The sequence below is a fragment of the Nicotiana tabacum genome, chromosome 10 (assembly GCF_000715075.1).
Source record: "Nicotiana tabacum cultivar K326 chromosome 10, ASM71507v2, whole genome shotgun sequence".
In the NCBI taxonomy this organism is placed as follows: domain Eukaryota; kingdom Viridiplantae; phylum Streptophyta; class Magnoliopsida; order Solanales; family Solanaceae; genus Nicotiana; species Nicotiana tabacum.
Window position 1 is genome coordinate 105055059 of NC_134089.1, and position 72089 is coordinate 105127147.

General features: G+C 40.4%; 1 protein-coding gene across 3 annotated transcripts; it reads right to left on the reverse strand.

Annotated features, from left to right (window-relative positions):
* Positions 1 to 7788: 7788 nt before the first annotated feature.
* LOC142164723 (uncharacterized) lies at positions 7789 to 18423 on the reverse strand. 3 transcript variants are annotated; one of them, XM_075223161.1, is made up of 2 exons: positions 17437 to 18423; positions 7789 to 11589 (listed from the first exon to the last, which is right to left on the reverse strand). In XM_075223161.1, exon 2 carries the CDS (start codon positions 9528 to 9530, stop codon positions 8727 to 8729), a length of 804 nt encoding a protein of 267 aa, XP_075079262.1. In that variant the 5' UTR covers positions 9531 to 11589; positions 17437 to 18423; the 3' UTR covers positions 7789 to 8726. The 3 variants fall into 3 exon arrangements, with proteins under 3 accessions (XP_075079262.1, XP_075079261.1, XP_075079260.1); XM_075223160.1 differs by having other exon boundaries at positions 7789 to 13434; positions 17437 to 18422; XM_075223159.1 differs by having other exon boundaries at positions 7789 to 13642; positions 17437 to 18422.
* Between the last annotated feature and the right edge of the window lie 53666 nt (positions 18424 to 72089).

Consider the following 72089-nt stretch of genomic DNA (forward strand, 5'->3'; position numbering starts at 1 on the left):
TTTACGGGGCATTCCCCAGATAAATTTAACTACGGGAACGACCTCTCGCCTCAATTAACAAAAATCCTAAGGCTTAGGGTTTGGTTAAGATGAGCTTTTTATGGAGCTATGATTTAATTAGGGCCATTGGATAAGTTGGAGTGAAAGGCAAGTATTCAAAGGGATTTGGGGCGGGTCGGTCTGGTAAGGAAACGGGTCGGCAGGTTTGAAGGGATTATGGGTCAAGAGTTAAGGGATGGGTTGCTAAATTTTGGGCCTTTATTTGTTAAATTGGGCCAAGAGAAAGCTGAAAAGCCAATTTAAATATCTTTAAAAAAAATGTAAAACTTCTAATTGATGTTGATAAACTATTAATATTAAAATAAAAACTAAAAATGAAAGTTGAAACTATTTTTTTTGTATTTTCAAGGATTATATTAGAATTAAAATAGGTTAAAAGTAACATATCTTTCTAAAAAAAAATACCTAATACTGAATTAAATAGAAAAGTTAAACTATTTTTTTTGTATTTTTTCAATTTTTGTGCCAAAAAAATAGAATTAAAATTAGTAATAAAGTAAAATCATATAGAAATAAACTCAAATAAATATTCTAAAAATACTAGGACTATTAAAGGTGATTCTAATAAGCGAGTCAAAAATTACATGTCTACAGCTGCCCCTCTTTGATGGGAAACACGAAGTGTTTTCAGACAAAGAACAACAAAACATGTTTTTGACCCGACCCTTATTTAGAGAGACAAAAACTAAAAGAGAAGGGATGTGACCGAGCCCTGGTATCTGAGCTGCCTACATATCCTTGGCTATAAAGAAATCAGGCCACATGTAGTTCGGAGTGAGAAGAGCGACGGAGTATACCGAGATGGAGAGCCGAGTGAAGTGTCGTCGAGGTTCCGGTCCGCGGTTCCTTCCATTACATCAAAAATAAAAGGAAAATTACAGCAAAGTAAAAAAAATACAAGATCCTATCTACTTCTTGTCTTGAATCTTCCTTGAATCTCTACTTGATCTTCAACATAAGACTGAAAAATGGACCATGTTCTTCAGGCGGGCTCGTGATGCTTCTTAAATTTGCGAATTGAAGTGACTCTAAAAATGAATTCCCTCGTTCTCCAAGTGGGTGCCTGATTTCCAAAACTTGAATTGTATTCCCTCGTTATCCAGGTGGGCGCCTGGTTGCTAAAACCTGAAACTGCATTCCCTCATTATCCAGGTGGGCGCCTGGTTGCTAAAACTTGAAACTGCATTCCCTCATTATCCAGGTGGGCGCCTGGTTGCTAAAACTTGAAACTGCATTCCCTCGTTATCCAGGTGGGCGTCTGGTTGCTAAAACTTGAAACTGCATTCCCTCGTTATCCAGGTGGGCGCCTGGTTGCTAAAACTTGAAACTGTATTCCCTCGTTATCCAGGTGGGCGCCTGATTGCTAAAACTTGAAACTGTATTCCCTCGTTATCCAGGTGGGCGCATGATTGCTAAAACTTGAAAATGTATTCCTTCGTTATCCAGGTGGGCGCCTGATTGCTAAAACTTGAAACTGTATTCCCTCATTATCCAGGTGGGCGCCTGATTGCTACAAAATAGTCAAAACAAAAGAAATTTTTCTGCCCTAGTTTGGGATCTGGTCATATTTGCGAGTGTTAATCGGATCATGTTACCTACAGATCTCTAAGAATTTAAAAGCTAAATCCCATTATCCAGGAGGGACCTGAAAACTTTGAATTAAATCTCATCTTAAAAGTGATAACTTTAAATCTAAATTATATTTTCTAAAGGGAGAACTTACGCTAAAATTTTAAATTAAATTATATTATCCAAGAGGGTCCTGAGAACTTTTAAAATTAAATCCCATTATCCAGGAGGGTCCTGAAAACTTTTAAATTAAATCTCATTATCCAAGAGGGTCCTGAAGACTTTTAAAATTAAATCCCATTATCCAGGAGGATCCTGAAAATTTTAAATTAAATCCCATTATCCAGGAGGGTCCTGAAAACTTTTAAATTAAATCCCATTAACCAGGAGGGTCCTGAGAACTTTTAAAATTAAATCTCATTATCCAGGAGGGTCCTAAAAACTTTTAATTTAAATCTCATTATCTAGGAGGGTCCTGAGAGATCTTTTTTAAAATTGAATTCCATTATCCAGGAGGGTCCTGAAAATTAAAAACTACTCCCTCTGTTCCAGTTTATGTGAACCAATTTCTTTTTTTGGTCTGTTCCAAAAAGAATGAACCCTTTTCTAAATTTGGTAACAATTTAGCTTAAAGTTATAACTTTACCCTTAATGAGAAGCTTTTATAACCACACAAATACTCTGGGCCCCATTTGAACTTGTTTGGACCACAAATTCCAAAAGTCTTCATTTTTTACTTAAACTTCGTGCCCAGTCAAATAGGTTCACATAAATTGGAACGGAGGGAGTAAATCCCATTATCCAGGAGGGTCCTGAAAATTTCAAATTAAATCTCATTATACAGGAGGGTCCTGAAAATTTAAAAACTAAATCCCATTATCCATGAGGGTCCTGAAAATTTTAATTAAATCCCATTATTCAGGAGGGTCCTGAAAATTTAAAAACTAAATCTCATTATCCATGAGGGTCCTGAGAACTTTTTAAAATTAAATCCCATTATCCAGAAGGGTCCTGAGAACTGAGAATAAACTTACCTGAGTCATACTCTCATCTTAGAGGATTCTGAACAGAATTTCTTGCTCCCTGAACCATGTTTTTCCATGGGAGGTCCCTGTGGATTTAAAAATTTTCTTGCCCCTGTTTCGGACAAATAAAATCTTGTTAGTTTGAAAATGTGGTGGTTAGTTTGTGGCATTATTACTGAGTGTCTGCTTCCGCCGCTACCATGCTTCATTCTGATTAGCTACTTCGGGCTAGCAAAGAGTTGTTTGACCTTTTGACCGGAACTGGACCACAAAAACCTCTGCATGACCTGAATCTCTCACACTCACTTGTTGCATTGTGTTTTCATTTTGAAAGTTGCTGGATCCTTGTATTTTCTCAAAATTCAAGTTTCACTTGATTGCCTGAACCTTAGTTATCACCATACTGCTTACTCTAAATCAAGTCAATTATGATGTGCCTAGCTGGACTCCGCTTTGTGCAATTTAGAGGCTGGTAATAAGCTTTGAAATCCTTTCCTGCTTGTTCAACAAGGGCTAATTCTAAAGAGACTCATAAAGATAGACTCAAAGTGAAATGATTTTTGACAAAAGGAACAAAGGAAAATTTGAACACAGATGACTATATGAAGAAGAATGAGAAAAAGAAGACTTATCTGAGGGAAGCAGCCAACTCTAATGATCATGACATGCATTTCGGACTGATCAGCCTAATCCATCCAACCAATCATATTTTCGGTTCATGTCATGTCTTCATACTTCAAAACCGGGCTTTCACTGATCCAATTTCTTTGTAAAGTCATGAGCCTCATTCGACTTGTAGTGCCCTGAAGGGTTTTCACCAACAAGCCTCTCTCATTTGTTCATCTCTCAACTCACCATCGCCTTACGGTGACCGTGAGGGTTTTCACCAATAAGACTCTCTCATTTTAAATTTTCTCTCAGCTCATCATCGCCTTATGGTGCCCGTGAGGATTTTCACCAATAAGACTCTCTCATTTTAAATTTTCTCTCTTGTGCCCAGGAACAAAGTGTTACCCATGATGTAAATCATACCTCTATCTCGCTTGACCTGGCATTTTTAAAGATTGGATGGAAGGTATTTCTTTGGACCGTAATGTAGGCTTTTGGACGAGGTTAGAAAGAAAGTGTGGCATGAAGGCTCAAACTAACTTAAGATGAGAGGGGTCAAAATTACAACTTTTGGAATCGGATCTTTTCAAAACCAAAACTTCTGCCCCAATTTCTTTGGGTCTGGGGAATTTTTATTTTTATTTTGATGGGACCGAACCGTAAGGCTGCCTACGTATCCTTAAAAGGAATCAGGTCGAACATAGTTCAAAAGAAAGTTGTTTGTTTTTGTTTCCCTTTTTCTTTTTTTTTTCTTTTTCTTCTTTCTTCTTTTTTTTTCTTCTTCTTTTCCTTCTTTTCGTTTTTCTTATTTTCACTCTTTCATCATCATTTTTTCCCATTCTCTACTTCTACTACTGATTCCAAAAGAGGGTATGAAAGCAAATAAATAAAGCTCAAAAAAAGGGTAACAAAGGATGAAAGTGTTTGGGTAGCGGAACAAAATGCCTTCGTCATTTCAACTTTGAACATGCCAAGTAGAAAATACGACTGAAGGTAAGCAAAGAAATCATACATAGTACCTCTTAACTGCATCAGAATTGATAGCCCTATCTATACATTTGCCTTCTATGTCTGTTAAATACAAAGCATCATGGGGCAACACTCTTGCCACAACAAATGGCCCCTGCCAGTTTGGGGCGAACTTGCCTTTGTCTTTCGCGTGATGAGGAAGGATGCGCTTCAATACCATCTGGCCCACTTCGAATTTTTGGGGACACACATTTTTGTTGTATGCTCTTGCCATTCTCTTTTGATACAATTGACCATGACATACTGCAGCCAATCTTTTCTCATCAATCAAACTCAACTGCTCGAGCCGGGTTTTGACCCACATATCATCATCAATTTCAGCTTCTACAATGATCCGAAGGGATGGAATCTCAACTTCTGCAGGTATAACTGCCTCAGTTCCATATACCAGCGAATAAGGAGTTGCACCTACTGAAGTGCGAACAGTAGTGCGATAACCCAGTAAGGCAAAAGGCAACTTTTCATGCCATTGCCTAGAACCTTGCACCATCTTACGAAATATCTTCTTTATGTTCTTGTTAGCAGCCTCAACAACTCCATTTTCCTTAGGGCGATACGAAGTGGAGTTTTGTGCATGATCTTGAACTGTTGGCATACCTCTTTCATCAAATGGCTGTTGAGATTAGCAGCATTGTGTGTGATGATCACCTTGGGAATTTCGAACCGACAAATGATATTTGAATGAACAAAATCCACCACTGCCTTCTTGGTCACGGACTTGAAAGTTACAGCTTCAACCCACTTAGTAAAGTAATCAATGGCCACCAGAATAAACCTATGCCCGTTTGACGCTGTCGGCTCAATTGGTCCAACAACATCCATGCCCCAAGCAACAAAGGGCCAAGGTGCAGATATTGTGTGAAACTCAGATGGGGGAGAGTGAATCAAATCACTATGTACCTAGCATTGATGACACTTGCAAACAAAACTGATACAATCTCGTTCCATGGTGAGCCAATAATAACCTGCTCGAAGTATCTTCTTTTCCAAGACATACCCATTCATATGCAGCCCGCAAACTCCAGAATGTACTTCGGCCATGATAGTTGAAGATTCTTTAGCATCTATCCACCTTAGCAATCCTATATTGGGAGTCCTCTTGTACAAGATTCCTCCACTCAAGAAATATCCACTAGCCAGGAGTCGAATAGTTCTTTTTTAGTCATCTGTAGCATGTACTAGATATACCCCCCGACCTGATGTATTCCTTGATATCGTAGAACCAAGGTTTGCCATCGCTTTCCTCTTCCACCACATTACAATATGTATGTTAATCATGAACTTGGATATGCACGGGGTCGACATAAGCCTTGTCTGGATGGTGTAACATTGACGCCAGAGTAGCCAAGGCATCAACAATCTCATTATGAATCCTGGGAATATGTCTAAATTCAACCGACTTGAATCGTTGACAAAGATCATGCAGGCAATGTCGGTACGGTATGAGCTTCAAAACTCTATTCTCCCATTCTCCTTAAATCTGGTGAACCAACAAATCTGAATCTCCCTGAATAAGTATTTCCTGGACTCCTATGTCTATAGCTAACCTCAAACCCAGAATGCATGCTTCGTACTTAGCCATGTTGTTGGTGCAATAAAATCGAAGTTGGGCTGTTACAGGGTAGTGTTGCCCTGTTTCAGAGATAAGTGTAGCCCCTATTCTGACCCTTTCATGTTAGCAGCTCCATCAAAGAAGAGTTTCCAACCTAACTTTTCATCATGGTCAACCTCGTCAACACACATGACCTCTTCATCAGGAAAATAAGTCTTCAGTGGCTCATATTCATCATCTACCGGATTCTCGGCCAAGTGCTCGGCCAAGGCTTGGGCTTTCATCGCGGTCCGAGTCACATAGATGATGTCAAACTCTATAAGTAAAATCTGCCACTTTGCAAGCCTTCCCGTGGGCATAGGCTTCTGAAAGATATACTTTAGAGGATCTATGTGAGAAATGAGGTAAGTAGTGTAGGACGACAAATAATGCTTCAGCTTTTGCGCCACCCAAGTCAGGGCGCAACATGTCCTCTCAAGCAGAGTGTACTTAACCTCATATGGAGTGAACTTCTTACTGAGATAATAGATTGCTTGCTCCTTCTTTCCCGTGACGTCATATTGACCTAATACACAACCAAAAGAATTATCCAAGACTGTCAAATAGAGAATTAAAGGTATTCCAAGCTCTGGTGGGACCAGCACAGTTGGATTCGACAGGTACCTCTTAATCCTATCAAATGATTCTTGACACTCGTCAGTCCACTTGACTGCAGCATTCTTCTTCAGTAGCTTAAAGATGGGCTCACAGGTTGTCGTGAGTTGAGCAATAAACCTGCTGATGTAATTTAACCTTCCAAGCAAACTCATCACCTCTGTTTTGTTCTTTGGTGGAGGTAACTCTTGAATGGCTTTGATCTTTGACAGATCCAAATCAATATCGCGTCTACTGACTACGAATCCCAGCAGTTTCCCAGACGGGACACCAAATGCACATTTCGTTGGATTGAGCTTGAGTTGTACCTGCGTAGCCTTTGGAAAAACTTTCTCAGGTCTTTGATATGATCAAATTGCTTCTTTGACTTTATGATCACATCATCTACATAAACCTCGATCTCCCTATGTATCATGTCATGAAATATGGTGGTCATCGCCCTCATGTAAGTTGCCCCAGCATTCTTCCAACCAAATGGCATTACCCGATAATAGTATGTTCCTCATGGCATGATGAATGCTGTCTTTTCTGCATCTTCCTCATCCATCAAGATCTGGTGATATCCAGCGTAACAGTCCACAAAAGATCCAATCTCATGCTTGGCACAATTATCGATTAGAATGTGAATGTTCGGCAATGAAAAATCATCCTTTGGACTTGCTTTGTTAAGATTACGGTAATCAACACAGACCTTGGTCTTACCATCCTTCTTTGGTACTGCCACAACGTTGGCTAACCAAGTGGAATATCGAGTGACCCGAATGACCTTTGCAGTAAGCTGCTTCGAGACTTCTTCTTTAATCTTCACACTCATGTCAGTCTTGAACTTTCGCAACTTTTGCATGACAGGAGGGAATGCTGGATTAGTTGGCAATTTATGAACTACCAGATCAGTGCTCAAGCCCGGCATATCTTCATATGACCATGCAAAGACATCTTTGTACTCAAACAGTGTTTTGATTATCTCCTCCTTAACTTGCGGTTCTAAATGTACACTTATCTAGGTTTCCCTAACATCATCTGGGTCCCCTAAATTGATTGTTTCGGTTTCACTCAAATTAGGCTTTGGTTTTTCTTCAAATTATTTTAGCTCTTTACTGATTTCCTCAAATGATGCTTCTTCATCATATTCTATTTCGTCATCATATTCTACCTCTTGGGTTGTTATTTCAGAATTAGATTGGCTTTTAAGACTCGGCTAAAAATTCTTCATGCATGTCATGTCACTGCAACCAGCATAAGAAGAACTCCACAAAAGAAAAAAGGAACAAAATAAAACACTATTAAGAATAACGGAAAACGGGAAATTTTATTTTATTGAAAATAAAAGGATAGAAGGCTTTGAACGTCAAAACAAACAAAAACTAAAAATCTGGATTACAACTCTGGAATAACCCAGATAACAGAAAGGAAAACAAAGCAAACTACCAAAACTCCTTCCTGGTGGGGAGAGAAGTAGCTTCCCAATTGCTAAGCTTCACATTTGGGCCAACGAGCTGCACATCTGCTTTACTGGAGCCTTCACCAACTTCTACCATAATGACCTCATCGAACCTCTTTATCATCTCTTCATCAACATCGACCATAGGTTTTGGGATTGAGGAGGTTGGAGTTTTTTCGGCTCCTGGCTTGACAAAAGACTTATAGATGTGTGGGATGGGCTTGGGGAGCGACCATACCTTCTGTTTCAGATTTTTAACCATTTTCACGTCCTTCTCTGTGGGCGTGAATCCCAAACCAAACATACTAGGATTCCCATTGGGGCGCACTGGATGCACAATACCCTGCAGAGATGAGCCCAGACCCTTGCCCGGCACAAAACCATTCTTCAACATTTCATTCGCAACCATGACGAACGCGGAGGATAGCTTAGGATCCGTAATGCATTTTCCTTCGGGAATTTCCTCGACAGACACTGTTTTGAAAGTCTGATAGACCCACGGTCCCTTATCATCTTCAACTTCAATAAATGGAACAATTGTGTCATTGCAAGCTAACAAGTTCTCATCACCGTGCACAACTATTTCCTGCTTGTCCCATTCAAACTTCACCATTTGGTGCAGAGAAGACGGGACTGCCTTAGCAGCATGTATCCAAGGCCTGCCCAACAATAGATTGTAGGAGACAGCCTCATCTAACACTTGGAATTCCATGGTAAACTCAACTGGCCCTATCGACAATTTGAGCATTATATTTCCAACAAAATCTTTACCTCCCCCATCAAAGCCTCAAACACACACACTGTTCAAGTGGATTCTTTCGGTGCCAATCTTTAGTTTTTGCAGAGTAGACAGGGGACAAATATTTGCACTAGAACCATTGTCAACCAAAACTCTTGAGACAACAGAATCTTCGCACTTTACCGTGAGATAAAGAGCTCGATTGTGTTCTGTACCCTCCATAGGAAGTTCATCGTCCGAGAAAGTGATCCTATTTGCTTCGAAGATCTTGTCAGCTATCTTTTCCAAGTGGTTCACTGTGATCTTATCAGGAACATGTGCCTCATTCAAAATCTTCATCAAGACCCTGCGATGTTCATCTGATTGTATTAGCAAAGACAAAAGAGAAATCTGAGATGGTGTTTTCCTTAACTGCTCCACAATGGAATAATCCTGCACTTTCATCTTTTTCAGGAACTCCTCAGCCTCTTCCTCGGTGACCGATTTCTTTATTGGCATTTGGCTATCCTTGAATGGCCTGGCTTTCCTAAATTCTTCTAGGGTGAAACATCTACCAAAATGAGTCAATCCTCCAGTTTCATTAACTTCTTCCTCTATTTCTTTTCCTTTGTATGTCACTATCACTTGCTTATAATTCCACGGAACAACCTTGGCATCCACCACTGGTAGCTGGGTTACTAGTTTAATGATGATAGGGGTAATAGGAGCCCCCTTCACAACTATGACAGGCTTACTTGGAATCCCTGGTACTACCACTTTTGAACTTTCCGAACTTGCTCTGATATCTTTCGACGGCCATTTCACGACCAACACTGGTGGTTTCAAATTGTGTGAGCTCGGCTTTTCTATCATCTATTCAACTGTCAAGGGTGTTGCTTTGGTAGTGTCTAGAGCTTTAACCAAATTACTTACACTGGCCCGAATCATCATGACGGACTTAGAAGACTTCTTGGGCTCCCCATCCTTGTGAACTATTTCAATCATATGTGTCTCCTCATGGGCTGGCAAAGGGTTTTGGTTGATGTTTGGCGCATCTGAGCTTTGGACTACAATTTGGTTTGTATCAATGGGCTTCTGGATTGCCTTTTTCAAATGCCAGCACTTCTCTATGTCATGCCCTGGAGCATCATAACAATAGGCACACCTCAGGGAATAATCGAGGTTCTTTGAGGAGGATTTGGTATCTTTGACTCAATCAGCCTCAAGACGTCCAACTGCATTAACCTTTGAAATAGACTAGCATAGGATTCTCCAAATGGGGTAAAAGTTTGTTTTCACTATTTCCTCTCTCTTCTATACTCTGGCCTTGATCGAAAATTTGAACCATTAGGGTTTTGGTAAAGTTGTAGAGTGGATAGGCATTTTGTGGAGCTGGGTAGGTATTATGTGGGACTGGGGCACACCATTGTGGATAAGGAGGGGTTGAGCATATGCCTGTGCATGGTGAACAAGGTATTGGGATGGCATGGCTGAGTATTGGGGGTTTTGCAGGGAAAAGTAATGTTGGGGTGGATTATATGGAGCTTGGGCGTAGGTTTGAGGTCGGGGTCGAGGATGGGTGTACTGATGAGGTGAACCCCTCTGGCCATGCCATGATCCTGAGACAACCATAGCGACATCTTCCTTCTTCTTCTTGTCTAGCAAACTTCCGGTACCACTTTGGATTTCCTGGGTGGTTGCTTTTATAGCAGAATAGCTCATGATCTTACTCGACTTGAGCCCCTCTTCCACCATTTCTCCCATATTTACCGCATCATTGAAAGACTTACCAATGGTTGAGATCAAGTGGCCATAGTAAGTGGGCTCCAGGGCTTGAAGAAAGTATTTAACCATCTCGTCTTTTCCATCGGAGGATTGACTCGTGCAGCTTGCTCCCTCCATCGGAACCCATATTCTCTAAAGTTTTCACTAGGTTTCTTTTCCACCTTGGTCAAAGATAGGTGGTCTGGAACAATATCTATATTGTACTGAAAGTGTCGGGCAAAGGCCTGAGCCATATCGTCCCATGTGTACTGCCTGCTAGCGTCCTGGCGGGTGTACCATTCTAAAGCTGCCCCATTCAGACTTTGGCTGACGTATGCCATTAGCAATTCGTCTTTTCCCCCGGTGCCCCTCATTTTACTGGAATAACCCTTCAGATGTGCTACAGGGTCCCCATGTCCGTCATACAAGTCAAACTTGGGCATCTTGAACTCGGCAGGCAGTTGGACATCGGGGAACAAACACAAATCCTTATAGGCCACACTCACCTGGTTTCCCAACCCTTGCACATTTCTCAACGATTGCTCCAGATTTTGTACCTTCCTAAACATCTCTTCTTGCTCTGCGTTCTTGGGTGGTTTGTCAGTTTCAACATGAGTTCAAATTGGGGAGTGTAAGAGTAAGAATCTAGGACTTTGAATGTGGGCTCCGGTGTATAGTAGTGGGCATCTGTAGCGGGGAATGCGGGCTCACTAGAGGATCGGTGGAGGGTAGCTTGTGGAGGGGGTACAAAAATAGGAGCAGATGTCGGAGCAAGGTACGAGGTTATTTTGGCTAGAGGAGCATGAACAGTTTGGGCTGAAGTGCCGGGATAGTTGTGGTAAGGGGTAAAACCAGGTGCGTGTTGTGGGGAAAGATCAATGGTATTGAGCATCTGGGATTGAGAGAGTGGTGGAATGGAAGAAGGGTTTTCTGTGTAGTTGGTAGGGAACGAGGGTGGAGAGTGTCCCTTAATCCAGGCCTGATACATTTCTACCATCTGGTGCTTCAACCTCCGGACCTCCTCTTGCAATTTCGATTCCGACCCAACAATCTCCCTTGGTGGGTCTACAACTCCAATGTTTGTTTCCTTGCTAGTCATGACTGTTTGATGCTTTGATGGGGTGTTGTATGGATGACTTGCCAGGATGCCAACAAACTAATCACCTTCCTGAAATTAAATAAACATAACAGAGGATAATAACACAAAACCACCACGTTAGCGTTAGGGCATTTATCAAATAATAATATCACATTACGTGCAATGCACCTAGCAACAATTAACGGTTCTAAAATGGCTTTGAGGGTCGCAGGGTCATAGGACATCATCCTGATTTGCTCATTTCAATCCTTCCTTCTCTTTCTTTTCCAACACCTCTTATCCCTTTTACTCTTTTATCTCTTCTCTCTCTCTCTTTTTGAACCAAAAATGATTTGATCGAACTCCCTGTAGGTTGCCTAGGTATCATGTCCCTCATGAATCATACCAAGTGTAGTTCTGGAAAAGTGATGGAAAATAAACTAAAACAAAATCTTTTTGGGATTTTTCGTTTAAAACTTTTCGATATTAAAATACAAAGAGAAGTACGATAATGAAAGACATGACAGACTCGACTACACTATGACAGACTCTACCACTACCTAAAAGACTCAGTACTCCTAGATAAGACGCGAAAGTAAAAGACAACATAAGACAATCTCAAACACCTAAATAGAATGACTCCTCAAGCTGCTCCTGAATGCAACGGTCCTGACTGTGATGGTCCTGGGCTGTCCGTCATGCTCAAACACTGTAACATGCCTCGTAAAGAAACATCGATGCTGGGAATAAAGGCCCTGGCGTGTGCCCCCGCATCCTGAAGGCCGACCCTAAACAAATACTGGCCATGCTGCTCCACGTTTGCTGCCAATCCCGCTAACTGAGACTTTATCAACTCAAGCTTATCCCAGGGATCTTGGTCCGATGCCTCCTCAAAATCATCTGTCTGAACTGCCCGACCCCTAAGTTGTGCTGGCAATGGGGTGCTGACCCCTGGCGGGACGGACTGTAACCAAATCAAGTACTCTTGAGTACACTCGGGCCTGCCAACATCCTCTACTAATGTACTTTTCTTCATCCTCTTTGCATTGTTCCAGTATTGCACATACTTGATTTCGTCAACCGCCTTTTTACTAAAATTCATGATATGCCTCCGAAGATTCAAAGTTGGAGGCTCCTCTTGTCTTCTGCCCAATTGTCGCATTACCCTAACGGGAGTGTACGGCCTGACATACTTGAGTCCTATCAGCATCAGGAAAGGCTGCATGAGGCACCCTACCAAGATGTCATCCAAAGGTAGCCAAAGGTAAGCCCACAAAACATTCCCATTTGTCCTCAAACCAAGGAACTCAATCCAAGCCGTGACACCTACTGGTATGTAAACTTAGGAGATTTCATCTTACGCTCGATGCATACCACCCGATCCCTCAAGGCAAGGTCGATGGGACAAAGTAAAGAAGCGATGTGCAAATGCTCCATCATCCACAGTTGTAGCAAAAGGTTACTTCCCTCAAAATATCTGACACCTCCCCTAACCTCACTCAAGGCTCGGTACAACTCTGCTAAGATCATCGGCACAACGGTAACTGTTTTGCGTTGCTTCTCATGAAATAGTGCCATTACCACTGACTGCAGACGGGTGCTATGTGCCTCTCATCTAATGGAAAAACCAATAATCCCAACAAAGCAAGGCTGAAAGCTTCGAGGCGACATCTTTGCCACTTTGCCTTGGTTGTGCAGAACTCATCCCAAAAGACGTCAAAACTATCATGTGGTTCAAATCTAGCAAACAAATAATCCAAGGATATCCAGGACTGCTCGAGACATTTTAAATGCTTATTATCTTTCAGGCCCAGGTCGCTGAGGAATCTTGTCCTAGAGTGGTCTCGGGGAAGTATCATGTCCTTGCCTATATAACTTAAACGAGTGAGACCAGACATTTCCGCCAAGGTAGGAGTCATCTCACACACTCCAAATCTGAAAATCAAATTTTGCGGATCCCAATAAGTCAGCATCGCCTCCACTAAGTCTGGGCGAGGTGTGATATTAAGAAGAGAAGTTAGGGTGCCCAATTTCTGCATTAACTCATGTTGTTCTAACAATGAAAACATTTTCCACCACTTGATCAATTTCCTGGGAATCTTTACTACCATCAGCACTTTGGATCGAATCAGCGGGTCCATACCTGAATGAAGAGAATATGATTTGCGACTCGGGACACTACATGACACAACAACATTTCCTAGTAGACAAATACAAGACACAATTATGCTATATTTTGCAGATTGGCCTAAGTGGCTGAAAGTGACTATTGGTGCAAACTTGACAAAGTTGACCTCTAATGCATGAAAAATACTCCATTTAAAGCTTACATGACTCCAACATCCCAACGATCATGGCCTTAAAAATTACTTTGCGGAAATTGACCTTTTTTGCAAAAATGGCTGATATGGCCAAATGTGGCTAGGGACGCAAACACGACATGGATGAACCTTAAAGTGATATGACACCGAGTTGAAACTCAAGATCCTAACACATGGGTAATTGAACCACTTTTGCGAAAATAACCCTATTTTGCAAGAATGTCTGATGTGGCCAAAAGTGGCTAGACATGCAAATTTGACAGGAATGAACCTTAGAATTGAGAGGACACTTTATTGTAGACTCATGGCTTTAAGACAGGAGATAACAAAATGCTTTGAGAAAAATACTCCTATTTTTGCAAAAACGACCGATGTGGCCAAATATGGCTATACATGCAAGATTTGGCTACGACCCCGTAAGCCAAGAACTTAGGACCTACTAGGAAGACCGGACCCTATGTGGGTTGCCTACGTATGCCGCCCCGAAATACGAGAATCGGGTTCGCGTAGTTCGGGAAGATGCAACTAATTTGAAAAAACTATATTTTTTGTCTTTTCGAAAAATGTAAAAAACTTTTGGATTTTCTTTTCATTTTTTTTGAATTTTTGGAAAATTATGAAAAATGTAAAATCTTTTTGGATTTTCTTTTTCTCTTTTTTTTTGAATTTTTTGGAAAATAATGGAAAAGTGTGAAATCTTTTTGGATTTTCCTTTTCTTTCTTTTTTTGAATTTTTTGAAAAATAATGGGATAGTGTAAAATCTTTTTTGGATTTTTCATTTTCAATCAATTGTTTTTTATTTTTGGAAAACTATGAAAGAAAGATGCGAGTAGGCCCTACTTGCTTCATTTTTCACCCTTCTTTCAGAGACATCGGTCCGCCAAATGACCTTTTTACCTTCACATATGCAATATTTAGCACATAGGATGATTAAATGTCATTTTGGGTCACGGACCCATATTGACAAAATTTGGACAGGCTTCCTACAAGGGACACGGTACCTGGGACCGAGTCCTAATAGGTCTAAATGACATGATGCAAATAAAAATGACCTAAAGGCTGACCTAAGTTTGGGGTTCACTAACAAGGCAATTCGGGGGAGCGTATGGTCGATGGTGGCTGCTCAAGCTTTCCACCCACTCCATACGTCCGACGGCCCCCTCCTAAAATAAGGGTGACACAACGAAAAGTTCGTGTACGCGACGCGTACTCCGAGACTTGTTCCAGAAAAGAATTAATCGGGTAATGCATATGATGACAGTTATAAAGCAGTAAACACATAAAGCAAAAACTGTAAACACATAAACAACTAGCAAATAACAAAATATAAAAACATAATAAAAATTAAGTAAAGCTAATGAAAAAACATAAAAACCTCAACCAAATATTCTAAAAGCCAACAAAATCAAGTACTAGCTCGAACCCGCAAGTCCAGTCCTCAGCAGAGTCACCAGAGATGTCACACCCCTTTTTTACAAACTCACTCATCCTCTTAAATAAATAAAAAGGATTTGTAAGGCTCAAAAGGGTTTTTAATTAAAAAGTGACAAAATTGTGTTCAGAAAGAAACAACTCAGAGTCGCCACCTGACATTTGATTTCGGTGTGTCAGGTCACCATTTTTTCTAAAAATAATAATTTTCCTTTCAAAACACTTTGAACTCTAAAACTAAGTCTACACCAGATAATAGGGTAAGAGGGTTCATTTGACTAGAGGAGAAGGTGTTAGGCACTCCCCCAGTCCCGTGAAAGTCACGGTTGCGTACTCAATCTAGTTGGCTTTAAAATATTCAATTGAGGTTAAAACACAAAACAAAATAAACACACAAGAGGCTAGAGGTCGTCCCCACCTAAGAAAGATAAAATAAATAAAAGAAAATATTAAAGTTCTATTCTACGATACTTCTTCTACGATGTTCGCCATGGCCTCCAAAATATTTACATAGTTCTTCGGGGAATACCCCGGATAATAATATATACAAACTTCACGGGGCATTTCCCGGATAAATTTAACTACAGGAACGACCTCTCGCCTCAAAATAACAAAAATCCTAAGGCTTGCCTACCCACGTGTGGTCAGCCTAAATATGCTCCTAGCGGACAATGTAATTAAATAAACAAATGAAAGACGACTAAATAAGTTAGAAGAAAATTCTAAATCATGCTCATTACTTTAACTTCTTATTTCATGCATTGGCCAAGCCCAATCCTAAGACATGTGAGCAAATTCATTACTAATGGGCTTTGGTCTCCCCACTTCCCACGACAATACAACCATTCAGCCGAATGTCAGCAAATCAAGCAAGATAAGTATCCAAACTATACAAACTGAAAGAAAAAGAGAGAAAATAAAATACAAATACTAATAGAGGAAATAAAGAGTGTATTCAAGTATGATAAGTGCTATTAATACTCCATTACCTCATATGTGTATTCTCCCATTATTTCTAACTAAGTGGCTCAAAGCAAAACTCATATCCCATAGTGATAGGTGTGGACAAACTCAATTAAATAACTAACAAAGCTTTTGCTCAGATCCTAGCAAATTCACCAAATAAGCCGCACGAACAATCTCTATGCCATGGTGTCAAATTACATATTTGGCATGCCAACTAAATACGAACAAAGATCAAACTAATTTCAATAGAAAGACCCATACTGGTTAGGCAATGCTACACTTATACTTTGAATTCTCGCCTCGACACCTCATTAGCTTAATCATGTTAAACTCATCATGGTCACTTTTAGTTCACCTAAGTAACAATCTGCCTATTCGTCAATTTAACAAGACATTGGGGCCCTTAGCTGATCCAAATATTAGTTAAGAAAGATCACAGAACCTTCACAAGGCATTTCACTAAGTAATTGTCGACAAAATAAAGGAAACAGTAGAAGGACTTCAACTTGAGTTCTCATTTGAAGACATAAAAACTCTCAAACTTCATGACACCAATGATACCTTCTAATGACATTTAAACACGACGAACTTGAAGAATAATGACACAAGATTCACGTCAAAGCAGCTAAACTGCCTTGGCAGGACTTTCGTGAACGTGAACATTAACTTCTGTGGCCTACAAGTAAAGCTAAGTGTGTGTCGACTCACGAGTTCAAGAATGAACTAAGCACAAAGTTAACCTAGCATCAAGTCATGACTGTAGAAGAAATAGAACCATTAATCCCAATTTAGAATCACTGCCTTTTCAAACTGCTAAAACATGGACACGGTCATACTGTAACACCAAGAAAAGCACACTAATGGGCCACGATCCGTTCGACAGTAACTCAACCATCTAACCCTTGATCAAAGCATATCAAACCAAACAGACTGAAGCTCAATTACCATTCACAAACTGACGAACCAGTTCAACAAAGATGAATAACCACTAGAGAAAGCTTCGAATCAGTTTCGGGTTAAACTTAGCAGACAAACGAAACAAACTTATAAAATGCAGCCAACGACTCGGTCATCTTAAACTAAACAAATCTGAACTTGAAAGATACTTCAACATATAAAGGAAGCTAAGAACATCCAAATCATAGAAGGTAAATCATTCAAATTGGATTAACTTAGTACTTGGATCCACATGAAAACGGTAAAGGATGAGGTATGAACCTGAAAACTGGAATTTCAATTATCCTTCGATGTTCGAATGTGGTACAATCAGCAGAAAACTAGGCAACGAGCTTGAAAGGAAAATCGCTACTGAAATCCGAGACTTAAAAGGAACCACGAGCTGACCTCGAAAGACAACTTCAACTCCACGGCAAACCTCGATCAAACTCCATAGTTGAATTCCGAATCCGAAATGGAAGCGAAGAAAAATAGAATCCTCTTTTACTCACTATATAGTTTTTGCTTTCTGATTTTGAAATGTGATTCAAATGCAAATGGACTGATTCTTATTTTGTTTTTTTAATGAATTAAAACAGAAATCTAGAAGGAAAAGTCAAAATAAAAAATTCCAAAGAAGAAACTAATTTTTTTGTTTGTATTTTTCTACTTTGAAGCCGAATTAAAACAAGAGGAAACTGATTTTGTTCTTTTTTTGATATATGAAAAACAGAAACCCAAAATATCAGAAGAGAAAATGTGGAAATAAAAAATTCGAACCCTAGAACTTTTCTTTCGATTTTCTGATTTTTCTCTCCAGTTTTTTTCGATTTTTCGTCTCTGTCTTCAAAATCCCCCAATTTCTCTCCTTTATAGTTCGAAATCGAACAAATGGAGGGACTAGATTGACATTCATTCAATCTACGGCCCCCATTGATTCGATTTGAACTTGAAGAGCAAGAAAACGCGTAGAAATGATGAGGCTTTGTACGGAGTGTGTGACGTGGAAGAAGGAGAGAAGAGAGGAGGGGACCATGGGCATGTGATTCCGGTGATGTCATCGTGGTTTGGGCGCGGCAGAGGGTGTGAAAGGGTGGGGGCGCCGTTTTGGGTGTGTTCTTTAGGGTTAGGGTTTGGTTAAGATGAGCTTTTATATGGAGCTATGATTTAATTAGGGCCATTGGATAAGTTAGAGTGAAAGGCTAGGATTCAAAGGGATTTCGGGCGGGTCGGTCTGGTAAGGAAACGGGTTGGCAGGTTTGAAGGGATTATGGATCAAGAGTTAAGGGATGGGTTGCTAAATTTTGGGCCTTTATTTGTTAAATTGGGCAAAAAGAAAGTTGAAAATCCAATTTAAATATCTATAAAAAAATGTAAAACTTCTAATTGATTTTGATAAACTATTAATATTAAAATAAAAGCTAAAAATGAAAGTTGAAATTATTTTTTTGTATTTTCAAGGATTATATTAGAATTAAAATAGGTTAAAGTAACATATCTTTCTAAAAATAATACCTAATACTGAATTTAATAGAAAAGTGAAACTATTTTTTTGTATTTTTTCAATTTTTTTGCGCAAAAATATAATTAAAATTAGTAATAAAGTAAAATCATATAGAAATAAACTCAAATAAATATTCTAAAAATACTAAGACTATTAAAGGTGATTCTAATATGCGGGTCAAAAATTACATGTCTACATCAATGTGGTGGTAAGTCTCCCCACCTAGTTTCCTTCTTCCCTCGATCGCCGGAATGGTCTGGCAACTATATATTGGGTTGCTACCGTCGCCATGAATGATCACCTCCTGGTGATTCCGTTCAAACTTTACTACCTGATGCAGCGTGGATGTTATGGCCCCAGCAACATGAATCTATGGTTGTCCCAGCAGCAAATTGTAAGATGCTGGCACATCTATCACCTGGAAATCGACCTCGAACTATGTTGGTCCCATCTGCAAGCATAGAATAATCTCACCAATGGTGGACCTCTGAGAACCATCGAAGGCTTTCACATTGATTGCTCCATCTTTTATCTTATGCAGTACTTTAACCAACTTCTTGAGCGTTACTGTGAGTATGCGATTTTTGCCCTATATGAGAATTACTCCCAAAAAATTCAAAATAAAATAATTTTCCTTTGTGTGCAATTTTGAGAATTTTCGTAGCATTTTTGGATAATTATTTGTATTTGTCTATGCATGTTTATATTTTAAATTAATAAAAAATACAAAAAATATGTCGCATTTGCATTTAGGATTTAATTCTACAATTAGGAGTAATTAAGTTTGTTTTACAAAAATGAAAAAATCACAAAAATAATGTTTTTTGCATTTTTATCATTTAATGTCCAAGTTGTGTGATTTTATTTAATTGTGTGTGTTAATTGTTATTAAAAGTTAATTAGTACTTTTATAAATTAATCTAGTCTTGTAAGTTAATTTAGGATTTTTGGAATTTTTAGTTTTATTAGTTTAAGAAAAAGAAAAGCAAAATAAAAGAGTGTTAAATCATATTTGGGCCAAATCAATTTAAAGTCCATCATCCCAAATAATTTTCTTCCCCTTGAAATTGAAACCCGTCCAAGACAGCCCAGATACCCGGCCCATACCCCATCCCCGACCCAATCTGCCCCATAGACCAAACGACATCCCCCTTTCTTCATTTCATTTTCATTTCCAATCCCTAACAAAAAAAAACCCCTAAAACCACCCGCCACCTTCATCTCCCATCTTCAACAAAACACACACATACACAGAGCCAACCATCCAACACTCGAACGACCACCCCAGCAACGCCTGAACCACCAACACGCACACACACAGTCCGTCGACCACTTGAAACAGCCCGCCTCACGTCTACCACGACCACATCTAGCAGCTACCACCAGCTTCGTCCAAACGACCACCTCCCTTCACGCCAGCCCTACCACCGTCGACTCCATCAACTCTTCGACCACAGACGACCGACCAGCGAACAAAACGACCCCCAACCCATTGACTCACCTTCTCCATAACCACCCTCCAGTCCAAAACGAGACCAGCCATCCGAGGTCGTGCTTAGTCGTACATCGAGGCAGTGCGTCGAGGTTCCGTTCGAGTCTGTGTCTGTTAGTCAAGCGTCAAAACAGTGTTGTGAACGAAACTGGGTTTCATCGGAAGTTCAGCATTGTTCGACATCGGATCGTTAGCATAAAGGTCAGCCATAGCTCGTTCACGGATTTTTGCTTTTTATTTGGAGTTCCATTTTCATTGTGTGTAATGGAGCAAGAAAGTGCAGTAGTGAAGGTCATATCTCTTACCTCGAATCTATGTTATTCACGGACCTATTTGTGGTTTCATTTTAATATGTGGGTTCATTTTGATAAAATTTTCGCATGAAGTATCCTACTGCATATTCGTTGAAATTATATGTGTGTGCGTTTTGACGACTTTCCTACTGTTTTGAGTTCAATTGATGATTGTGTTTAGTGATTTGGATCTACTTGTTTGTTCTGTTAAGTTTGTTCTGATATGAATCTGGCCTTGTTGAATTGTCCTAATGTTGTTGATTGGGAGTTAGTTTCATGTGTTTAATTAGTCAATTTTTAGGATTTCTAACTTAGTTGAATTGGTTATAGCTGATGGATTTGGTACAGATTGAAAGGGGTTGAGGTAGGATAGTAGTTCAGGGCATTCAGGAGGGTAGTTTGGGATTTGAGAAGTTTGAAATGGTTAATGAGAGTGGTCTGACAGTAAAGGTACCAATATAACCATTAAACTAGTGTATTGTCCCATAATAGTGGGATGAGAATCAATATATGAGAGGTTTATTGGGAGTAATTAAAGTAAAAAGTACCCATAACATGCAAATTAATTATTGAAATGGGACATATAGTAGTGGGGAACAAGGGAATTAAATAAAGAAAAGACAAGGGTAGTGGCGAACAAGTGAATTAAAAAGAGCACAAAACATGTAGTAGTGGTTGAGGAATATCATGGGCAGAAATACTTTCTTAATTAGCTTAATGCTCCTAAGAGCTGGAAAGTTAATAAAGTTTGGCTATAAATGAGAGGAGCTTTACACAGTTTGAGGGGGGTCTCTTTTGGAATGAGTTTTTTTAAAAACAAGGAGTGAGCTAAAGCATGGATATTCTTTGAGAGCTTGAAAAAACGGAGACTTGAAGAGCATAAGAGTGATAAACTAGTTCTTAAAATTGAGGACTTTTTGTTCCATTAAAACCTGAAGTGAAATTCTTAACTTTTAGTTACTAAGTTATTTTTTCCAGTTCAGTTTGGTGTACTGAAGGGTTTGAGGTTCACTGGTTGATTTCATGTTGATTTTGGGGTTCAATTAGTTGCTTGGGGTTATTTGTTGTTGTTGTTTGGTTTCACAACTGATTCTGGGCGGTGGTCAAAGTGTTTATTCTGGTTTAAAACTGGGTTTTGAGTTGTTCTGAATTCCAAGCTGCTGCTGCCGGTTACCTGCTGTTGCTGACCCCTTTTCCTCTTCTTATTGTTCTATAATTTCCAGGTATTTGCTTCTTTCCTGATGTATTGGTGCTGATTTAAAGTGGAAATGCAAAAATGGAAAACGCTTACCTTTCTTGCCTCTTGAACCTTACCTGTTTGGACTCCATATACTAATGCCTAAATAGTTTAGACAAAATAGCTTAATGTAGTGTAGTTCTGATTTGTATACAACTATATAACCGGACTGAAATCAGAAATAGACGTTTGGACCGATTAGCTGGTAGATTGGTGATAATCACCAACTTTGACGTAGTATGGTTTACTTGTGTAGTTTAAGTTATGGAAAATTAAAATAGTTCGAAGCATGAAATGAATTCGAGAGTTATGATTTTATCTTGTAGTAACAAGCAGAAAATGAACAATTAATTAAGACATGAACAGTAGTTCAAGGCTATTAATTAGGATATGGGTATCAGTTTAAGGGAAGCATTACGACATTTGTTTTCAATAGTAAAGTTCAGTAGTTCAGCTTTAAAATCACGGATATTTGAATATTGATCTAGTAAGGTTCATTTGAATTAATCAATCAGTTGCATCGTATTATGGCAATACCACGCTTCCAGCTCGACTTAAACGACCCCAAACGACCCATTTGCATAATTTGAAGTAATCCCAGTGATCATTTGCTCAATTGGAATCAAGGCGGGGATTGACAGTCCACTTCGGATAGTTTGGGCCTCCGTGCCATCCCAAATGGCCCAGGTCTTGCTCTTGATTACATGTTCATTTGGACCTGGGCCCAGGCATAGGTCTGGCCTGCTCTTTTAAGCATATTCGAATAGTTATTTTTTGTATGGTTAAGGATAAAAAATTCAAATGACTTCTTGAACCCCAAATGTAGTAGTAGTATTAGAACTAATAATAAAATTAGGACTTTTCCTTTTATTTTTAGAGACAAATAAAAATAGCAATTCATAGTCGCTTTTAGGTTTGCCCTTTTAAATAATAAATGAGACGAGCCTCGCCAAACAAAAATACATAAATTGCGGGGCCCTCAATAAATGGTTAAAATAAAGCATTTAGAATTCGGGATATGCCGTTTAGTGAATTTCACGGCCCTCCCCAAAGATAATGACGCGCAAGTCACTTTAGGTGCGCTTTAAATAATTTACTTTCTTAAACTCGGGTGCACATTTATGTGACCCAAATCCAAATCTCAACAGAGTCAAAATGTGTCCATAACCACGGGTGCATTGATGTGACGTGGTTCGAGATGTGTTTTCACGACGTTGCAATTCTCTTAAAAATAATAATTATCATAAAAACGGTAAAGAGTTAAAATTTGCACATAGGTTCATAATTGTTAAAATCAAATAAATAAGCCGAATATGACAGTTGAGCGACCATGCTAGAACCACGGAACTCAGGAATGCCTAACACCTTCTCCCGGGTTAACAGAATTCTTTATCCGGATTTCTGGTTTGCAGACTGTAATACAGAGTCAATCTTTTCCTCGATTCGGAATTCAACCGGTGACTTGGGACACCATAAATCTCCTAAGTGGCGACTCTAAATCTTTAAATAAAATTCCGTTTCTATTGTCCTTTAATTGGAAAAAACTCCTTTACGCCCCCGCGGGCGCAGGTAAAAAGGAGGTGTGACAGCTCTGGCGACTCTGCTGGGGACCGAACCCAGAATCTCTGGTTCAGGGTTCAAGAATTCGAGCTTAGATAAATTGTCTTATTTGGTTTTATGTGATTTTTTTACATGTTTGGGCCTAATGTGCTAAATGATGCTTTTACCGCTTCGATATTATCTGAACTGTATATAAACTGTGTCGAACCCTTCTCTTCTTACCTCCGGGGATGTGCTTACTGGTTGAGACTCCCTATTCTGTTAGTGTCATACCCTGAAATAAGAAAGAGGCCGGACAAGTTACAAAGCCAGACGATCTCGCGGGTCCCCGGTACGTTGCCCCCTCCTCGACTCGAGTTGTCCGCTCGGGTACACAGTCTATAACAAATACCTAGGCTTTGAACCTAGAATAACGTGACTTCATGCCGGATCCCTAGTAGGAACGATTATTTGCATCATGTTGCATTTGACTTAGGGGACTCAACACAGGAGTTGGGTCCGTCTACGACTAGCAACCTAAAATGGAAAAGACCATCCTGATGCATCTTACTTGCTACTTGTGCATTTGTTTGCTTCGGACTTGCATGTTGATCGGCTTTTGAATATTTTGAGGAAAGAGAGATAGAGGTACAAGGGTTAAAAAGAGTTAAATCGCCTGTTTTGAAAAAACTAATGTCCAAATAGTATCGAAACTCTGCCGAATTTTTGAGAAAATGAAAAAAAAAAGAGAAAAAGAAAAAAGGGTTTTTTATAGTTTTATTTGCCAATGGAAAAGGGTCTTGTTTTCAAAAATAGTTTATTTTTTCGAACTACGCCGGTTTGATTCTCACCGGGTGTGAGATACGTAGGTAACCCTCATCGGGTCCAACCTCCCCTTTTGCAAAAATAGCCAAAAATGTCAAATTTTAATTGTCAACATAAATAAGTCGGGTGATGCCATTTTTGGCAAGAATAGCCGAATGTTCCCGAAAGGGACGCCGGAAGGCTGACTTTGCATAAACGGCCACTTTTAGTCATTTTTGGATTTTTGACCGGTTGACTCACCCAACCTTAAAATCTTCGTTCCCAAAGTGCTGAAAAGCCGTGTTCGGAACTGGATCTTTCTTTTAATCTGTGAAAAAATAAAAATAGTCAATTTGTTGAGTCAAATAAATTTTATTTTCTTAATAACCTTAATAAATGTGCAGGATGAGCACGATGCAAAACGAACCTTTTTCAATAATGACTAAAATCTCTTTCGAGTTGCAGCTATGGTGGGATAATTTAGGTGGTAAAGGGCAAGATGAGGTCAAGAAATATCTAAAAAGTCTTACGGGTTTATTGGAAATCCAGCCTCGGGGGGATATCATAAGAGCTTTAGTCACCTATTGGGACCCGACACACAATGTCTTCCACTTTCTCTATTTTGAACTCACCCCAATTTTGGAGGAAATAGCCGGGTACATCGAAAATGTTGAAGTTCCGATAAGGCAAAAATACCTGGTTGCTCTAAGAGCTGTCACCGCGCATCGGTTTTTAGATTCATTAAAGATACCCAGGACGGTCCATAACCCAGATTTGGCCGCAGGTTTTTGTAATCCGCGCTTCATATACGACAGATACGGTCAGGACGGAGGATTCAACAATCCGGGTAACAAGTTATGCAGCAAAATTAACCGTCAGAAATGGAAGGAGCATTGACGAGTGGCTTTCATGATAACCTTTTTGGGCCTTTTGGTGTTTCCAAGGAAAGACGAAAACATTGATTTGAAAATAGCCGGGGTCGTCAGTACCTTGCTCACTCAAGATGAGAGCACTCTTGCACCTATGATAGTATCTGATATCTTCCGAGCTCTCACAGCCTGCAAACCCAGAGGGAACTTTTTCGAGGGGTGTAACTTGTTGCTACAAATATGGATGACTGAGCATCTCTGCCACCGCTCCCAGCTCTTGAGTTATGGTTCCTCAAAGAAAACTTGCATAGAAGAGTTCTACACAAGAATCAAAGGGGTTAGTCTGCCCGAAGGAGTTAGGGCGTGGACATCATTCTTTTGGACCCTCACCGCCAGCCAAATACAGTGGACATTAGGATGGTTGCCCGTTGATGAAGTCATATATATGCCAGCGGCTAGGACCCACTTTCTATTGATGGGGCTCAAGAGCATTCAGCACTACGCGCCATATCGGGTTTTGAGACAACTCGGAAGATGCCAAACGGTGCCATAAGAGGAAGATCTTAGTGCTCAAGTAATTAAGATTAGCCCTGACGGACAGTTTCCTGAAGCAAGAGTCCGTCAGATTTGGAGTGAATGCCAATATTTAAAAACAGATACTTGCGTACAGGATCGGGCCAAAGGTGAAGTGGCGCCAGGATACCTTGCTTGGTACAGGAGAGAACTTGAGCACGAAAGGCCGGCTGAAAGACCCCATCTCCAGGAGTTCGTCAAGGCGTTGCAAGAACAGTGGGATTGGTTGGCTAAAGAACACGAGTACAGGGCTACAATAGGCAAGTTGGAGAAGCAAGTTATGGATTTGAAATTTGAGAAAGATTTGCATATCGCTGCAGATGAGGGAGAAAGGAGAAAACTAGCTCAGGAAAACGAGGTCCTCAAAACTCAAATCCAGGAAATGAAAATAGCTGTCAGAAGCCAAGAGAGAAGCCAGGATGATAAAAGGCTCATAAACGGTCTAAGAAGAAAGTCCTCGAGTATCAAGAAGACCTGGAAAAATCTAAAGCTGGTCTATCAAGAATCCAGGTGAAATGGATAAAGAAGGCAGAAGAGCAAGTACGGTTTATGCAACAAATGAAGAGGGACTACGAAGGGAACATCGCTATATTGAGAGAAACAATATCCACTCTCAAAGAGCAGATCTTCAAACAAGCCCGAGATGCCAGAACAGATAGGAAGCGCTACTATGATCTGATGGCCCAAATGGAGAAACAGATAAATGAGTTTCAGGATCAACTCTTTTACAATGCTCAAGTGCTGGGGACGCAGAATCAACAAATAGAGCGATTGCTTATGGAAAGGGACAGAATCAAGGGAAGAATCGACAAAATCGGGCACTACATCACCATAAAGTGCCTAGCTTGTGAGGATATGTCCCGTACCACCTTCTTTGCTCAATAATGATTTATGTCCACCAGATCATGGAAGATTTGAAAGACCTGCAAAGGGGCCTTGCACCAAAGCCCGTGGCGAGGCCGAACGACGCCCCGCGGGTGCCAAAATTCAAAACTCTGAGACGTTCATAGTTTGAGTCTGTATTTTCCTTGTCTTCAGAGTCTATTGTCCGTTGGAGTTTGTATTTCCCTTTTGCATAAAGTTTGTAGTCTGTATCAAGCCTGTCAGTTTCCTTTCAAAAATGTTTTGCCTCGTAATAAAATGTTTTGCTAATGAATATTGAAAAATCCAAAAATAGTGTCTTTATTTTCCGCACTCATGCCAGAACTACGCACGGTCTGATTCATACGGGGACATGATACGTAGGCAATCTCTATAGGATTCGACCACCACTAAAAAAAAGAAAAAAAAAGGAAAATGCAAGAAATAATAATAAAGAAGGATAGAATAAAGGAAGTTTAAAAGAAGGGACACAATTATGAGAGGCCGGAATGACGTACGTAACCAAAGCAAATGCATGGTAGAAATGGTTAATTGCCTAGGTGCATTGCATCCCAACGTGTAATTGCATATTTGTTAAACTCTAAAAACTAACAAGTTTGTTGATTTTCAGAGAATTCAAGCAGTTAGTTTATTTAGAGGATACTGGCATATTACCATTACCAAACCAGATCGAAGGGACCAATACCAGAAATCATGTCTATCCCAGATGTTGACACTAGTGTTGAGGTAGAGGAGTTGGACGTCTATAAAATGAAAGAAGAGATGCTCAAGCTTAAGCAACAGATGGCCGAAATGTACCAGGCCTGGTCCAAAGGGCAATCACCGCCAGTTTACCCTGCTAACCCTGCTTTTACCCCACCATTAGCTCAGTCTCAGGATCATCCCGCCACCGATCCAGGTTTTCCCATTTATCAACACTACCATGGCACTACTTCTCATACGCCACAAGCTCCACCACCAAAATCAATTCCATACCCTCCTCCACCAACCACCCCTGTCTTTGTGGCATCTCCACCAACTGCACTCCATAAATCCCCGAGTGAACCTGTGATCCAAGCGCAGGACAACCAGTATTATCCCCCGAAGCTTACTTTCAAAGCGCCTGAAGCCTATCCACATGATCCACATTCTGACCTACCGGGGAAAGCAGAAAAACCGGCCAGAAAGCCTGAAGAGGAAGAGATGTTCAAAAAAATGAAAGCATAGAGCAATCCTTCAGGGATATGAGAGGGCTAGGAGGTCAGGTAAGCGTGGCCTACAAAGATATGTGTTTATTCCCTAATATACAGCTACCGGCAGGGTTCAAAATGCCCAAGTTCGACTTGTACAACGGACACGATGATCTGGTGGCTCATCTGAGAGGTTTTTGTAGCAAGATGAGGGGATCGAGCGGAAGATATGAATTACTCATGGCGTATTTCAGCCAAAGCTTAAGTGGATCGGCGTTAGAATGGTACACCAGACAAGATCATAGCAGGTGGTACACATGGGACGATTTGGCCCAAGCATTCACTAGTCACTTTCAATATAATCCTGAGATCATTCCGGACCGACTGTCCCTGACCAAACTGGAAAAGAAGCACAGTGAAAGCTTTAGAGAATATGGTTTCCGGTGGAGGGAGCAAGCAGCAAGGGTAGATCCCCCAATGAAAGAAAACGAGATGGTCGATTACTTTTTGTAGGCTCTGGAGACAACTTACTGTGGTCATTTGGTGTCCGCAATAGGCAAGTCTTTTAATGAGGTTGTAAAAATAGGAGGCATGGTCGAGGAGGGGCTTAAGTCCAACAAAATCAAGAGCTATTCAGCGATCAAGGCAACCACTCAGGCCATCCAAAGTGGCACTGGGGGTGCACTTGGGAAGAAGAAGAAAGAAGATGTCACGACTTTTGAGTCCGGAGCCTGGTTCGGATCTAGAGGCCCGTCACCCTACTATAGCCAACCACGACCCTACCACCAAAATTACCCCCATACTCCATATAGCCTTCCACAACATTACTACCCACCGCCAGATCCCCATTTTTGCGTCCATCATGCACAAACCTATATCCAAACTCCGGTACATGCGCCATGGCGTGCGCCGGCTCCACAAAACACATATACACCCCCAAGGGCCCACATAAATCCCCCCCCCCCCGGACAGGTTTTCGACCAAACCTAGCCCTCAAGAATGAGAGGTCACAGAAGCAAAAGACTTTCACTCCACTGGGGGAATCATATACCAGTCTTTTTCACAGATTGAGGCAGTTGGGCATGTTGAAACCAATTAAGCCTAAAATGCCAAATCTGCCCCCTAGAAATCTTGACCACTCGGTGAGTTGTGAGTACTGTTCAGGGGTCCCTGGGCATGATACAGAGAAATGTTGGAAGCTGAAGACAGCTGTGCAAAAGCTTATCGATACTCATCGGATCGAGGTTCAAGCCCCAGAAGCACCAAATATTAACCAGAATCCACGGCCAGCTCACCATGAGACACACATGATTGAGTTGATACACAAAGAGGGGGAGCCCAGGAAGCCCTCACAGATGGTAATGATGATCCGTTCCAGCGAAACCAGCTCAAAGGAAAAAGTAACCAGTGGGAAATCAGTGGTCCAGTTGAGAGGGGTATATGATAAGCCAGCTGTGGTAGCCGAGAGAGGGTCGTCGAGCCCTGTTGCAGTGAAACCCGAGAAAGCTAAAGTGGTAGTGCCAGGGGTTGCAAGTAAACCTGTTGTGGTCGTGAAGGGTGCTCACACAGAGCCTGTCATTATAAAACCGGTAAATCAGATTTCAGTGATCAACAGCAAGGCTGTTCCTTGGAATTATGAACGGGTGACGGTGATTTACAAAGGGAAAGAAGTCAAAGGAGAAATGTGTGAAACCCAAGGTCTAACTCGTTCGGGAAGGTGTTTTGCTTCCGCAGAGTTAAGAAGGGCCAATCGAGTAGCGACAAAGAATCCAGTTACCGAGGAAGAGGCAGAAGACTTTTTAAAGAAAATGAAGGTGCAAGATTACTCCATTATGGAACAGCTAAGGAAGACCCCGGCACAAATCTAATTGTTATCCTTGTTGATCCATTCAGATGAGCACCGCCGGGTATTGATGAAAATTCTGAACGAAGCCCATGTTCTAGATAAGATCTCTGTGAACCATCTGGAGAAAATAGCAAACAAGATTTTCGAGGTCAACAGGGTCACTTTTTCAGACGATGAGTTGCCCGTGGAGGGTACAGAACATAGTAGAGCCCTTTATTTGATCGTGAAGTGTGAAGATTCGGTAGTCACTCGAGTACTGATTGATAATGTGTCTAGTGCCAATATTTGTCCTTTGACCACGTTGAAAAAACTAAAGGTCGATGGTGACAGAATTCACAAGAACAGTATCTATGTTCAAGGGTTTGATGGAGGTGCTACAGACACAGTGGGTGACATCATACTTGAATTAACAATTGGTCCGGTCGAGTTCACCATGGAGTTTCAAGTGTTGGACGTGGCAGTGTCATATAATCTTCTGTTGAGGGGACCCTGGATCCACGCCGCCAAAGCAGTGCCTTCTATACTACATCAGATGGTCAAGTTCGAATGGGATAGGCAAGAGATTGTAGTGCATAGGGAAGACAATAAAAGCGCCGTAAGTGATGCCCTCATACCCTTCATAGAGACTGAAGATGACAAGGGGACGTGGGTTTACCAGGTTTTTGATACGGTTTTAGTGGACAATGTTCCCGAGGGTGAAAGTATCCCACTTCCCAAAATAGCAGCTGCAACTGTCATGGTAGCCTCGGAGATGTTGAAAAACGGGTTTGTGCCAGGCAAAGGTTTAGGAGCTGATCTTCAGGGTATTGTTCAACCGGTTTCTTTGCCCAAAAATCTAGATACCTTTGGGCTAGGGTTGAAGAAAAGAGTCTGGGTCCTTCCCAAGCCAATCCTGCGCCTGTCCAGATCTTTTGTCAGGCCGAGCATCAAAAAGCAATTGTTGTCCTAGGTTACAGGGCCATTGATTGGTGCAGATGGAGACTTAAATGAAAGCTTTGAAAGATTATTCACCGAAATCAACATGGTATAAGTTGGGGAGGGGTCCAGCAAGGCGGATGTGCAGTTTGTAGGGCCTAAGGCAAAAATCAACAATTGGATGGCTACTCCTTTTCCCATTCGGAGGGAGTCTTGGTAGTTGGCTCGGATTTTCCTTCCTGTTTTCTGGATTATTCCAGGGTTGTAGTCCAGAGTTCTTTTATTTTTGTTGAGTTCATCAAAGTGTGAAACCTTGTTATCCCGTAATTCAATAAAATAAAAAAGTTTCGTCTCCATTCCTTATTTTATTTTAATTTTGTTTTCTTCTTTTCTTTTTCTGTACAGTTCTCTTTATATTGGTCTTAATGACATGGCGTGCATAAGGAATCCTCAGCCTAGTCTTAAAAATGAATCTGACTCCGAAATGATAGTTCAAGAAGTAAATTATGATTACGAATCAGAATATGATGATGAGGATGAAGCCTTCGAAGAAATTAGTAAGGAGTTAATTCACTTCGAAGAAAAACCCAAACCCAATTTGAATGACACAGAAGACGTCAATTTATGGGACACAGACAACGTCCGAGAGACTAAAATAAGTGTCCACCTCGAGCCAAAAATTCAGGAGGAGTTAATCAAAGCACTCATTGAGTACAAAGATGTTTTTGCATGGTCATATGACGACATGCCAGGTTTAAGCACTGATTTAGTGGTCCACAAATTGCCCACTGATCCAGCGTTCCCACCCGTCAAGCAAAAGTTGAGGAAATTCAAAATTGATATGAGTGTGAAGATTAAAGAAGAAGTTACCAAGCAGTTGGATGCAAAGGTTATTCGGGTCACTCGATATCCTGTCTGGTTGGCTAATGTCGTGCCTGTACCGAAGAAGGACGGCAAGATCAGAGTATGCGTCGATTACCGCAATCTCAACAAAGCAAGTCCGAAGGATAACTTCCCACTACCCAATATCCACATTTTGATCGATAATTGTGCCAAGCATGAGATCGGATCTTTTGTGGATTGTTATGCCGGGTATCATCAGATTCTAATGGATGAAGAAGATGCAGAAAAGACGACATTCATCACACCCTGGGGAATTTATTGCTACCAGGTAATGCCATTTGGCTTGAAGAATGCTGGGGCAACTTATATGAGGGCCATGACTATTGTGTTTCATAATATGATACACAAGGAGATTGAAGTATATGTAGATGATGTGATCATAAAATCAAAGCATCAGGTCGACCATGTCAGGGATATGAGGAAATTCTTCCAGAGGCTTCGCAGGTACAACCTCAAGCTTAACCCCGCCAAGTGTGCATTTGGTGTTCCATCCGGAAAGCTGTTAGGATTCATAGTCAGTCGGCGAGGCATCGAGTTGGACCCATCAAAGATCAAAGCAATACAAGATTTTCCCCCTCCGAGGAACAAGACTGAAGTGATGAGTCTGTTAGGAAGGCTGAACCACATCAGCAGGTTTATTACTCAGCTCGTGACAACTTATGAGCCTATTTTTAAGTTGTTGAGGAAGGACGTTGCGATCAAGTGGACTGATGAGTGTCAAGAAGCGTTTGATAAGATAAAAGGTTACTTGACAAACCCACCTGTGCTGGTTCCGCCAGAGCTAGGGAGACCTTTGATTCTTTACTTGACAGTCTTGAAAAATTCATTTGGTTGTGTACTGGGGCAGCATGACGTCATCGGCGGGAAGGAACAAGTCATCTATTATCTTAGCAAAAAGTTCACAGTTTATGAGGTTAAGTACACTCACCTGGAAAGGACATGTTGCGCCCTAACTTGGGTGGCACAAAAATTGAAACATTATCTGTCATCCTACACTACTTACCTCATTTCACGCTTGGATCCATTGAAGTATATCTTTCAAAAGCCTATGCCGACAGGAAGACTTGAAAAATGGAAGATTTTGCTCACAGAGTTTGACATAATCTATGTGACTCGGACTACGATGAAAGCCCAAGAATTGGCCGATCATTTGGCCGAGAACCCGGTCGATGAAGAGTATAAGCCACTGAGGACTAATTTTCCTGATGAAGAGGTGATGCATATTGATGAACTGGAACAGGCCGAAAAACCAAGCTGGAAACTTTTCTTTGATGGGCTGCTAACATGAAAGGAGTCGGAATAGGAGTTGTGCTTATTTCTGAAACAGGGCATCACTATCATGTTACAGCTCAGCTTCGTTTTTATTGTACCAACAATATGGCTGAGTACGAAGCATGCATTTTGGGTTTAAGGTTAGCTGCAGACATGGACGTCCAGAAAGTCTTGGTCTTGGGAGACTCGGACCTTCTGGTACATCAAATTCAAGGAGAATGGGAAACGTGAGATCTGAAGCTCATACCATACCGACAATGCTTACATGATCTTTGCCAACGGTTTAGATCAGTGGAGTTCAGGCATATTCCAAGGATCCATAATGAGGTCGTCGATGCTTTGGCTACCCTGGCATCAATGTTGCACCATCCGGACAAAGCTTATGTCGATCCTTTGCATATTCAAGTCCGAGATCAGCATGCTTATTGTAACATGAATGAAGAAGAACTGGATGGCGAACCATGGTTCCACGATATCAAGGAATTCATCATAATGGGGATATACCCAGTGCAAGCCACGGGGGATCAAAAGAGAACAATTCGACGGTTGGCAAGTGGATTTTTCTTGAGCGGAGGAGTTCTGTACAAAAGAACACCAGACCTGGGATTGTTAAGGTGCATAGATGCTAAACAAGCTACGTATGTCATGTCCGAAGTACATTCAGGAGTCTGCGGACCACATATGAGCGGATATGTGCTGGCGAAGAAAATTCTCCGAGCAGGTTATTACTGGCTCACCATGGAGCGAGATTGTATTAGTTTTGTGCGCAAATGTCATCAGTGCCAGATACACGAAGATTTGATTCATTCTCCACCATCGGAATTGCACACAATGTCAGCGCCCTGGCCCTTCATCGCTTGGGGCATGGATATCATTGGACCAATTGAGCCAGCAGCATTCAACGGGCATAGGTTCATTCTAGTAGCCATTGATTATTTCACCAAATGGGTTGAGGCCAAAACTTTCAAATTTGTGACCAAGAAAGCAGTGGTCGATTTCGTTCACTCAAATGTCATCTGTCGATTTGGAATCCCAAAGGTGATCATCACGGATAATGGTGCTAATCTTAACAGCAATTTGATGACAGAGGTATGTCAACAGTTTAAGATTACACACCGCAATTCCACCCCATATCGTCCCAAGGCAAATGGAGCAGTTGAGGCAGCCAACAAAAACATAAAGAAGATACTTCGGAAAATGGTAGAAGGTTCGAGGCAATGGCATGAAAAATTACCATTTGCATTGTTGGGTTATCGCACCGCTGCGTACTTTAGTAGGTGCAACTCCTTATTTGTTGGTATATGGAACTGAAGTCGTAATATCTGCGGAAGTTGAAATCTCATCCCTTCGGGTTGTCGCTGAAGCCGAGATTGATGATGATAAGTGGGCCAAAACTCGTCTGGAGCAGTTGAATTTGATTGATGAAAAAAGATTGGCATCTGTGTGTCATAGTCAGTTATATCAAAAGAGAATGGCAAGAGCATAAAACAAAAAGGTGCGTCCCCGAAAGTTTGAAGTGGGTCAGCAAGTGCTGAAATACATCCTTCCACATCAGGCTGAGGCAAAAGGCAAGTTCGCCCCGAATTGACAAGGGCCATTCATTGTAACCAGAGTATTGTCCAATGGTGCTTTATGTCTAACAGATATCGAAGGAAAATGCATCGACATGGCTATCAATTCTGACGCAGTTAAGAGATATTATATATGATTTCTTTTAATTGTAATTGTTGTTTGTTTGTATTTGGCATGATATCGGAGAATGAAATGATGGAGGCAATTTGTTCTTTCACCCAAACACTTCAACCTTTGCTTCCCCTTTTTGAGCCTTATTTATCCTTTCATACCCCTCTTTTGGAATCAGTAATGAAAATGAAAAAGGGAGAAAAGAAAATAATGATAATAAAGACAAAAGAAAAGTCACAAGAAAAACAAAGGAATTTGGGAACTACGTTCGACCTGATTCCTCAAAAAGGATACGTAGGCGCCTCACGGCTCGGTCATAGTGTAATAAGAATCAAAAATCCCCAAGCAAGAAAAACTGGGGCAGAAGTTGTGTTTATAATTTTGGGAAAGAAAGTTGATTCCAAGAGTTGTAATGTTTTACCCATCAAAATTATTTTAAATTTTTCTTTAGCCGTACACCAGAAACCCATATTGATGTCCAAAAGACCTCCCGATCAGTATCCGTGAAGTGCCAAATCGGGCAAATGGAAGTTTGGAGTAACACTCTGGTCCCTAGCAGAAAAGAAATGAAATGAGAGGATCCCCAGCAGAAAAGAAATGAAATGAGAGGATCCCCAGCAGAAAAGAAATGAAATGAGAGAATCTTATCAGTAACACCCCAATCCCCAGCTGAAAAGAAATAAAATGAGAGAGTCTTATTGGTGAAAACCTTCACAGGCACCATAGGGCGACGGAAGTTGAGAGAAATAAAATGAGAGAGTCTTATCGGTGAAAACCTTCACAGGTACCATAAGGCGACGGGAGTTGAGAAAAATGAGAGAGTCTTATTAGTGAAAACCCCTCGAAGGGCACTATAAGGCGACAAGGAATTGAAAGTGGGCAAACGAGGTAAGGTTGACAGAAATGATCCGTCGAGGCATCAAGCAGAACAAAGATGTTGATTCGGCAAAAGAGTTGGGTGGCGGGACCTTTTGAAATGCAAAGTAAGGTCATCAGAAAGATTGAGTGATATAATAGACTAGGTTGATTAAACTGAAATGCACGACATGATCATTGAGATCGGTTATACCATTCAGATAAGTCCTTTTCCTTTTTCTCTTCAAACAATTCTTTAGGAAGATTTTTCTTTTTATCTTTTGAAGTCATCATCTTTCATTTCTTTTGGTTAAAGATTTTTATAGTAGTTTGTTTTTAAGAAGGATTTTCAAGGCCAACTACCAGTCGCCAACATAGGACAAGGTAAATGGGGATAAGACAGACCGAAGATAATGTGACGGGAGAAGAAAGACGTCATTATAAGACCAAATGACGGATTGTTCTAAGATGTCGGGGAAAGTATGGAGTAAAAGTAAAAAACAACGGTCGAGAAGTGGGTGGATACAGAAGAATCAAGAAGGTCGAAAGTTATCAGCCAAGTTTCAAGACGGTCGAACAACGCAGAGCATGGAAAAAGGAAAAGGGAAAACCATCCCCAGTAGGAACGTCCCCCACATTTTAAACTAACAAATTTTCTTTGATTTGAAGCAAGGACAGGAAATGTTATTGATGACGGGAAGACATGCCACAAGAAAGATTGTCAAACTGGGGCAGAAAATTTTCTCTCATTTAGAAAATTTTTTGGAAGTCTAACACAAGTTTTGAGGGAAGCGGTATCCCCAGAAGTTTTCGGGAGAAGGCAAAACAAGTTTAAAGAAAGCAATTTCAGGAGGAAGATAACACAAGTCGTAAGGGAAGTAGTTTCAGAGGAAGGAAAACACCAGCTTTAAGGGAAGTAGTCTTTGAAGGAGGAGAATAACATATTCTTGAAACACCGGTGTTATCCCCAGCAGTTTTCAGAGGAATGAAATACCAGTTTTGAGGGAAGCAGTTTGAAAGAAGATGAGTCAAGTTAGAAGGAAAATGGCTCAGGAGGCAGGAAAGAACAACGGCAATAGAACGCATTTTAAGAAGTTATTGAAGTTAGGAGTCCGCCTGGAGAATGAAGGTGTTATATTTTTATAGTCGAAGTCAGGAGCCCACCTGGAGAATGGAGGTATTATATCTTTAAGTCGTAGTTGAAGTCAGGAGCCCGCCTGGAGAATGGAGGTGTTATATTTTATTGAAGTCAGGAGCCCGCCTGGAGAATGGAGGTGTTATATTTTATTGAAGTCAGGAGCCCGCCTGGAGAATGGAGGTATTATATCTTTAAGTTGTAGTTGAAGTCAGGAGCCCGCATGAAGAATGGAGGTATTATATTTTAAGAAATAGTTGAAGTTAGGAGCCCGCCTGGAGAATGGAGGTATATAAAAAATATGTCGCATTTGCATTTAGGATTTAATTCTACAATTAGGAGTAATTAAGTTTGTTTTACAAAAATGAAAAAATTACAAAAATAATGTATTTTGCATTTTTAGCATTTAATGTCCAAGTTGTGTGATTTTATTTAATTGTGTGTTAATTGTTATTAAAAGTTAATTAGTACTTTTATAAATTAATCTAGCCCTATAAGTTAATTTAAGATTTTTTGAATTTTTAGTTTTATTAGTTTAAGAAAAAGAAAAGCAAAATAAAAGAGTGTTAAGTCATATTTGGGCCAAATCAATTTAAAGTCCATCATCCCAAACAATTTCTTCCCCTTAAAATTGAAACCCGTCCAAGACAGCCCAGATACCCGGTCCATACCCCATCCCCGACCCGATCTGCCCCATAGCCCAAACGACCACCCCTCTTTCTTCATTTCATTTTCATTTCCAATCCCTAACAAAAAAAAAACCTAAAACCACCCGCCACCTTCATATCCCATCTTCAATAAAACACACACATACACACAGCCAACCATCCAACACTCGAACGACCACCCCAGCAATGCCTGAACCACCAACATGCACACACACAGTCCATCGACCACCTGAAACAACCCACCTCACGTCCACCACGACCACGTCCAGCAGCCACCACCAGCTTCGCCTAAATGACCACCTCCCTTCACGCCAGCCCTACTACCATCGACCACCGTCGACTCCATCAACTCTTCGACCACAGACGAATGACCAGCGAACAAAACGAACCACAACTCATCGACTCACCTTCTCCATAACCACCCTCCAGTCCAAAACGAGACCAGCCATCCGAGGTCGTGCTCAGTCGTACGTCGAGGTTCCGTTCGAGTCTGTGTCTGTTAGTCAAGCATCAAAACAGTGTTGTGAACGAAACAGTGTTCCATTTGAAATGGTTAATGAGAGTGGTCTGACAGTAAAGGTACCAATATAACCATTAAACTAGTGTATTGTCCCATAATAGTGGGATGGGAATCAATATATGAGAGGTTTATTGGGAGTAATTAAAGTAAAAAGTACCCATAACATGCGAATTAATTATTGAAATGGGACATATAGTAGTGGGGAACAAGGGAATTAAATAAAGAAAAGACAAGGGTAGTGGGGAACAAGTGAATTAAAAAGAGAACAAAACATGTAGTAGTGGTTGAGGAATATCATGGGCAGAAATACTTTCTTAATTAGCTTAATGCTCCTAAGAGCTGGAAAGTTAATAAAGTTTGGCTATAAATGAGAGGAGCATTACACAGTTTAAGGGGGGTCTCTTTTGGAATGAGTTTTTTTTTTAAAAAAGGAGCGAGCTAAAGCATGGATATTCTTTGAGAGCTTGAAAAAAACGGAGACTTGAAGAGCATAAGAGTGATAAACTGGTTCTTAAAATTGAGGACCTACTGTTCCATTAAAACCTGAAGTGAAATTCTTGACTTTTAGTTACTGAGTTATTTTTTCCAGTTCAGTTTGGTGTACCGAAGGGTTTGAGGTTCACTGGTTGATTTCCTGTTGATTTTGGGGTTCAATTAGTTGCTTGGGGTTATTTGTTGTTGTTGTTTGGTTTCACAACTGGTTCTGGGCGGTGGTCAAAGTGTTTATTCTGGTTTAAAACTGGGTTTTGAGTTGTTCTGAATTCCAAGCTGCTGCTGCCGGTTATCTGCTGTTGCTGACCCCTTTTCCTCTTCTTATTGTTCTCAAATTTCCAGGTATTTGCTTCTTTCCTGATGTATTGGTGCTGATTTAAAGTGGAAATGCAAAAATGGAAAACGTTTACCTTTCTTGCCTCTTGAACCTTACCTGTTTGGACTCCATGTACTAATGCCTAAATAGTTTAGACAAAATAGCTTAATGTAGTGTAGTTCTGAGTTGTATACAACTGTATAACCGGACTGAAATCAGAAATAGACGTTTGGACCGATTAGTTGGTAGATTGGTGATAATCACCAACTTTGACGTAGTATGGTTTACTTGTGTAGTTTAAGTTATGGAAAATTAAAATAGTTCGAAGCATGAAATGAATTCGAGAGTTATGATTTTATCTTGTAGTAACAAGCAGAAAATGAACAATTAATTAGGACATGAACAGTAGTTCAAGGCTATTAATTAAGATATGGGTATCAGTGTAAGGGAAGCATTACGACATTTGTTTTCAATACTAAAGTTCAGTAGTTCAGCTTTAAAATCATGGATATTTGAATATTGATCTAGTAAGGTTCATTTGAATCAATCAATCAGTTGCATCGTATTATGGCAATACCACGCTTCCAGCTCGACTGAAACGACCCTAAACGACCCATTTGCATAATTTGAAGTAATCCCAGTGATCATTTGCTCAATTGGAATCAAGGCGGGGATTGACAGTCCACTTCGGATAGTTTGGGCCTCCATGCCATCCCAAATGGCCCAGGTCTTGCTCTTGATTACATGTTCATTTGGACCTGGGCCCAGGCATAGGTTTGGCCTGCCCTTTTAAGCATATTCGAATAACTATTCTTTGTATGGTTAAGGATCAAAAATTCAAATGACTTCTTGAACCCCAAATGTAGTAGTAGTATTAGAACTAATAATAAAATTAGGACTTTTCCTTTTATTTTTAGAGACAAATAAAAATAGCAATTCATAGTCGCTTTTAGGTTTGCCCTTTTAAATAATAAATGAGACGAGCCTCGCCAAACAAAAATTCATAAATTGCGGGGCACTCAATAAATGGTTAAAATAAAGCATTTAGAATTGGGGTGAGCCGTTTAGTGAATTTCACAGCCCTTCCCAAAGATAATGACGCACAAGTCACTTTAGACGCGCTTTAAATAATTTACTTTCTTAAACTCGGGTGCACATTTATGTGACCCAAATCCAAATCTCAACGGAGTTGAAATGTGTCCATAACTACGGGTGCATTGATGTGACGTGGTTCGAGATGTGTTTTCACGACGTTGCAGTTCTCTTAAAAATAATAATAATCATAAAAACGGTAAAGAGTTAAAATTTGCACATAGGTTCATAATTGTTAAAATCAGATAAACAAGCCGAATATGACAGTTGAGCGATCGTGCTAGAACCACAGAACTCGGGAATGCCTAACACCTTCTCCCGGGTTAACATAATTCCTTATCCGGATTTCTGGTTCGCGGACTGTAATACAGAGTCAATCTTTTCCTCGATTCAGGATTCAACCGGTGACTTGGGACACCATAAATCTCCTAAGTGACGACTCTGAATCTTTAAATAAAATCCCGTTTCGATTGTCCTTTAATTGGAAAAAACTCCTTTATGCCCCCGCGGGCGCAGGTAAAAAGGAGGTGTGATAGTTACCAGCGGACAAATGTTGAGGTTGGAACCTCCATCGATCAGGATTCTGGTGATGAAATAATCATTGCATTGCACGGTGATGTGCAGTGCTTTGTTTTGCCCTAACCCTTCAGGTGGCAGCTCGTCCTCATGAAAGGCGATCTTATGGCTTTCCAGCACTTGTCCTACCATGTTAGTCATTTCCCCGCCAGTGATGTTACTTGGTACGTATGCCTCACTTAGAACCTTTAACAGAGCATTTTTGTGTGCCTCAGAATTTTGCAGCAAAGAGAGAATGGAGATTTATGTTGGCGTCTTGTTAACTGGTCGATAATCGAATATTCTTTGGCCTCTATCTTCCTCCAAAGGTCGTTCGGACCTGTCTTAATGAGGGGCAGCCGATTGGAGGCCTGCTTGCTTGATTCAGCTAGGTGTTAGTACAGATATATTCACCTCAGCGTCCTTAGACGGTTGAATCTGGACTATGATTGGATTGAGAGTAATTGTTGGTTTCTTTGGGTCATCCCCTTCTGTGATCAACTCGATTGACCCCTTGGGATCCCAGTCATCTTCTATTTTAATCATGTGGATACCTCCACCCTTATGGTCTGGTAGAGGGTTGTTGCGGATGTTTGGAGCGGGTTCTTTTGCCACAATGATCTTGTTATCAATCAAAGAATGTATTTGTCTTTCAAAGAACGACACTCATCGATGGTGTGCCCTTTCAAGTGGTATGCACAGGATTTGTTTGGGTTAACCCACTGAGAAGGGTTCTTAGGGGTTGCAGCATGAATAAGGGTGAGATAACCAGCAGCTTTGAGTCTCTCATACAGCTGATCAATGGGTTCAGCAATGGCTGTATATTGTTTTGGAGGTCTACGATCAAAATTTGGTCGAGGTCTAGGGAAGTTTTGGCGTGTAGGGGGTGATTGATAATAGGATGGTTGAGCGTTATAGGTTTGGTAGACATGAGCGGGTTGGGACTATCTGGGTGAGGTAGGTTGATATGTAGGAGGTAGAGATGACTGATAAGTTGGTGGCGGAGCTTGGTATGAAGGTGAGGGTGCTTGGTAATTTGGAGTTGGCAGGTATGTGAGTGGAAGTGTTGGGTAAGTTTGGTATTTGAGGGTAGACTTGGTCCTTTGTGCAACCATCATGGCCCCTACGTCCTTTTTCTTGGACACACCACCGGACTGTAAGGCCTTCTTTGTTACTTGCAAGGCCTCGAAGTGTGTAACTATAGCACTTTTGATACCTTCTTCAATTATTTCATCCAATTTGATAATGTCGGAGAATTTGTGGTTCTCATTCATCATCAGTTGTTCATAGTATTGTGGGTCCTGAGCCTGGACAAAGAACTTGTTCATTTTCTCCTCTTCTAAGGCAAGTCTGGCCTTAGTAGCTTCGGACCTCCAGCGAGTAGCATACTCGCAAAACGTCTCTATAGGCTTCTTCTTCAAATTCTAGATATAGAACACGTCTGGTGCATTCTCTGTATTAAACCTAAATCTATCCATAAAACCAGATGTCATACCTACCCAGCTTGACCACTTCTTGGGATCTTGGCTGATGTACCAAGATAACGCATCTACCTTCAAACTCCTCATGAACAGCTTCATGCGGATCCTTTCATCCTTCCCTACTCCAACCAGCTAGTCGCAATATGTCCTCAGATAGACCCTTGGATCACCCATACCATCAAACATCTCGAACTTAGGAGGTTTGTACCCCTCGTGCAATTCGACATCAGGCTGTATGCAAAGATCCTCATAGTTCAACACTTCGATTCCTTTGCTTCCCTCAACGCCTTGAATCCGGCTGGTCAGTTTCTTAAGTTCCTCGGCCAAGTTCCTGATAAGCAGATCCTTTTCATCAGACTCAGGTGTGTTTGAGATAGATTGGGTGGAGTGTGGCATGGTTTCCACGTAGATAGGAGTGTTATGGTGGCCTAGTGTATGGGTGTGGAAATGGTCGTTAGTGGAGTTTTTAGGTTCTGGGATAAGTAGTGGAGTGTTGTTTGGGGTATGACAGGTGTTACATTGGTTCTTTGGTGGAGCAACATGATGGTGAGGAGCGGGATGATTCTGTTGTTTTGGGATATTTTGAAGAGGTGTAGGGTTTTGAGTGTTGGGGAAGTTAACATTTGGGGTGCTGAGGGAAAATGACAAGTTTACCAGATTCCGAACCTGATCGAGCTCTTCCTGGAACTTCAACAGTTTCTGTTCAAGCGACGACACATTCTCATTTGGAACCCCGAATATCCTGGCTATTGGTGGCTTCTACTCGTTCAATTGTGTTCTCCTTCCCGATGTTGTTTAAATCTTCCATCTTGCCTTTAATGGGACTAAGAGGAGGAGTGGGTGGAGTGCCCTTGGATATTGTGAAATAAGATGATGATTCCAGAGTGCACGAACTAACCTTTGGGGAGGGGAATAATAAAAGCAAAAATAAAAACAAAAGGTAATCAAGTTAGTGAGGATCATAAAAAGGTATTGCAATATTTAAACACATAGTGCAGGAATGTAAATCGTGTCCTAATTGGGAACCTCGTTGTGCCCGAGGTAGGCCTGGCGACAAATTAATTTGGAGAACTTAGAATGCTAAATGCCTCATTTTATTGATAAAAATAGACAAATCCTAAAACGACACTAAATAAGCAAGAAATAAAAGTCACTAATGGCCATTGGCCTTATTACATTCATAAAGCGAATAAGTAAATTCCTATCTATTTGGTCCCAGAAGGACCTTCCTCAGGTTGAATACTCTCGTTGATCAAATCCTCTAGCTCGTGTAGGTTTACCAGTAAAAATGCCTTTGTCTGGTGTTCTCCTTCGTTTCCTTCCGCGTTCTCGCAGTCGGTGACTCTCTTCCTCACTTTTCCTTCCAATTCTAGCAAACTGTATTCTAGATATTCCAACTTTTCACTAGCTTTGGCGGCCCTCTCTTTCCACTCATTGATTTGGTCATTTGATGGAATACTCCCCCACCAGTCTAGCAAGAGGGGGGCGTGCTAATCATACCGAAATTGGGGACCTCGTGCCTCATTTTTCTGCAATGTAAACAAGGTTAGGCCCTTACCCCCACCATACTTGACTATTAATATCAACAATTAGCATGAAGAATTTAGTTCTCCAAATAAATTCACAGAACGTGATGATGTCCGTTTGGGTTTAGGGAAACCCAATGGACTTTGGACAAGGCTATCTTAAAGAATCATTATGTGGACAACATAACTGACCCAGCTAGGTTTGATCATGATGCATGCACAATTTGAATAGAGTAAGGTTTCTACGGGGTTTTAGATTGGTACCCTTGGGCGGAAAACTCAAGGAGGAAGGCACGGAACCGTCAACTGCACCGTTGATCGACTAGTTTTACCGCAAATATGCTTTTCCGAATTTAGGGGTGATGATATAGGAAGAGCGCAACCACTCATCAAACGTTGCTATAGTATTTGTTTGGAACGAGTGGAGTATGATGTTGAGCATGATTATGCAGCAATTAAAAGCATGTTGGCATGTATTTGCACGTTAAGAAAGCGATAAATATAACAGATTCATAATTTAAAGCAACAATAAAGGAAAGAAACAAGGAAGATATGTCAGTTTTGCTTTTGAAGAAGAAATTAAATGCTTAAAGAAATTTAAACAAGTAATTTCACATAGGGAGGTACAAATTCACAAGAACAATCTGAATGGTAAAAGCCTAAAAATCCCAGCAGAGTCGCCATGCTGTCGCACCTCCTTTTTCCATTCGCGGAGAGGAGTCCGGGTTTTGACATTCATGGGGTGTAATGACTCATTTCCTTTTTGGAATTTGGGTATTTGAAGAGTCACCACTTAACGATTTCACTACAGGAAAATTCACCTATGGCTACGCATGGAAAACCGTTCCAATAGGTAAGTAAACCATTGCCATAGATGTATTGCAACGGTTCAGCACCCGTTCCACAAGTTGTCGTGCCTAGAGAGCTTATGGAACGGTTTTTGGAACAATTCCAATAACTGTTGCTATAGTACAATCTATCGCTACGGTTTTCCCTCTGCCTGTTGGAACGATTATTCATATCAACTGCAACGGTTAATAATCGTTACCATAACATTAAATGCAACAGTCAATAACCGTTACTATATCTATTAAATCGTTACGGGTATTGTAGAAATGGCAATGATTTCTTTAAGATATTACTACGGTTGAACTACCTATTACAACGATTTTGAGATTATTTTGGAACGGTTTGCATGTCCTATGGCAACGGTTCTCTTACATATTGCAACGATTTTTAGATTATTTTGGAACAGTTTGCAGATCCTATTGCAACGGTTTTTAGATTTTTTGGAACAGTTTGCGGGTCCTATGGCAACAGTTGAACTACCTATTGTAACGGTTTTATATTATTTTAGAACGGTTTGCAGGTCTTATGGCAATGATTTTGTTAGCTGTAACAATTTAATTGAATTGAAAATAGTGCCCCCTATTGTAAATAAAATTTTTACATATATATACAATAAACTATAAAACACTAATATTTATATAAATAACAAAATGAAACTATTCATAATCCAAATTGTCCGACAAGCTAATAATAAATCCATAGATAGTGATGAAACCGATAACATACATTTGATATTTCAAGATCAAAAGTTTTAAAATGTTTTAATAACAAACATTCCTAGAAACCGCCACATGCATCTACAACAATAAACAATTCAAAATTCAAGTAAGGTCTAGATCTTCATCACTGCCTCCATCTTCCATCTCTTCATCTACCCCACCTACAAAAGAGTATAAAGTGAAGCCACTTTGGGCTTACAAAAGAGTATACTTTGGGCTAGGAGGCACATGAACAAAAGAGATCACACTAGAGATGGTCGGTTGGTCAAAGTGATCACACTAGAGAAGTAGTTGGACAACATAAGCTACTGTATCAGTATTGAAGGGCTAAAATTCATTCTTTTATTCACTTTGTCTTAGTATATGCACGTTCAAATTTTTTGGAGCAAGTATTTGTTCTCTGTATGTATCGTCATAAGAGAGAACAAGTGTCTCAAGTGTTTGCACTAAACAAAATACCAACACTCCTGGCTGAATCAGAACAACAGAAGTAGCAAAAGCTAACATAGTACACAGTCTATGAACTACCTACTGGGAACGCAGGAAGCAAAAGTAAGCAAACAATCAACAAAGAAAATAGGGAATGACAGTTCAACTATTCTAAGAACCTGAAATTACTAAATAAAGTTGAGGTAGAATGATGTATGCATACTAGGATCTGCTTCTTCAGCCTAAGGAAGAAAGCAGGAACAGAATATAGACACCTCACTTAGTTCAGTTAATATCGGAATGGAATTGTTCCTGTCAAAATGAGTACACATTAAATTTCAACGAAATACCACATCCATTTTAGCCCATCTCAGTCAGACTACATATTAACTTAAAAAAGGAGGAAAATTTATTTATCTCTGACTCTAAATAGTCAAGTTTGTGCATGAATGCTTAAACTCTGAGCAAGTAAATATTAAGTTCAGGAGCTCCATCACTATCAGGATTCATCATGTAGAATGCCTTTGAATCACTATTCACTAAGAAGGAGCTTAGTCATGCAGCAAAATTAAGAACTGACCCTTCAGAACTTGGTTCAACTTCCTATTTCTCTGTCATATTTAGTCAAGAAGTTGTTCCTTGACTGATATAACCAAGTGCTTGAAGCTCTTCACCTACACTCTTGCGCACTGATAAAGAGAGAGAGCGATAGAGCGCACAGTGGTAGAGAAGCAACATAAAAAAAAGGAGAAGAAGAGGAAAGAGAAGACGTGTAACATTTGCTACGGACTAACCTTGGTTGTTACTGCCAGCGGATGGACGATTGATTGGTTGAATAGCACCTTGTTGTGTAGAAGCAGCTTTGCCAGGTGCACGAGCACTGAATATTAGCATGTTAGGATCAAGTCTTAAATCGAGGTTGAGACGTTGAAGTCATGTAACGACGTTCATCGTAATATCTTGTTCCATAGCATCTTTTTGTGCATTGAGCTCTTCCAGTAATTTTTGTTGCATCCTCTCTTCCATTTCCTTCATTTTTTATTTCATACTCTCATCAGTAGCATTTACAGAGGATCCAAAATCTCCTTTTTTTCTTTTTTAAGATAGTCTTGTTAACTCCTCGTCCATACAATCTTGCTCGACCTGGGTGCTCAGGTCCCATGACTGATGTAAACGCGTCAATTGAATCACTATCATCTCCACTTTATTGAGTTGATTGTATTCTCTCCATTTCAGCCTACAAACCAAATGCAAGAGAACGGAGTTTAAGTAAATAAAACTAAGTCGATAATTAAGAACAAATAAATAATCACGACAAACTTTAAACTAGAAATTTCTTACAATTTTACTAATTGTATTCTCATAAGAGCTTTTGTATACTCGACCAGGTTTTCTTTTTCTTGTAGCCACAAGATTTCCTTACTTGATAGAGTATCCGAAATATAAGCCATTTCCTTCTTTTTTTCCTAGTAACATGAAAACTGGTATAATAATCTTTTCATGCAAAGTTAACAAGTTCATATAATGCTGTATTTTGGGCCGGCCCCAGGCCTCAATGGGCCAAACGGGCCGGGCTTAACGGGCCTGGGCTTAGCGGGCCTGGGCTCTGGCGGTCTCGGGCTTTGTGGGCTCAACGGGTGGAACCAGCCCGTGACGGGCCTAAGCCCATATGGTCCTGGGCTAAACGGGCCGGACTCGTCGGCTTAGCGGGCCTAACGGGCTTTATTATTTCCGGGCTTTTTTTTTTAATTTTTTTTGTTTAAGGCAATTTCTTGTAAACCATATCATGGTTATATAAATAATATATATGTAATATATGTGTAGAAATCTAATTATTAAAGTGCTTGACGAAAAAGTAAAATAACAAAACAATAGTAAAACTAAATTGACATGCATAATAAATTAATAAGAAAGTACAACATGAAGCATAAATACGTCTAATAATTTTAAATAACACAAATTGTTGAAATATCTTAAAGACAAATTTGCGGATAAATACCATCAACACAATACGTTATATGCCTCCTTAAAATGCATGTGGTACACCCTGAACGAAAATTTAAGACTCTTCCACAATTCTTGCATTTTAATATTTGGCCTTCTTCATTTTCTTCAAGCACTTCATAGTAGTGCGAAACAAATAAGCGCACTCTTTCCGAACGAGGCATGATGTAACTTGAAAATTAAGATTGAGACTTGAAGTCTTGAAAATTGAAGATTGAGAGATTGAGAGAAATTTAGATTGAGAAATGAGATACTATATTTAGTATGTTATGTATATGTATTTCCAAATATAATCTCTTATAATGTTATATATATATATATATATATATATATATATATATATATATATATATATATATATATATATATATTACCTTATATATTTTCTTGTAGTATATATTGTATGTTATGTATATATATTCCCTTATATATTTTCTTGTAGTATATATTGTATGTTATGTATATATATTCCCTTATATATTTTCTTGTAGTATATATTGTATGTTATGTATATATATTATAGCTTATAAATAATTGCAAGTTAAAGACAAAAAAATATTGCAAAAAGATATTCAAGGGCATGTCTTATAATTTTTATTACAAAAAATGACATATCTTTCTTAGTCTTCCTCCCCCCAATGGAATGAGCACAACAAAGTACTAATACCACCATTAAAAGGGAAAAAAACTAAAAGAAGATATGTCAAAGTACAAGGTACACCATAATCTACATTGTATCTCTAACAAATTTCATAAATCCTTCAAGGTTCGGAGGAGGTTGCGTTGGTGGTGGTGGAAAAGAAGCTTGTTCATCACCACTTCCGGGCGAAGCAGCATCCTCCGCAAGTTCCGCCATCATTTCTTCATAAGCTTCATCTATCGCCGGTTGTGATTCCGCAATTCCAAAGTTTCTTCTTTCCGAGCGGATCCAATCTCTGAACAGTACAGATTTTTCCAAGCTCTCCCTCATTGACGCTATATGATCACCTATTTGAAGTCTTGCTAAAAAATCTATAAGAATTTTAACATTCGTCCAATCTTGAGTTAGTAAGCATTCGGCCAACCTTTATAAATAGGATTAAAAACTCTTCTAATATAATGCACCCAATTAAGATTAGAGGAAAAAGAATAGGGTAAGCACATAACGGTAACCATCTTTGCTAATTCTTCACGATCTCTATTTGGATCGTAATATAAAATACCTCCGGTCACAGTGTTAATTCCTGGTTGAACTAGATTTGAACCTGTACTAGAGTTTTATGTTTTAGGGGTTTAGATATATAAATTTTCCATTAAAGTAGATATAAAACTAAAAAAAAAAATCAGATTGTAGGCCCCACCTTATTTTAGCGGGTACTGAAATTTTTTGTAAAAATAAAATATGGAGGGAACTAAAATGACCGTAACAATACATCTATTGCAACGGTTCAGTTGCTTAGTGTCCTGGTAGTTTGAACAATTGTTTGTAACGGTTAAAAACGTAATAATAGAACACCTATTGGAACGGTTATGGATCCGTAGCAATAAAAAGAGTTGTCATAGCTCCAATTTCTAGTAGTGTTTTAAGGTACGTTAGGGCACCAATAAGGTTCAACTACAACTATGTTTGGTAACCAAAGATAGGGTAAGGGCTTGAAATTATTCTAAGGGGAAGGTGTTAGGCACCCCTCAGGATCTACTAGAGTGGTTCCCGGTCAGATAGATTTTTTGTGAATTTGTGCAATTAGCAAGTAGACAAGTAGTGCTCAAATAATAGGGGATTTAAGTTAAACACACATGCGTTTGAAAACGATCAATGAAAGCAAGGTTTTGAAAAGAGTTACAATCTAAATATGTTTATAAACGTAAAGAGGTGTCCTATTTGTAATATGGATCATATCAATGTAATACCCGGTATGATACTCCTCAAAAGAGGGGATATACGTGGTATTAGCGCACCGGTCATCATATCCATATCTACTCTTTCCTGCCCCGTTAAGGTAATTAAAGCGAGGGTTGGTCTCGACCTCTATTGCATGTTGTTACCTGTCCCATTCCTATCAGTTTCGGAGAAATTTATGACTCTAATTCCTATAAGAAGGAAGTTCTAGGCAGACCCTCAGTTTTAAAGGCAAAAATACTAAAGCGACACACAAAATATATAAGACTGCAATTAGGGGGGAATATAAGCAAGTAGAAGGCTCAGTTATACCTCCACAAACAGAGCACATAGACAGCATGACTTATACATAGTTAAGGTCTGAATTTAAAGTCCTAAACAGGGTATTTAAGTCAGAACAAGATTTTTCAGATGACTCAGAAAAGAAATCTGAATCAGATCTGCCTGCTGGTTGTGACAGTCGAGAATTAAGCAAAGGCAGATCCAGTTTTATTTAAGTAATTACCTAAGGCTTGCCTAGGTGTAAGTAGTATTCAGTAGTTATTCAAAATTGTTAGGACAGTTTGGAAATTATTATTACCTAAAACATGTTGTTCTAGTTGCAGAGATTATTACCAGTTATTCAGAAACTCCGCAAATGTGAAAACTATTACCTTACTACCTTTGTCATGAATCAGTAATTAACTAGGCATTTTTAAACAAAATGCAAATAGGATCCTAGAACATGATACCTAATATGCACATGCAGATGGCAGAGTTCCTAAGGCATGATTTCTAAATATACGAAAGAGTTGCAGAATTATTAAGAAACGACTTCATGAGGAACAGTTTTTATTTATTCGTCCTAGAAGCAGGATTTCTAAGTATTGGACACGAAGAATGGATTAATGAATGAGATGCTGAAGCAGGAAACATGAATCCTAAGAACATGATTCCTAATGCATTGTATGAATCATAAACATGATTTCTATTGCACAACTTGGAATATAAACCTAATAACATGTTTTCTACCTTTTAACTAAGGCATGCATATTTCCCCATCCCTTTTCACTAACTACCCAAATATTTGTTGACAAATTATTACAGACCCTGTGATAGAATTACATAAGAAATGCAAAAATAAGAAGTTAAATCATAGGAAGCCTGATCCTGACTTCCTCTCTGAGTTATGTAATAAACCATTTCAAATATCAATACTGTTCCAAAACCATTCTCATACATGGGTGTGTTAGAGTTCCCTAAGGACCTCAAGGGATCCCGGGCAGTGCTCACACCCAAATTGCATAACCAAGAGTAAGTGCAGTATAGAAGAGCTAGCCCTTATGTGTCCAAGTTCAGAGGGAGCTCAAGGGTCCCAAAGCAAGGCTCACACAAGAGGGGCAGAACCTAAGTCATCTAAGAGTGCATGTGAGAGTGCTGGTCATAGACTCAAAGGAGTTGAGTTGGAAAATAGTTTAGAAACAACATGTTTGAAGTGAGTTTACAAAACAATAAAAGAATTGCCTAATAAAATAGTTTTTGAAAGGGAAAGGGGGGTAGGAGCAATAACAACACACACAGAACAAGTTCAAAGAGATTACATGCTTCAGCAGTTACAAACAGGAGAGTAGGGGTTGGTAACATAGAGGACCCAAATCAGAAACACACAATTAGTCATGAATTAGGTACATTATAGACATGCTAGTTGAAGGACATAAACATGAACAAGATCACATTTGAACAAAGAAGGGCAGAATTTTAAGCATGCTGAGTAAAGCAATAAACAAATAGTACAATTCAACAACATGAGCCATTAAGTTAGTGCAGAAAGAGACAAGGGTTGACAAACAAGGGAATACATAGAGTTGAGTTTCAGAATTTAAATTAAGAATATACCAGTTGAAGGTGCCAAGTGCAGAAAAAGTAAAGAAATCAGAGTTCCAAAGTCTATCCTTGGCCTTCAGCCGGCTAGAAAAGGCAGTAGCACAAGTAGTAGATAAAGAAAGAGAGTTTGAATGTGTAAGAGTGTGTTTTTGAACTCAGTTGTTCGTGTATTGTTAATGAAAGCATTAGGGTATTTATATCTTTTAAAACGAGTAGAAAAATAAGGTAACAAGTAAAGGTTTAACACAAATATGGAAGCAATCACAATCAGAATCAATTAATACATTACAGCTCAAACGGATACTACATGGATAATTAAGGATTGAGAATCAGTTTGAGAAAGATTGATTTTTACCATATAAGGGGTGGTAAAAGTATAGAGTATATAATTGAGTCTAAGTTCATAATATACTTAATTGGGGAAAGGATTCAGCAGGGGTGATGCAAGTAACATGCAAGCCAAAATAGATATATACGCAAGTAGCACGTCAAATGCACGTGATGCAAACAAGCGTTCCTACTAGAAATCAGGCATGAGGCTATGTTATTCTAGGTTTAAAACCTGGGTGTATTGTTCTAGACCTGGCTTACCCGAGCAGACAACTCGAGCCGGGGGGGGGGGGGGGGCAGCGTACCGGTAACCAAAAGGACATCCGGCTTTGTAACTGATCTGATCCTTGTTCTAAATTAGGGTATGACACTAATAGAAAAGAAGTTCTACCAGCGTGCACTTCCCCGGAGATTAGAAGAGAGGGGTTTCGCAGCAGTTTATATACAGTTCAAATAATATCAAAGCGGTAAAAAGCGGCATTTAGCACATTAGGCCCAAACATGTAAAACATCAGATAATAAATAAAGCGAGGTATAACAGTTATTCTAAGATCGAATTCTAAACCAACCTTTTAAAACCCCTAATTCCTACACCCTAATTTTTTTAGCCATTTTTTTTCCACCTATCTTCCTCCAACCTAACGTCGGATCTCCACTCCAAAAAAACCCCATCATCTTCTTGTGATCAACGGCCTCAACCCCACAATTCCTCCACCCTAGAAAGACAAGCATACATCATATCCATGGGCCATGATTTCATATTGATTTCCTGGACAATTTCGTGCCTTTACAGTATCAAAGCATACTGTAATCAAACTAATCACGAGGATCGTCATAAATAAGCAATGCAAGCACAGATTGATGCTTTCTTATACACAAGCTTTCTTTAATTTCTCAACTGCTAGCTAAAACGTTAGAGCACTTTGCTTTGTTAAAGCTCGGGTCCATTTTACTACTCTATATATTGCCTTCAATTACCAGCGACCAAATCGCTGAAGAGAGGGAGGCGGCAAATGTTATTCTAAAAATCGAGTGAACAGTAGCTTCGAGTTTGGGTTTTGAGTTTTCCAGTATCGATTTGAGGTTTCGGTGCGCAATTTCAACGTTTCAGTCAGTCCAACGATTGTTGCTTTGTTATTCCGATTGGATTGCAAATTTTCAGCTTTATTCATATATAAAAGGTTTTATTTCCATCTTATCCTTTGTCAATTGCTATATTATTTGTTACTGGAATAATATATTTAGCCAGATTCCTTATTCATGATATCATGTTCTTCATTGAAATTGCTCGTAATTGGTTGGCTTGGAGTTAATTCACTACCTGACATAGTTGGGATGAAATGCTATTTTGTTTACATTCTTATTTTAATTTTTGATGTTGGCTCTATTTGAAATAAAAGATACAAGAACTAGTTTGAATAAATGGTCCAATTGTTTAATTCCATCAGCCCAATACAAATGAATCCATCAGTTAGCCCGTCCTTAAATTAGCACTAATTCATAATATCTTCCCCATAATTTATGGTCTTGCAATAACTTCAAATTAGTTTAGGAAAATAAATAATGTTCAAACATCGTAGCTTGTTTTAGGCGTGATTAATAAAATTATCGTGATTATGGGTATATGACGACCCGATCAGTCGTCTCATGAGTTATCGCTCTATTTCTCCCATTTCTACTTCTCTATGCTTTGTTATCCATTTTTTGTGGTATGGGGTTGGTCGGATCGAGTCTAGGGTAATTTTGTGAAGGTTTGAGACACTTAGTCTCTTTTAAGAAGGCTTAAGTTGGAAAAGTCAATTGGATATTGACTTATGTGTTAGAGGGATCAGATGTGAGTTCCGATAGTTCTGTTAGTTTTGTGAGGTGATTTATGACTTAGCAGTGTGATCGGAATGGGCTTTGGAGGTTCAGAGTAGAATTAGACTTGAATTGGCGAAGTTGATATTTTGGCGATTTCCTATTGATAAACGAGATTTTGATATATGGGTCAGAATGGGATTCCGAGAGTTGCAGTAGTTTTGTTATGTTATTTGGGAGATGTGTGTAAAAATTTTAGGTCATTCGGACGTGATTTGGTTGTCTTTTTTATCAAAAGCGTATTTCGGAAGATTTTTGAAACTTAGGCTTGAATCCGATGTGATTTGGTAGATTTGATGTTGTTGAAATGTTTTGATGATTGGAACAAGTTTGCATAAGGTATTTGGTTTTGTTTGTGCTTTTGGTTGAGGTCACGGGGGCCTCAGGATGATTTCGGGTGGTTAACGGAGAAATTGGAATTGTGTTGCATTAATTGATATTGTCGCTTCTGGTATTTTCGCACCTTCGATTTGGGGACCGCAGGTGCGGCGCCGCATATGCATTGGAATGACCGCAGAAGCAGACGGGGAGGAATTTTTCAGGGACCGCAGAAGCGGTCAGGATAGCCGCATATGCGGAGTCACAGATGCAGAGAGTGTATCACAAATGCAGAGTCTAGTCCCTTAAGTAATTTCCGCATAAGTGAAGGATAGACCGCAAATGCGGTTAAAGTGCCGCATATGCGGAAAGGCCTAGGCATAACATATAAGTTATTTCATTTCGTGAGTTTGAGTTATTCCACCATTTTTGACTTCGGCTTGAGAGCTTTTGGATGATTTGGAAGAGGGATTTCAAGGGAACTTTGTTAAGGTAAGGATTTTGGACCTAAAACACATTTCTATGGTAGTATTTCATGGATTAAGACTGAAATTAAAGGAATTAAAAGGCTAAAAATGGAGAATTAGGGCTTGAGTTTAAGAGGCCTTAAATTGAGGATTTTAGGGGTCATTTGAACTCCGATTTTGGTATTCTTGATATGCATAGACTTGAGGGGAGATGAGGAATCTATTGATGTAAAAATTTCTGATTTTTGAGACGTGGACCTGGGGTTGGGTTTTGGTAATTTCGGGATTTGTGCCCTTTGTTGATTGTTTTTGCTTGGGCTTTGTTCCCTTAGCATATTTTGACGTACTCGTTCTAATTTTGGATAGATTTGACGCGCATGGAGGCCGATTTGAGATGCAAAGGCATTGCGAGCTAGAGATTTAGCCGGTTCGAGGTGAGTAGTGATTGTAAATGATGTCGTGAGGGTTTGAAACCCTGGATTGCATATCGTAGTGCTATATTGAGGTGAGACACACGCTTGATGATGAGCGTGGGGTCGTGTACTATTGGGAATTGTGACTTGGTCCGTCCCGGTTGATGATTTTACTGCGTATTTGACTGAATCTTATTTGCTATCATAATGATTTGGGCTGAATGCCAACTATTTGAACCCTTCGGGGATTTTTATTACTATTTTCTCACTGTCTTAACTTATTACTTGAACTCAGTCATGTTATTTTCCATTGTTTTACTACTCAGCAATTTTTACTCACTTTTGTGACTTAAATGATATTTTAAATGATGTTTTGGGCTGAGAAATATTGTTTTACTATTACCCGAGGGGTTTGTGATGATTTTTGACTGAGTAAGGCCAAGGGCCTACGTTGTGAGGAAACACTGATACTGATATGAGGTTGTCACAAATATATACATGTATATATATATATATATATATATATATATATATATATATATATATATATATATATATATATATATATACACACACACACACACACACTGATATGAGGTCGAGGGCCTAGATTTGATGCCACGAGATGGCTTGTTATTGCGTTTGGGCCATAAGGGGCCCCTCCCGGAGTCTGTACACCCCCAGTGAGTGCGGGTACCCACTGTGATGTGAGATTGAGCCCGAGGGGCTGGTATTGTTCTATGTGATTGCCCGAGGGGCTAGTCTTATTCTATGTGATTGCCCGAGGGGCTGGTACTATTCTGAGATGTTGCCCGAGGGGCGGATGTATTGATATTGTGCCCGAGGGGCAAATTTCTATTTGTTTACTTTACCTTAATTACCTATCAATTACTTGTTTACTGGTTGAAAGAGGATTTTACTTGACTTTACACTGTCTTAATGCTTTTTTAAATGATTTTACTGCTTCATTATAAAATGTCTTGTGCCTTACGTGTTTTCTTACTTTCAGTCTTTATTTACATTTGTTACTCACTGAGTTGGAGTACTCACTTTACTCCTTGTACCCTGTGTGTAGATTCAGGCATAACTGGTCCCGCTCCCGAGTGTTGATTAATTCTAGCTTCATGCAGATCTTTGAGGAGTCTTTAGGTACCTGTTGACGTTCGCAGCCCGGAGCTCCTCCCTATCTATTTCCTTATGTTCTTTGTTCAGTATTTAAAACTTTGCAGTTACATTTGAGGATTTGGTATGGTTAGATGCTCGTAACTTGTGATACCCCGGTTAGGGCTGTGTCGGATTGTACTTCCGCACCTTATTGGCATTATCCGCTACTTGGTATTGTTATATCATGTTTTAGATTACTTTTATGTTTTTAACTATTTAAAAAGATGAATTGGGTTTAAGTGGCTGGCCATGTCTTCACGAGAGGCACCATCACGATCGGGTTCGAGTTTAGGGTCGTGACACGGTACGGTTCCCGTGGCATAGTCATGATACATAATCCCAATTCGAGTGTGCATTTCACATGACTCGACCGGCCACTGATCACAAGAAGATGACGGGGTTTTTTGGAGTGGAGATCCGACGCTAGGTTGGAGGAAGATGGGTGGGAAAAATGGCTGAAAAAATTAGGGTGTAGGAATTAGGGGTTTTAAAAGGTTTTAATTTGGGTGTAAAGGGTATTGGGTTCAATATTTTGGGCTATGGGTATTTGGGTTGGACCATGTCTTCTGGGTTTGAACTTAGGCTAAAAAGAACAATTAATACAATGTATCTATAAAAATGTAAAAATCACTCTAAATAAATTAATATAAAACTAAATACTACGAGTGAAACTAATTTTTTTTCAAATGTTATAATACTATAAATATAAATATACTAATTGACTTTAACCTAAAGATGAAAAATATTTTTTGTAATATTTTTATTTTTTGTAATAAAAATAAAGTAAAAGAGTCAACACTATTTAGAATAGCGATACTAAACCTAACCTAAATATTTACGCTAAAATGTGTAAAATCTTGGGGAGGGTCAGAAATTACATGTCAACAACCGGGTTTAGTAAGGGGTTGTTTGGTTTGTTCTTAGGGTAATTGAGTTGGTTTGGGTAATTCTAGGTCCGAATTTAAATAAAAATGGGGGCAGATTTTAAATACCCAATTTTAATAAATAAATAATTTATAAAAATAATAAAGGAATACAAAAATATCCTTTGTACACTAAAATGATTTGAAATAGTTGTTTAACATTTTAAAAATATAAAAGATCATTCTTTGCATAAATAATGTAATTATACATTAATATGGGCTATTATTGCAAAGATGTGCAATTTAGCCTAAAAATGCAAATGTAATTATAAAAATGCACTAAAAATATTGAAATACTATGTTGGCATAAATGATAAATTTAGATAATCAAATTATCATTAAAATAATTTGTGATGCAATTAATGATTATTTATGCAACAAAATGTGGAATAAATTGATTAAAAATCTTTAAAAATTTGAAAAAATACTTGATGATGCTCATCCGCTATTTTAAAAGTATATATGCATGTTTGAAATATGTGAGGGAAAAATTGGGTATCAACAATCATTCCCGTGACATAAACGATTGAGGTGACCGAAACGTCTCATTGGTACGGATCCCCAAATTATTAATGCTTGCCAGTGGACGGTCGACCACTAGCGCCACTGATCCATCACTGTAAATCTATAAATACAGGTTCCTTGGTTGAATCAAAATTTTACTTTCACCTCCACCAAGTTTTCTAAGTCTTTTACTCTCTCCATCTCTTATCTTTCACTACCTGTTGAGTCAACTTTGTTAGTACAAAAAATACCAAATTTCACCTCTTTCCACTTCCTTCTACCTGAATTAATGGTGAAAACCTCCAAGACCTTCCCACAAAAGGAGAAAGCTTCTTCCTCTTTTTCCCGGTCGGCTGGTGATAAAATGCCGGCGGAACCGCTCCCTCACGAGTATGTTCCCGGCCCTTGTGTCTTAAAATCCGACTTCAAAGTCGAGAACCCTCCATCGGTCGCTGGCCGATGTGAACACGTGTTGAGATACGTTTGCTCAATAATGGCGGGCCATCTCGAGGCTATGAAGAGATAGTGTAACTGGGGGGCTGAGGTCATGGTACAAATCCCTGCTCCCGAAGAGAGTATTACCACCCATGTGGAGGGGTTTCTAAGTATCTACACTTACTCTTTTACATTGGGTCCTCTTGACCCAGTTGTCATCGACTTTTGCAAGAGGTACCAGGTTACCCTCGGCCAGGTTCATCCCTCATTCCGGCGTATAGTGATCATGATCCGCTTCTTTTCTAGCAAGGCCGAGGGGTTAGAGTTCACTCTTAACCACCTCATGCAGTTATATTGACCTTGACTTTTTCGAGGGTTGATCAAGCTCCAACGCCGAGAAACTAAGGCCTTGTTCTCGAGTGTTGATGAGGACAATAACCGGGGTTGGATGACCTGGTTCGTGCCGGTAAGAACCTACGACCTCATCCCAGAGGAGAAACTGCCATTCCCTAAGAAGTGGAACCCCGATCATAAGAAACGTATTACCCATTAGCCTTAGTACTCCCTTTTTTGCTTTATGTAATGCTTTCATCTGTTATGCAGTGGTTTCCTGGATGCCTCACACGGTCCCTGACCTCGAAGACTGGGTTCGAAAGTTGGCCTCAACTTCCTCCCAAAATAAGTGTTGTCGGCGTGACTTAGCAAGGGGCAGATGCGAGGCCAAGAATCATGGTAAGCTTATCATATACGCTTTCGATGCCTTTTTCTAAAAGGTTTCTTTTTATTTATACTTAACTCCCTTTTATATAGGCCTCAGGGACATTGCTGAAATGAGGCCGACCCCGCTTGGGGAAGTGGTGGCCCCAAAATCGGCTAAGGACAAGAAAAGGAGATAGGCCTCGCCTTCCGATACCCCAAAGCCTAAGAAGAGTAAGGCTCGTAAGTCGAAAAATGACTCCGCAACCCTGTTTGTTGTCGTAGCCCAAAATCTACGAGATGAAGAAGAGTAGGGAGAATATGCTGGTTGTGAGCTGGTGGCTCGAAAGAGGGGAAACGTCGAAGCTTCAAAAGTAGCCGAGTTGGTGATGGTCGAGGAGGCTCATCCTCGGACCGAAGAAATCTCGAAAGGTGCTCCGAGCAAGGTCCTCGAGTTATCAGGGGCTGAAGATATCTCCTGCCGTGATGAAAAAATGACGAGTGTGCCTGAAGGGTCCGGTTCCATGGCCCTTCAGAATGGAGAGAGTGCCTAAAGTGACTTTCTTGGGGCAATCAATATTGATGATTCGCCGCCCGGTCCTATATTTTCTGAAGGGCAATTTCAGGAGGCTCGGTCTATGGAGACCCTCGATATGGGAATGCCCATGATGGGGAGGACATATTCTATGGCTGCCTCATGAGGGTCGATGATTTTTCTGACCTAGTTGCGATGATCATTTTTTTTGAGGCCCAACATCTCCTGAACCAGGTAAATTTCATCCCCCGTTATTACGCTTCCTTTTATTTCCTTCTGTCTGATTTCTTTCCTTTCTCCATAGGTTGTGATGCTTCATTGAGAAGCATTTACCAAATCCAAAGACAAGCTGAACCAGTGTGAGGACAATCTCAAAAGGATCACTGAGGAGAGGGGCGCCCTCAAACGCCTCTATGTGTAGAAAAAAGAGGATCAGGGACCTCCGAGTTGAATTGGCAACAACCCATAAGAAGCAGACCGTTCTCATCGAGCAGGTAATGTAAATTTTTAGGAACTTGACATATCAACTTGATATTGGTGACTAACACTTAGATCCGGCAAGTTCAGTAGAAGGCCGAGAAAATCGAGCAGCTTCGCGAGGAGGCAGAGACAAAAGAGGTAGAGACTTTGGGGTGGAAGCAAAACATGGACCGTCTTGCCTCGGAAAAAGATACTGCTCAGGCCCAACTATCTTCGGTTGAGCATCAACTCCAAAGAATAAGGGAAGAGAGCTTGGCTCGATCTAAGAAAATTGAAGAGCTCGAGACTCGGTTGACTGCTGAGCTTGCAAAGGCCGCATCTGTAGCGAAAAAAGTGATAACTAGGGATTATGGCTCATTTTACACTCCTTCTTACTTGCGTTTTGATTAAAAATGTATATAAAATAGTCCCAAAGGCTTACATGTTGTACTTGTTTGCAGGGTTTGGTCAAAAAGGTGACAATTAGTCAAAACCAGCTCAAAAAAGAGTGAAATATGCACAAGTACCAAGAATAATTCCAAGCACAGTGCATTAGTTCCACTATGGCCGCATTCCATTTATTGCGGTTCGTAGTGAAGAGATTCAGAGAGTGCATATTTTGAAAACTCAAGCACTGCGGCCGCAAAGCATTTTGTACGGACCGTAATGGCCTTACCGCGGCCGCAATCAAGTTTGTGCGGCCCGAAAAGATGGGGTTTAGAGAGTTGAGAGTTTTGAGGATTAATGCCAATGCGATCCGCGATCCTTTTTGTGCGGACCGCAATTGAAGCCACCGCGGTCGCGGTGCATTTTGTGCGACCCGTGGTGTCCAAGTTCAGAGAGTACAGTTTTAAGCCAAAAAGCCTCACCACGGCCACACTCCATTTCTTGCGGTCTGCGGTACCCCCGCAGGGGTATTTTTGTTCAGAAAATTCGGCCTAGTATAAATACTTTCTTTTCCCATTTTTAGGTCATCAGTTGTAATCTAACATTAAACTGAGCTCGTGATCGGTGATTTTTGACCATTTTGAGTAATTTGTAGCTACTTTAACACTGAAGTTTCTTTATCTTAGTTTGTAATTAAATCTTATGGGTTTTTCTTCATCTATTTCTTTGTTTTCTTCTATTATTTTGAGTAGCTAGACCCATTAGGTAGGGTTGTGGCTTAACCCTAGTGTGCGTATTTGATGGGTCTTGAGTTTTAAGGCTTGAATGTCTATGGGTATTTGATATTTGGGCTAATTTGTGTTTTTCATGTTAAATTACTGGTTGCAAATACTAATTTGTGCCTTTTTGACTTGGGTTCTTCTTGAGAAAGAGAGCTTAAGTCATGAAAAATTAGCCCAACAAGGAATTGGGGTGTATTCAAGAGATTGATAGCCCAAGTCAAATAGGCATGAACTAGTGTTTGTAATACCCGACTTGAACCTCAATTGTTTGCACAAAATATCATACCCAATTGGTCTTGAGAAAGTCAATTAGGGCAAAATCACTCAAACTACCGAGAGGTATAGAATGAGAAGTATCGTGCAATGGTTATATCGTAATACCCAACATGACAACCTTGCCTTAGATTCTAGAACCCGTCAAGTATTCACCTAGGAGAAAGTCACTTCCCTAGTGCCTCTTTAACCATTTAGACAACCTTTCAAGTATCTTACTTTTAGCTTAATTTAGCATCTTATTAGCATAATATTAGAAGTAATCAAAAGACCAACTATGATTGGAAGTGCAATTAAGAGCAATTACACATCTCTAGTTTAGATAGGAATTCAATTCCCATTTCTAACTCCTTGTGGATTCGATCCCGACCATCTCGGGTTAAAGCTGCTTCGACCACTCTCGCTACTTTGTAGTGGTGCAGGGTTGGCTCCGATCACTTTTTGGTGTCGTTGCCAGGGAGTTAACGATTTTGGCTATATATCTAAATAGTTTTGTGTATTATTCTTCTTTCCTTCTGCATTACTAATTTGTGTGTGGCGTAACTTCAGGTACAAAATGTCAGCAAACAACGCACCTCTTGGAGATCTTCTACCGGAGGAGGAGGTAGATGACAATATTGATGATGAGGTTCCTATTGTACCTCAAGGACAAAGGAGAGGCCGCCAGTCCAATGATAATATTCCAGACCCTCCTCCGCCACCTCCAAGAGTGGCTCCTCGAGTGCTTCCCAACCAAGGTTATGCAAGTGCAATTGTCCTACCCCGGATACGGGCGAGCAATTTTCAAATTACAAATGTGATGCTAACATTGTTGGAGCAGCGAGGGTATTTCATGGGCGCTGCCAATCAGAATGCTTAAAAATATCTCAAGGGTTTCGTGGATACCTGTTGGGGGAGTAAGCAAACTAATGTGTTAGATGATGCGCTTCGGTTGAGACTATTCCCTTTCCTACTTAGAGGGAATGCATTTGATTGGCTTGAACAACTTCCCAACCATTTACTTGGGATGAGTTGGCGGATAAATTCATTACAAAGTTTTTTCTCGTCGGGGCACATGGCAGCATTGAGAGAAGAGATCTTAGCTTTCAAGAAGGAGCCCACTGAACATTACATGAGATATGGGAGCGATATAGAACCATGGTAAAGGAATGTCCCAACAATGATATGACTGAAGCAATGATACAATAGACATTTTGCCGGGGCATTAACGCAACAAATCAGTGCATAGTGAACCAACTTGCTGGGGGTAATTTCATGAAGTTGTCTTATTATGAGGCTTGTGACATTCTTGACGAGATATCTGACACGTCCTCCGCTTGGCAAAGTATAGCCAATGTGCTACAGGGTGACCCCACGGTCACTCACTTGCACAAAGAGCTACATGATCATGGGCCGGTGATAGTAGAGCTGACAACAACAATGAACCAGCTAGCAAAGGCACAATTACAGTAGGTTCAAAATCCACGCCAAGTAAATGCTATAGAGGGTGTCAACATGCTAGTGAACAAAAGAAGACAAAGAGGTCAACAGAACCAAGGGAGTTCGGATCAATATGACAATAATTGTGGTGGATTCCAAGATGATAGTTATGATGGGTAGAATGAAGAGGTGCAATATGTGAACAACTATCAAGGCCAAAGCGGCAATTCTTCCAACTAACAACAATGGAGCCCCAAGGAAATTGGGGTAATCAACAACAACAAGGGAATAGTAATTGGGGGAACAACAACCAAAATTCCAATTGGGGCAATTAGAACAATCAGGGTAATTGGAATGGCAACAACAACAACTGGGGTGGTAACGACAATTAGGGTGGTTGGAACAATGGCAATCAAGGAAATCAGGGGCAAGGCATTCAAAGGCCCCCAGTGTATCAACAACCGAACAATTCACCCCCATTTCCATCCCAAGGTCTGAGTTCTTCTAAAAATGAAATGGGGAGAATTGAAATGATTTTTGAACAGATGATGACAAAGAATGCGGACTCTGATGCTCAATTGGCTTCCCACAATACTTCAATCAAAAACTTGGAGGTTCAATTAGGCCAAATCTCATAGTCCTTGAATACTCCCCCTAAGGGGGCTCTACCAAGTGATACGGTAGTTAACCTGAAGGGTGGGAACAATCACATTATGGTGGTAGCTACAAGAAGTGGACGAGGCGATGATGTGAATGCCTCCAAACAAAAAGAAATTTTGAGTGATGAAGTTGAGTTTCAAGAAGATGAGATTCCTTTGGTGGTTGAAAATGTGATTGATGAGAACGTGAATGAGGAAGTGAGGATTGATATCCAAGATGCCGAGGTAGAAACTCAAAATGACGTGAACCCATCTAGGGAACATGTAATAGACATGCCGAAAATGGTTGTGCCTAAAGCCAAGGCTCCTGTGCCAAGGCCACTTCCACCTTATCCTCAAAGGCTCGCAAAGCAAAAAAATGAGAATCAGTTTAAGAAGTTTATTGACATGATGAAGAGCTTATCCATTAATGTGCCTTTGGTGGACGCTCTAGAGCAAATGCCAGGTTATGCTAAATTCATGAAGGACTTGGTGACAAAGAAAATTTCCATGGATTGTGAACTATCAAGATGATCCACCAAGTTAGTGCAATAGTGCACTCAATGGCCCCGAAGCTAGAAGATCCTAGTGCTTCACTATTCCTTGCACCATTGGGAGTGCATACATTACAAAAGCTCTGTGATTTGGGGGAAAGTATCAACTTGATGCCCTACTCAGTTTTCAAGACGTTGGGTATTGGGCAACTGAGGCCGACTTCCATGAGATTGCAAATGGCAGATAGAACTATAAAGAGACCATTGGGTATCATTGATGATGTTCTTGTCCGGGTGGACAAATTTATCTTGCCAGCTGATTTTGTGATATTGGATTGTGAAGTAGATTATGAGGTTCTAATCATATTGGGAAGGCCATTCCTTGCTACCGGGAAGGCCTTAGTTGATGTGGAAGCAGGGGAACTCACCTTCCGGGTGGGTGATGAGAAAGTGGTCTTTCATGTGTGCAAGTCAATGAAGCAGCCCAACAGTTCGAAAGTGTGCTCTTTTGTGGACCTTGTCACAGCAGTTATAGTTGATGATACTAGTGCAATGATCAATGTGGAGGACCCTTAGAGGTAGTTTTGTTGAATCTTAATGTAAATCGGGATGAAGGCCGAGGGGAGTGCGTGAATGCTTTACATGGAATGGCTCTTACTCTTATGAGCCTAGGAAACTCTCTTTGGATCTTGAGAATAGGAAGACTCCACCAACAAAACCTTCAATCGAGGAACCTCCAGTGTTGGAGTTGAAGCCGTTTCCTCCACACCTTATCGGAAGAAGGCAATTGGATAGACCTTAGCCGATATTTGGGGGATAAGCCCCGCATTCTGTATGCACAAAATTATTCTAGAAGATGATGCAAAGCCCTCCTTAGAACATCAAAGGAGGTTGAACGAGGCAATGCGAGAAGTTGTGAAAAAAGAGGTGATCAAGTGGTTGGATGTCAGGGTTGTGTACCCCATCTCTGATAGCTCTTGGACTTCGCCGGTGCAATGTGCCGAAGAAGGTTGGCATGAACGTGGTTGCAAATTCGCAAAATGAGTTGATTCCTACTAGGACCGTCACCGGATGGAGGGTATGCATGGACTACCACAAGCTGAATAAAGTGACCCGCAAGGATCACCTTCCATTGCATTTTCTTGATCAGATGCTAGATAGACTTGCTGGGCATGCCTTCTACTGTTTCTTGGATGGGTATTCTGGGTACAACCAAATCTTGATTGCTCCGGAAGATCAGGAGAAGACCACATTCACTTGTCCATATGGCACATTTGCCTTTTCTAGGATGCCTTTTGGGTTGTGTAATGCACCTGCTACATTCCATCGGTGTATGATGGTTATTTTCACCGATATAGTGGAAGATATTTTGGAGGTGTTCATGGACGACTTTAGTGTTGTGGGTGATTCATTTGATGAGTGTTTGAAAAACCTTGATAGAGTGTTGGACCGTTGTGAAGAAACCAATCTTTTTCTTAATTGGGAGAAATACCACTTCATGGTGGAAGAGGGCATAGTTCTTGGGCATAAAATTTCAAAGCATGGTATAGAGGTGGACAAAGCAAAAATTGATTTGATTTCAAGGCTCCCTCCCCCTACCTCTGTCAAGGGAGTTAGAAGTTTTCTTGGGCATGCGGGGTTCTACCGGAGATTTATCAAAGACTTTTCGAAGGTAGTGAATCCCTTATGCAAGTTATTGGAAAAAGATTCCAAGTTCGTGTTTGATGACAAGTGTATGCAAGCCTTTGAACTTCTCAAGCATAAGTTGACCACCACTCCTATCATCACCGTGCCTAATTGGAGCTTGCCCTTTGAGCTCATGTGTGACGTGAGTGATGTTCCAGTTGGGGCGGTTTTGGGTCAAAGAGTGAACAAAATGTTTCATCCGGTGTACTATGCGATCAAGACAATGAATGATGCTCAACTGAACTATACGGTGACCGAGAAGGAACTTTTGGCTATTGCGTTCGCAACGGAGAAATTTCGGCTGTATCTTATGGGTGCCAAGGTTATAATCCATACCGACCATGCCCCACTCTGGTACTTGATGACGAAGAAGGATTCCAAAGCTAGACTGATGTGATGGATCTTGTTACTTCAAGAGTTTGATTTGGAGATTGTGGACCGGAAGGGTAGTGAAAACTAAGTGGTGCACCATTTGTCCCGCTTGGAGGAGGAGGGGAGGTCTCGTGTTGGCCTAAAGATCAATGATTTATTTCCCAACGAACAACTCCTTTCTGTGTCGGTGAATGGTATTCCATGGTTTGTGGACATTGCTAATTTCCTTGTAACTAGAATAATCTCGTGTGAGCTCTCTTCTAGCCAAAGGAAGAAGCTCAAATGGGATAGTTTAGATTTCTATTGGGATGAGCCGTACTTGTTCAAGATTTGCACGGATGGTGTGATCCGAAGGTATGTCCCGGAGGAGGAGAAATTGAGTATCTTAGAGGTTTGTCATTCCTCTCCCTATGGTGACCATCATGGCGGGGCGAGGATGGCTTCAAAAGTTCTTAGTTGCGGGTTTTATTGGACAACTTTGTACAAAGATGCAAGTGAACTTATGATGAAATGTGACGAATGTCAAAGAGCGGGTGGAATTTCAAAGAAAGATGAGATGTCTCTCAATACCATTCTTGAAGTTGATATTTTTTATGTATGGGACATTGATTTCATGGGCCCATTTGTTAGTTCATGTGGGAACAAATACATTCTTGTGGCAGTTGACTATGTTTCAAAGTGGGTTGAAGCTGTGGCTCTACCCAATAATGAGACCCGGAGTGTTGTTGCGTTTCTCAAGAAAAGCATTTTTACTAAGTTTGGCACTCCTCGTGCAATCATAAGTGATGGGGGGTATCATTTTTGTAATAGAGCTTTTGTCACTTTGCTTGTAAAGTATGGTGTCAATCACAAAGTTTCTACTCCTTATCATCCTCAGGCAAGTGGCCAAGTTGAAGTCTCGAAAAGGGAAATCAAGAGTATATTGTCAAACACGGTCAATGCAAATAGGGCCGATTGGTCAAAGAAGTTGGATGATGCTCTATGGGCTTATAGGTCTGCTTACAAGACTCTAATTGGTATGTCTCCGTATCGGTTGGTGTTTGGTAAAGCCTGCCATCTACCGGTTGAGTTAGAGCACAAGGCCATGTGGGCTTTGAGGAAGCTGAATCTTGAATGGGATGTGGCAGCAACTCTTCGTGTGGAGCAGCTTAATGAACTTGATGAATTCCGATTCCATGCCTACTCTAGTTCGTCCTTGTACAAGGACAAAATGAAATACCTTCATGATAAATATGCTCGTGGAAAGGAGTTCAAAGTGGGTGATTTGGTTCTCTTGTTCAACTCTTGGTTACGTCTGTTTTCGGGAAAGTTTAAGTCGAAATAGAGTGGACCTTTTGAAGTGGTGTTTGTGACTCCGTTTGGTGCACTTGACTTGAAGAACAAAAATGGGGAGATTTTCAGAGTTAATGGACACAGGGTCAAGCACTACCTGAGCAAGATTGATGATAGCCACATGGTGGCACTACTCCATCTAAAGTGATTTGATAGTAACATGTGTCATGCCGCGATATTAAATCAGGCGCTTCTTGGGAGGCAACCCATGTGTCTTTATTTTTGTTTTTCTTTGATTTTCTTTGTAGTATAGGATTTGCTTTTGGACTAATTGGTTGTGAGATGTTGTAGGATTGTTTTGATGCAGTGCAGGACCAAGTTGGAAAAAAATGCACACTCTCTAAAGTTTGCACTGCGGCCGCATTGCATTTTGTGCGGCCGCAAAGGCCTTAGTGCGAGGGCAACATTTCAATGCAGTCTACAGAGTGATTGATCAAAAATGGGGGGTTCTCTGAAGTTTTCCACCGCGACCGCAATACAATTTGAGTGGTCTGCGGTGGACCACTGTGGCTGCATTGCATTTCTTGCGGTCTGCAGTGGACGTCTCCCTAGTGCCTCCTGATTCTGAGTACCGTGGACCGCGGTACCATTTTATGCGGTCCGCGATGGTTAGGTGAAGCGGGCCCCAGGTCCTTTTTCAATAAATAGGACTTAAGGCCCTCAGTTCAAACTTTTCGATCCTTTGCTCTCAAATAGTAAAAAAAAGTATTGTTCACACAAGGCCTAACTACACGATTTCATTCACTCACTGTTAATCATTTTTGTTGCATCTCACTAACTAGTAATATTAATTTTTCTTAGTTTTTAACTCCATTATTTTCTTTTAATTAACTAGTTTTTCTTCTTTTTCTTCCCGTTTTCTTTCAATTCTGTATCGTAGGTTTGTTTAATCATGCTGGGATTAGGGTTAATTAGTGACAACTAATGATTAAACACCTAGGGAATTAATAAAATATGATTTTAGGTTTAAATTGAGCAAAATTTGAAACCCTAGGTTCGTATTACTGTTTTTGGCTTACAGCTGTCCGCGATGGTATTTTGTGCAGTCCGCGGTGCTTCTCCGCGGTCTGCAATACCATTTTGTGCGGACCGCGACGGTATAACTTCAAAAAGGTTGAAAGTTAAGGACCACGTCGGCAATAGATTTTGTGTGGTCCGCGGTGCCTTAATGCGGACCGCGATACCATTTTGTGCGGTCCGCGATGGCCTTTATTAGAGAATAGGTAGTCTAACCCCTACCTCAGTGAGGACCTCGGTGCATTTTGTATAGTCCTCGATAGCTTCTTTGCGGACACACTTCATTTTTGCGGTCCGCGGTCTGCAATTCTGCAAGTTTGCTTTTCATGCTCAACTATCTGCAATTTTATTCTGCACTGATTCATCTGATAATAGGATACTAACAAGAACAGAATGCATTCTCCTTGCAGATAATGGTGAAATCACGAGGCAAAGGCGATAAACAGATAGGGAAAGGTGAGTCCTCTCGGGGTAGGGGACGAGGCATGATTAGATTGACCCCACAAGCCCGACAAGCTATCAAGGACACCAGAAGGATCATAAGGGCTACTGATAGAGCTACTTCCTAGTCGGGAAGTGAGTATATGCCATCCCGGGAGGCATCTGACTCCGACTCCGTGCCAGAATATGTTTCTGACTGGCCGGTGAGGATCCTGTAGAAGAAGAACGAGGGGTGAGCCCCAAGTAGGAGGAGTAGAGAGAACCAGGATCCCGGAAGCATGACAAGATAGATTTGTGGGTGAAGTGTCCTACCACAAGTTCAGAGAATGGTGGCCCGAGAGGAAGTTGATACCTGAGCGAAAATTCATCACAAAGGACCTTTTGCCCCATAACCCCAATGTGCTGAGGCAGTTCAGAGAGAGAGCTAGCTGGGACTATTTCATAGGCCACGTGGAGGGTGCAAATGAGCACTTGATGAAGGAGTTTTATACGAATGTTGCCCACATCAAAAAGGACACTACAGTAACCAAGGTGCGAAATTTGAAAGTAAAATTTAATGGAAAAACAATCAATGACTACATGGGCTTCCTGGAGAAGGATGAGGCATTGTACTTAGAAAAGGTGGCATTGGGTGAGGCTACTCGTCCTTGGTTAGTAGAGTACTTGGCAATCCTAGGTACCACCCCAGCTTGGTTGACCGTGGGAGTAAAAATTATAAGGAGAACCCTGAACTTCGAAGCAAAAGGGTGGGAGACATTTGTTTGTAGTAGGATAGACCCTACCACTCACGAAAACTCTCTTCCTATCTCCTGGGCTATATTGGTGGCATCTATAATGGCGGGGTACCCGATTAACATCGGGAATGTGATGTCCAGGGTGATTACACGAGTGGTGAACGAAGGTGATAGATCCTACCCCTTCCCAAATTTCCTGACTATGTATTTTGAGGATCTAGATATGGAGAAGAGAATATTTGATGTGAAAGTGAAAGCCAAGACACCTTTCTCTTGGTACAACACCAAGGGTCCTCACAACCCCAAGGACCCTAAAGGCAAAGCCACTACTTGAACTGGCCAGTCTGAAGAGCCAGTAGTAGTAGTGGCTCCTACTCATCCTTCTTCAGCCACACCAGACATGGCCCCAGGACCCTCCACTTCTATAGTTCCAGATATCCCCTCATCCACAGCATATCCTTTGACTGCCCACCGCTTGAGCCAGACCCTTGACAGTATCAACAACTAGATGCAGACATCCACTTCCAAGCTGTCTGTACTTTCTAATTCGGTGGCAGCCTAGTCTGTACCTCCACAGCCACAGGTCCCATAGTCAGTGGAGGACTCTCTCAAGGAGCTTCTAGACAACCAGAAGAAGCTCATAGGGAACCAAAAGTTAATCATGGATGTTGTTAATTCTCATGGAAAGGCATTGAAGGAGCTTGCTAAGGAGACAAAGAAACTGAGAAAGACTCGTGCTTTCAAGGAGTCGGTGAAAGTGCTGAGGGTAGAAGTAGAGAAGTTGAAGGCTGATCACTTGCCTTTGGATCTTTTATTGTATGACCCGGATCCAGCAGCCCAGCCTGAGCCAGAGCAGGAGATAGAGAGGCCAGCCAAGAGGAAGAGGGTGATTCCCTGTGCTGATGATGTTGTTATAGAATTGGAGGACCCGCAGGGAGGTTCCTTTAGCCACCCCCAGATTCTAGTACAGGTCCAGGTCCCAGTGGAGACACAGGTTACAGGGAGCCAGTCACTGGTTCTCGAGCAGTCCGAGGACCCAGGGATCCAAACTCATGATCATATACAGTCGGAGGGCCAATAGGGAGTTTCTTTTTCCTATCTATCTTTTTTTGTGCTTATTTTGGTTAGTTAGCATTGAGGACAATGCTATCTTTCATTTGAGGGGGTAGCCCTATTTGGATGATTTGGGTTGTATATATGACATTACTTTCTTTTTATGCTTTCCTTTTACTTTTGGTATATACATAATTTTATCATTTTATTGCACTTTTCGTACTTTTTGCTTTTGGTCTGTATATAAAGTTATGTTCTAATGTATATATTCATTCTCCCTTATGTATATTCGACTAAATCCCCTCTTGTATATATTCATTTTACTTTCCGCATTTTTCCTTTCATAGCTTCTTATTTTATTTTCGTAGCTTCTTATTTTGAATTTATGTGTGCAATAAGCCTTTGGTTTTCTTAATGCCACGGTTCTTTCCAAAAGTGGAATTTGTGTGAACCGGGTGGCTCTTCCCGATGATGGATGGCATGATAACCTTCTTAAGGGTTTGAGTCTGTTTTTTTTTTGCTTTTTGTGTAAATAGTAGCTAGTGAGTAATGGTGCCTCAGGCAAAGCTTCACTTGGGCCTAAAACATTTGCATTTGATCCTATGGTTAAAAACAAATTGTTGTGTATAGGATGGTGAAAGTTGTGACATTGATACTCTTGTGTTGACCGATAATCATCTTGTGGTTTTTCGGGACCATTGTGTTGCTCAACTCTTAGCTAAGATTGTTGTGGGCCCCCAACTCTATCTCTTTAGCAATCCCATAGCTTGTGTGGTGAGAATTTTAATTGCAAATCGAAGTCCCAAGCCATTAGTCTAGAACTTGCCCTGAATGTTTGTCTATGCAAAATCCTAAGTGTAGTTTTACTTAATATGTGATTATAGGCTCTCCTTGATCCAAATGATGTCTTGAACAGTTACATAGCCTACCAATAATAATATCCCTAGTCAACCCTTATGATCCATAGATCTTTTTTTTTCAAAAACCACGATACAAGCCTTTACCCGTTCTAAAAATACCCTTTCTTGGCACCCGATCTTTCCTTAGCATTGGCAAAAGCATATGTTTGGGGGGAGAGACAAGGAATGCAACAAAGTGGTAAAAGGTACAAAATGAAGAAAAGGAAAGGCAATGAAAAAGAAAGAAAATTAAAAAGATAAAAAGAATGATCAATGTAAAATAAAATAAAATGAAGGGATTCAATAAAAGTAAAGAGATGAAAGGTGTGGAAAGTTGAGAAAGGAGAAAAATGTTTGAAATGAACAAGAAAGAGTGACAGTATGTCTCTCTAACCCCTCAGAAAGAAGTTAAATGACTTAAAAAGTCAAGAGAATATGTGCCAAAATGAAGCAAATGAAGTGCTAAAGGGAAGATGGAACCTACTTACACTAAACATTTCTTAGCCTGAACCAAAAGCCTTCACTATATCTCCATAAAAGCCCTATATGATGTTCAGTTGAATGAAGATTACATTAGTGGTGACTCACATAAAGGGAAAGCTTATGACACTTAGAGTCGGACTTGTGACTTTTCTTTGAGAGAGATGAGTGTGTTTCCACTATCCTCGTTCTGAGTGCTACAATCTAAAAGTGAGGTTTGCTTAGGGAGAGTTGAGGAGTATGAGTTTGGGTTCCACAATGACCAAAGTAGTAGAAAGAGTTTTTTTGATGGGTTGAGTCAACTCTTGATGCTCTTGTGTCGCACTAAATCCATGGTGTTTAGAAGGTCGAATGTTGTTAATGATTCATTTGAATTGAGGGCAATTGTTAGTCCCAACTAATGCTAGATGAGGTCACTTTAGGTTAGCTAAATTTTCTTGGATTTACTCTTAAGGAGGTGGGTCTTATTTTGTTTGCTTGAGGACAAGCAAAAGCTTAAGTTTGAGGGAGTTGATAACTAGGGATTATGGTTCATTTTACACTCCTTTTTACTTGAGTTTTGATTAAAAATGTATACAAAATAGTCCCAAAGGCTTACATATTGTACTTATTTGCAGGGTTTGGTCAAAAAGGTGACAATTAGTCAAAACCATCTCAAAAAGGAGTGAAACATGCACAAGTACCAAGAACAATTCCAAGCACAGTGCAGCAGTTCCACTGCGACCGCATTCCATTTAGTGCGATCCGCAGTGAGGAGATTCAGAGAGTGCATATTTTGGAAACTCAAGCACTGAGGCCGCAAAGCATTTTGTACAAACCGCAGTGGCCTCACCGCGGCTGCAATCAAGTTTGTGCGGCCCGAAAAGATGGGGTTCAGAGAGTTAGGAGTTTTGGGGATTAATGCCAATGCGGTCCGTGGTCCTTTTTGTGCGGACCAAAATTGAAGCCACCACGACCACAGTGTATTTTGTGCGGCCTGTAGTGGCCAAGTTCAGAGAGTAGAGTTTTAAGCCAAAACGCCTCACTGCAGCCGCACTCCATTTCTTGCGGTCCGCAGTACCCCCGCAGGGGTATTTTTGTCCAATAAATTTGGCCTAGTATAAATACTTTCTTCTCTCATTTTTAGGTCATCAGTTGTAATCTAACTTTGAGTTGAGCTCGTGAACAGTGGTTTTTGACCATTTTGAGTAATTTGTAGCTCCTTTAACACTGAAGTTTCTTTATCTTAGTTTGTAATTAAATCTTATGGGTTTTTCTTCATCTATTTCTTTGTTTTCTTCTATTATTATGAGTAGCTAGACCCATTAGATAGGGTTGTGGCTCAACCCTAGTATGCGTATTTGATGGGTCTTGAGTTTTAAGGCTTGAATGTCTATGGGTGTTTGATATTTGGACTAATTTGTATTTTCCATGTTGAATTACTGGTTACAAACACTAATTTCTGCCTTTTTGACTTGGGC

Coding starts and splice junctions, on each gene's coding strand:
- LOC142164723 (XM_075223161.1), bottom strand. CDS start 9,530: ATGATAGAAAAGCCGAGCTCACACAATTTGAAACCACCAGTGTTGGTC.